The sequence below is a fragment of the Rhyacophila brunnea genome, unplaced genomic scaffold (assembly GCF_057557595.1).
Source record: "Rhyacophila brunnea isolate RB1 unplaced genomic scaffold, BYU_Rbru_1.0 scaffold_24, whole genome shotgun sequence".
Taxonomy (NCBI): domain Eukaryota; kingdom Metazoa; phylum Arthropoda; class Insecta; order Trichoptera; family Rhyacophilidae; genus Rhyacophila; species Rhyacophila brunnea.
The window spans coordinates 28,705,022-28,777,110 of record NW_028232904.1 but is presented as its reverse complement, the minus strand read 5'-3'; the positions used below and the strand labels follow the sequence as shown (position 1 = coordinate 28,777,110).

The 72,089-nt window shown below is 37.3% G+C and overlaps 3 protein-coding genes and 1 long non-coding RNA gene across 4 annotated transcripts; 3 read left to right on the top strand and 1 right to left on the bottom strand.

Moving 5' to 3' along the window:
* Positions 1-28,368: 28,368 nt before the first annotated feature.
* On the top strand, positions 28,369-35,478 carry LOC147069291 (uncharacterized). The gene is made up of 3 exons (XR_015071217.1): positions 28,369-29,559; positions 30,301-30,381; positions 35,358-35,478. It is a non-coding gene; the product is annotated as an uncharacterized LOC147069291 (long non-coding RNA).
* Positions 35,479-41,331: 5,853 nt separating this feature from the next.
* Positions 41,332-53,091, bottom strand: LOC147069289 (stromal cell-derived factor 2). The gene is made up of 4 exons (XM_085950920.1): positions 52,962-53,091; positions 44,596-44,791; positions 42,909-43,133; positions 41,332-41,596 (listed from the first exon to the last, which is right to left on the bottom strand). Exons 1-4 carry the CDS (start codon positions 53,047-53,049, stop codon positions 41,425-41,427), a joined length of 681 nt encoding a protein of 226 aa, XP_085807046.1. The 5' UTR covers positions 53,050-53,091; the 3' UTR covers positions 41,332-41,424.
* On the top strand, positions 45,536-50,402 carry LOC147069290 (uncharacterized). The gene is made up of 2 exons (XM_085950918.1): positions 45,536-47,886; positions 48,142-50,402. Exons 1-2 carry the CDS (start codon positions 47,845-47,847, stop codon positions 50,254-50,256), a joined length of 2,157 nt encoding a protein of 718 aa, XP_085807044.1. The 5' UTR covers positions 45,536-47,844; the 3' UTR covers positions 50,257-50,402.
* Positions 53,092-59,100: 6,009 nt separating the features above from the next.
* Positions 59,101-70,054, top strand: CSN6 (COP9 signalosome subunit 6). The gene is made up of 6 exons (XM_085950919.1): positions 59,101-59,523; positions 61,931-62,062; positions 63,578-63,729; positions 64,735-64,903; positions 66,374-66,567; positions 67,497-70,054. Exons 1-6 carry the CDS (start codon positions 59,295-59,297, stop codon positions 67,635-67,637), a joined length of 1,017 nt encoding a protein of 338 aa, XP_085807045.1. The 5' UTR covers positions 59,101-59,294; the 3' UTR covers positions 67,638-70,054.
* Positions 70,055-72,089: the final 2,035 nt, after the last annotated feature.

Below are 72,089 nucleotides of genomic sequence, written 5' to 3'. Positions count from 1 at the left end.
AATGGAATTGTATTAAATCAATATTTTTTTATGGTAGTTAGGTATAATATACTTCACTGGCGAAGGGTGGAGGGACGCAGTTAAGATCCGCCATAAATAGTGCACATTAAACTTTGTCAGTCATACGTATTTGTTTTCATTGAAATAAGACTACAACTTACAGATGGTGTTTGCTAGTTTTTAAAATTCAATTAAACCCTGCGGAAACCAAGCCATAATTAGATAATAGTAAAAAAATACTCATCTATTTATAAAATATCTAAAATGATGCAATTAAATCATATATAACTTTTGATATTTTATAGATAGAATAATATTTTATTATAGTTTGATTTAGGTAGGGCTTAATGAATTTAAAAAAATGAAGCGACAATAATATGTGTAATATGCATTCTTAATCCAATGAAAACAAATAAGTATGGATGAAAAAGTGTGTACAATTTTGTCGTATCGCCTAAAATATATCAAAACTATTGTGGTTTGGTTTAGGCAGGGTTTAATTGATTTTTAAAAACTAACCAGCACCATCTGTAAATTGTAGTCTTAGTTCAATAAAAACAAATACGTATGACTAACAAAGTTTAATGTGCACTATTTATGGCGTATATTAACAGCCTACCTCCACTCTTCGCCTCTGATATACTTACCTGATCAAAGTTAGATTGGAAAGCAGTGGCTGACTCGAAGATTTTAAAGATAGGGAGGCAGGTACCTAATTAATACAACTATGTGTGTCTTAAGTGTTATAAAGTAACGTACTACAACATAAGCATGAAGTTCGGTAGTGTTTACAGAAAATATGACGTAGTTAGAGCGACGCTGATCGAGAGAAATCTCTGCATGTAAGAGGAGTCGGAAATAATAATGGTAACAATAATTAGATTTACCCCATGTAATTCGTGCGCAGTAGAAGAAATCGCAATTTAAAGGTTAAGTAAAGTTGTTCCACCATTCATACTTAAGCATCTTTACAGACCTACAAACTTATCTGAAGAATGGGATGGGGGAGCCACTGTCGAAAACTACCCAATCAAGACTCGTAACTGGACAAAATCTGACATTTTCAAAATGGCGTCCTATGGTAGTTCGTATTTGCATATTTGGCCATAGGTTTGTAGGTCTGTATGTTCATTGCCTCGTAGGTAGGTACGTACCTACCTTTTCTTGAAGTGTGTGTGTATATATGATTGGAATTATTATGGAAAGGTTCTCCGGGTAAACACTATGTATTAACTATTTCTTTTATTCAACGAATAATTCACAAGATTGAAGAATGTACCATTCTAATTATTGAACATACATAATTTTGAAAAAAACTTCTGTGAAAATATATTATAACCAATAGAAAAAATCTTTTTGACACCCTGCAGGAATCGAACCTACATCTCTTGGGTTTACGCCCCGTGAGCATTGTCCACTATGCTACTAGGTGACATACTAATCACGACAAATTTTAACTGTCGGCCTTTATACCTGCTCATCACCGCTCTTCCAAATCATATCATATCAAATCAAAGATTCCTGCCAGGTGTCTTACTTTTTTCAAAAAGATTTTTTCTATTGGTTGTAATATATTTTCTCAGAAGTGTTTTTCAAAATTATATATGTACAATGTATTAACATGCAGCGTTCGAAGTGGAAAAGTTTTCTGAAGATATTTACATAGTTATAAAATTGTATGTGTATTTCATAAAAATACGTGTGCTAGATTTTCTATTACATGACACATCTAGCTCAGACGGTAAAATTATTTTTTCCACGGGACGGAGCGATAATTTTACCGATTTCACGAACAGGAACGGCGCTCCGGTCCATTTCGAGCCCTGTTAACATGGGACTTCGCCACTGCCAATCTCTCATATCTGAAAACATACTAACGCCATCAATTCAGTGGCGTCCCGTGAGGGTAGTCAGACCATGCATAGCTTAGGAGCGCAAAATTAAGGAATGAATACTTAGCTACTTCCTATCATTACAACTATTGAAAGCAGTGGTCTATTAAGCAGACGATGCGAACGCTTCTTTAGAAAAGTACTGACATCTTAGTTTAGGGTCTCCGAACTTGTCAGTGCCTCAGATCTTCACATACTTAAAACCATCGCTGTTTGAGAGTAGGTTTCTTATAAATGCTCCGATCGTCAGCAGATGATATGTAGAATGGTGTCAGATTCTTCTGGCAGTGTAGGCGACTCATTTAGGTGTTGGCACCGTTCCAAAGTGATCAAATAATAATCTGTCGTTCCTCTATCTTAGATTTTTGTGATAATTGCCAGCTCAAAACCTAATGCGGCGGAGAAATACAGGATGCAAACGATATCCTCTGGAAATTAAATGTCCTAAAATGTGAACGCATAGGGAAGAGCAGCTCAAGTCGGTTCAACTCAGCGTTAGGCCTCCCAAGCATTTTGAACATATTACATTGATTAAGACGAGATACACCTAGCTTGCAGGCAACACCGAGTTGAGTCCCGTTTAATTGAGGCTTTCCAGCGATTAGGAATGCAGAAATCATATAACTTTGTATTTATATAAATTATTAACCTGTTTTATTAAAAATCTATAACATAATTTCAATTATATTTTTCTTGAATGGTCATATCTAGTTATATTTATCGGTGTTCTGTTTTGTCACTGTTCTGTTTCTTCATGGAACCTTTTTGAAGATATACAAAACACCAGCGCTCGAAATGGAAAAGTTTACGAACCGGAGCGCTCGACAAATTTTTTGAAGATATTTACATAGTCATCAGATCGTATGTGTATTTTATAAAAATAAGTGTGTCAGATTTCATATTCTATGGCCTATCTAGCTCAGACGGTCAACATATTTTTTCCACGAGACGGAGTGATAATTTTACAAATTTCACTAACCGGAACGGCGCTCCGGTGCGTTCCGTTCCATTTCGAGCCCTGCAAAACACCATTTATGTTCTATCTATATAAAAATTAATAATTATAAACATTCATTCAACTGATCATTTCTTTTTGAATGAATTTATCATAGTCTTAAATATTATCAACCTATTAGGCCAATTAAGTCGTATTAACAAATCCAATACTATTAGGTATACTCATGTTAAAATATTCTTCTAATTAATTTAAACGCAAAGAAGAGCAACATTCATATTCAATTTTGAGTGTTGCAATAAACTATTGCCAAGTGAAAACTATTTATTTTCATGGTGATAATCTACCATTTGACAGTTAGTTGTCGATCATTAGTGAAAACCATCCATTTCCAATGTGAATTTCATCTTTTTGTGTGAATATTTATTATATTCCCTTAAAGCAATACTAGGTAACCTCTTAAGAAAGAAGAATAAAATAGAAGAATATAAACAATATCAATCATTAAAATAAAATTTCAAAAACAAAATACACACCACATCACTGAAAATATCCATTCTTTGGGGAACGCATTGATTAGTCTTGAACCTCTCGCTAATAGTACCTGATAAGCTTGATACTGTCGAGAAAACGGTTCTGACCCGGAATTAGTCATGGCTGTGACCACCTAAGTAATTGACAGGTGCATTAAAATTCTTTATCGTATACTCAGGGCCGGCTTCGTCTTCCAAAATCAAACAAATTTATTTGCTATTATGTAAATTGAGTCTAAAATGTCAAAGATAACAAATAATAATAAGTTTAAATTCTATCAATCTAAATTTTGTATCTAATTGAGTAATTTTTTGCGACCCGGGTCTCGTCATTTGGCATTTTCAGGCACTATGCGCCCTCATGAATAGTAAATGCACACTGTTCGAAATTCATCAAGTACCCTCGATCGATAATATTATTAATTTTCTGATAATAAGTTTGTTGAAATGTTATTTTCTGAACAGAAAACATTGACTTGAAAATACGTGTTAATTAGCTGTTTTTGGGACCCTAATACAAGCCCAGGGGCCTTAAGACTTTAATAATATGGTCCTGTTAAAAATGAATTTTTAGAAAGGGGTGCTAGGGTTGATGAAACACGGAGAAATTGTAGAGAATATTTATTTAATATAATATGATACTAATTAGTTTACTATTAAGTAAACATTACAGAAAGGTTTTCATTCTTTTCTTCCTTGTCCATGCACATCCGTCAGCCCTGCACTGCCGCTTCTCAGGAAATTATTGAATATCACCCGCCCATCATATAGGATTCCGATATGATACCATGTTTCAAGTCCATCACAAGTTTGGTCCAACACATACAACAAAATTACTAAGTCCTCAATCGATTCTTGAGCATTTCAATATTGACCCATCAATAATAGTATCTAAAGGCATTGTCGTGGAAGAAAGAGTATTCTTCATTAATCTTCGCTTTCTATGTGGAACATATTATGGATACCACACAAAGCCTTTACGGATCTCTGTCAGTATTTAATTATTTATAAAAAATCTGATTGTTCTTAAGGTATGCCAGGTCAGGTTTAGACTCTTTTGAGACACTTTGAACTAGTAGAAAGCTTTCGCCTTAGATGTGATTCACTATTCACCTCATCCTTCTGGTATCCACTGCAGGCATGCTCTTGACAGTATCTTGTATCTTGATTAGTTACCGTAAAGCAATACCTTCAGATTGAAAGCGTTGAATAGAAGGCCAGCCACAAGAAGTTGTCAGCCACAGTTGGTTGAAAGCTGATCCTGCTATTTACCACGCAGATAGCGAGATTCCGTTTACAGCATGCCTTCCTCCTTGCTATGTAATTGTTTCCTAAAGTATCTGAATATATTTCTAAAATTCTGTCCATTGTTGAAATTGACTTATGTTGTTGATATGTTTATTATCTTCGGCCATATCCGCTCCTTAGCTGGAGCATATGGTCACCACGCGGCGCCTCCAAATGTTTAATATTGCCGAATTTAACCGAATTAATTTTTAAATTATAATAATGGATTTATGTACTTATGAACTATAGGTAAATAATAGAAATATTAATTTTAAAATCAATTATTTTTTGCAAGTCTATGAGAAGCTACAGTTATGTTATTATATAATTTTAATTACCAATTTATACATTTATTTATTTACAAAAAAAAAACATTGTATACATAAGAAATTATTAATTCAAGACGTTCATAGCATGACATTTAGATGAAAAAGAACAGATAAATGAAGATATAATAAAAATGTAAAACAAAGAATAATCTTATAAAAGAAAAAATTGAAAAAATGAATACACGAGTCATCATTAAAAATGTCCATGTCTCTACGATGCGCATTGACTAGCCCTCGTATAAGTCTCATACGAGGTAACAGTTTTGATCCAGAATAGGTCATGTGATTAACCGGTTAATACAAATTTAGGATCGGAAACCATCCCACGCGAGAGTAAGGAGAGATACTTTAAGGGACGAAGTGACCCACGACATAGAGTGAAAGCGAGCATGCCTTAAAGAAAGACAGGCGGAAAATAAATTGACAATTTACAATGCAAAATTAATAAATATGTAACAAACCCAATGACATCAATATGTCATTAAGCAAACCGGTCTAGTACAATAGGCTCAAATTTCATTCGCATATTCTCAGGCCAACCGTCTATATATTATTATATTATCGCACGATCTTGTCGAATATTACCGAGAACGTACTAAAATATCCGAATAGACCTTAGCGATGGTGCCCACAGAACGCGTCAGGCGCCGCACTCGCGCAAAATTTCTACAAGTGGCGCATAAATCATTGAAAATACAACGTAATCAAATACGCCAGCGCCCACTGGATATGGCGACGCATTATACGCGCGCGCCGCATGAATCATCGTTTTTTCGCGAATCACCGCTTCTCGGCGATACGAATGAAAGAAAATACAATGAGTCCATTCATTGACCACAGCGAGCATAAACACGCTGCGCGAGGCATTGTCGATCGGCGGGCGGAAAGCAATTATTTAATTACAGAGAAGTCATTGTTTTATTTTATTGCGTGTTCAGTTTATCGCTGGTTGAAGAATGTCGTCGTAAATTTTAATTAAATAATATAATATTTTTATTGCTTTGTTATGAGAGGCGCTGTAATAATATTTATTTTGTGCCGCTTGGGCCGCTTATAACATAAGTGAAGGGTAATGCGCGGGAAGAGACGTGTGATTATGGTTATGAATAAACACTGCATTCGCCGACTTCGCGCGCTCGACGCGTCTGTGGGCATCATCGCTTAGTTTCCAAGAGTGACAGCGCAATCGTGTCCTATTTTGTATTTGACATAACAACAAAAATTAGACATTTACGTAATGAAAGCTGACTGACTGTATTCATTATTTTAACAGACAATAATAATTAATAATACTACAAAACAAAAATAATAGCTCAGGTTTTTGGATAAACATAATATTGTCAAAGCATAGTCTTTTGTTTGTAAATCTCCTTTAAACGATGATATCGATGGCCTAATGTTAACATCCAGTAAGTAACTTTTCACAAATTGTACAGGAAGCTAAAAACACTAAATATTTAATATCCCGTATCTGACTGTTAATAGTTTACACATGTTGTAACTACATAGCATGCCAATAACCCATAACGTAAAAAGTGGACAAGCAAAGCACATAACGCCTAATATAATGATAACATCCAATAAAATGTGACATATTATATAAAGATAAACATCCAAATTTGTTCTTTACTTACTGTTTTACCTTTTACATAATTCGAAAGTGACATTTTGAAGCTGAATTCAACACACGGCATGCAACACGCTTGACAGCTTAGAGGCAAGATACGGGCTATTACAGGTTTACTCCTGTTATTTTCAGATACGGGATATGGCTGTATCATTTTTGTTAAAATAACTACAGATATGGGAATTTCGCAGTCGATGGACAGTATTTTTGTTGTTTTAAGTACATCAAAAAGTAATTTTCGTCGTATAGGTCAGATACGGGGTATTAACATTAGACCATCATATCGATGTGAAATCAGTTTTAGCCTAATCAAGATTTGAAAATGAGAAAGTACCTATGTAAAATGTTTCTCGAAAGATCTAATTCTATACAGGATATTAGATAGACAAAGGCACCATCCTCAATATATCATATAACATGCTGTCCGAAGCATAGAGGTCTATTATAGATTCTAACAGATATATTTATTTTTATTTATTTTAAAAAGACACGTTGAGCACATAGCAAATTATTAATTCAAGACGTTCACAACATGACATTTAGAATAAAAAGTACAAGCAAATCAACTTTACTAGAGAAAACAAACAATTCAAAAAAATACAAATAAAACAATAAAATAGAATTTTAAAAACAGAATTCTTAATGCATAGCTAAAAATGTCTACATCAGTCTTTCTCAAAGTGGGCGATAACGCCCCTTTGTGGGCGCTGGAGGCTTTCAGGGGGGCAGTAGAAGGCTCAAAGAAAATTAGGGGGCATTAAGGAAATCTAGAGGGGCGGCGGCAGACTAATTCTATCTATAAAAATCCGACGGAATCTAGACACAACACTACTTGAGATGCGATTTACTACTCGAATGCTTGAAGTTCCGTATAGACGGTTAAATTAGAGTCGCTTACACATGTAATAATGTGGATGCAGCTTTATATTTCATGTACATAGTCCATGATTAAGCTAAATAAAATTGTCTGTGATTTCCGATATTTTTTTTTATACAAAAGTTTTCGGTCGATCGCGGCGATCCCATCCCTATCCGAAATTCTTGAGAAGCGATTTTAGGCTTGAATGCTTGGAGACCCGTAGAGACAAAAAAACTAGAGTCGCTTACTCTCGGTCTCGCTTCTTATTTCACGAATCTGCCATCTCCGGAAGTTGACCAAAATGGTGTTTTGATGATAGTTAAAGAATATGGGGGGCACTAGATTTTTTTTTAATCCCAAAGTGGGCGGTGGTCAAAATAAGTTTGAGAGCCTATGCTCTACATCTTTGGGCAAGGTTATCCACCCTGATTTTATTATACCCCTGCCGGATTGTAATCCTGCAAGCCACCTCTCTATTATACCTTACTCTATTGACAAAATCAATTACAGCGGCAACCGACATTGTTATGTAAAATAATATAATCATTGTGATAAGACATGTGTTAAAAATTGCATTTGCGCAGGACATAGTGATCATTTTTAAATAAGCTACTTAATAAACTACTGATGACGTATTTTAGAATGTAAACTTGATTCTTTTCTACTATTAACTGTACGGTAATTTTGGTTATAATATTATTTTACAACACATGTTTATAACAAAAAAGAAAACGAAACCACAATTTATGATAGCTCTCATTCACTGATAATACTTGTTATACACGCACTTTTTATAGCTATTTTGCAATTAAAACTATAAATTATTAATACTTTTATATCAACATTTAAAATTATGAAATATAATATTATTCCTTACATATTTTCTTTAATTAAAAAACGTTGTTCAAGAGTATGTCTTGCTCAGTATGGATGTAATATTCTAATGTTTAACTTTACTGTATTATTTTATCAGTTTTCTTATCACTACAGGAAATTTGATAAAAATACACTGATAACCAAAATATGACAAACCAGCCAGTACAGTATGGTTGAAATGAAAGTATACTATGAAAAAGATTAATATGTAAAATAGTTAAGCTCAAATTACATTGGGAATAGCTGGAGCAACTCAATGAAGAGTGTCACGATTGTACTCAGTCCAAACCAAATTACCACCTATTGGACGCTTACATTCTGATGGTGTTGCTTTACGGTAGCGAATCATGGACCTTACGAAGGCTCAGAGCAACCGTATACTGAGCTTCGAAAACAGATGTTTGCGACGGGAACTGGGTGTGCGGTGGATGACTTTAGGAGCAACGAGGAGATAAGAGAACGCACCAAACAGCCTCTCATCACGCTGAGCGTGAAGAGGCGACGTTTGACCTGGCTCGGCCACGTGCTGCAGGTGCCAGAAGAGAACCTCAACCTGACTTGCCTGTTCTTCAAGCCGACTGGATTCCGGCGTCTTGGAAGGCCGCTAAATACTACCTATAGAGTGTATACGGCGGAACTACGGAGCTATGGGATGCTGGTTTGACCTGGAATGAAGCAAGAAGACTGGCGAGTGACAGGGGTTCTTGAAGGCGCCACGTGGTCTCCATATGCTCCAACTTAGGGGCGGATATGGCCGAAGAAGAAGACATTGGCGGATTCTCAGGCCAACCGTCTGCCACGATCGCCCTCAATCATGAAAAGTCACTTTTGAGTCGTTCCCTGGAGTCGTGACCGAATTGGAACAATTCCTGCACGATTGTGTGAAAGATTACCGAGAATGTACGAAAATATCTGAATTAACCTCGAGCTTCCATGAGTGCATGTGAGTGAGTCTTGCATTTGACATAACACAAATTTGACATTTATTTAATGAACATTTATTCATTATGTCAACCAACGATAATAATAAATAATATATAATTAATTATTTCTTTTATTCAACGAATAATAACGAATAATTCACAAGATTTAAGAATGTACCATTCTGATTATTGAACATACATACTTTTGAAAAACACTTTCTGAGAAAATATATTATATATAACCAATAGAAAAAATCTTTTTGAAAAAAGTAAGCGACAGGGAATCGAACCCTGCATCTCCTGGGGTCCGTTGCATTTACCTCTATGCTACAATGTACTAATTAATAATACAATGTACTAATTGCGACAAATTTTAACTATTGGCCTTTTTAATAGTTATTCATCAGCGTTCGATTCCCTGTCGGGGTGGCTTACTTTTTTCAAAAAGATATTTTCTATTGGTTATAATATATTTTCTCAGAAAGTGTTTAATAAATAATAGCTTAGTTATACAATCAGCAACTCGTTGCTTGTCTAAATTTAATTTGTTGGTTTATTTATAATTGTTGATACTAGCAACTGAGCGTATATTATGAACCAATCAAATCAAGCGCCAAGTGTAATTGCTATTTAAAATCGACAGTTGCTCACGACTATCGTTGAATTTGACTGGGTCTGGAAGTCTGCTGGTGTAATAGACCTTTACGAATCATCAAAGAGTATTATAAATATTAGCTTATTAAAAGCATCAAAACTGTTTTGAGCTGCACCTTATACCTACTAACTTATGTCATTCATTGTGCTTCATGGTTTGTTGTAGGCTACAAAGAAAAAAAGAAAAGGTGATTTAGGTTCACAAAGAGACGTTTTACATGTCTGGGACATGTGTTCCGGATGCCGTCAGAGAATGCGACACTTTGCACCCTATGACACAGCCTCAAGGCTTCCGTTGTCGTGGCCGGCCCTCCCTCACCCTGCAGCGGTGTTACAAAAAAAAGTATCTGGAAATTTGTTTGTTTACAGTTCGCCGTATCACACTTCACCATGAAATGAGATAATGATATAAATGAGAACTTTGCCATTCTGGGCAGTGTTGACCTGTGTCCCTGATAACTATCTTAGAAATAGAGACCATCAGTTGTTTATTCTCCCAAGGTGCAGAACCAACCTGCCACTGGTAATGCCAATTGGGAGGGCGATAACTATGTTCAACGAAATTGCTTCGGGTGTTGATATATTCCACCTACGTGAGGATGAGTACAGGTGGACGTTGTTTTATAAATTCTTAAAATAGGGTCTGCTTAACTCATCCGGTGTACTTCCTTGTACCTATCTAATTTATATTTTATGTATTTACACATTTCTACTGTTTAATAACATACTATCTATCTCTTTTTTTATGTAATACTGTTTTATATTTCTTTGTTTCTAAATGTCATGTTGTGAACGTCTTAGCGATGGTGCCCACAGAACGCGTCGAGCGGGTGAAGTCCGCGTATGCAGTGTTTATTCATAACCATAATCACACGTCTCTCGCCGCGCATTACCCTTCACCTATGTATTAAGCGGTCCATGGAGCACAAAACAATTACTTTTACAGCGTCTCTCATAACAAAGCAATAAAAATATTATATTATTTCGGGGCTTGTAATAAATATTTACGACGACATTGTTCAACCAGCGAAATATAATGACACGGAATAAAATAAAACAATGACTTCTCTGTAATTAAATAATTGCTTTTCGCCCGTCGATCCATGACGCCTCGCGCCCGCCGCGCCTGTACGACAACGCTCACAACAGCCGAGTAAATTAGAGACCGTCGCGCCCCATTCGCTGGTCACATCCAATGTATTTTCATATTATTGTCGTGCTATGACGTCAAAAGACGCCGCACTGAACCCTGTGTGCGTTGAAGTATAAGGCGCGCGAGGCGTTATGTTCTTCATACGCTGTGTATGCTCTATTGTATTCCTTGGTGATTCATCGCCCAAACTGAAGAAATGCGCGAGCGCGTCGCGCGCCCGATTGTATATGCTCAGCGCCTTAAACTTAGATTTTTTGTAATGTCCACAATATGTTAAAAATAAATAAATTGAATTGAAAATTGAAATAAATTGAATTGAATGAAATGTTATATCAAGAATACATGGTTCATATATTAAAAACCGTCCAACTTCTTTGGGTCGTATAGTACTGAGATAAGATTTAAGTCGATTCTTGTTCGTAAGGTTCTTGTCGGTTTACAGGAAACCTTTTTTTCAATAAATGGATTTCACTTGGTCAACTTATCTAATCCACACTCTGACCTAGAGAATCCAATCCAGAGTCAAAATTTTGATCCTTGGATTTCAGGATTACAATTTGACGATTCCGGGATCGGCATATTTTTCAATAGTTAATATTAAGTTTTTATCTTCTTCGACCATGTCCGATCCTAATAGGATCATATGGGCCTCCACAGAGTGGAGGTTTGTATTAACAGATTTTTATTTTTACGAGAAATGGATGTCAGCCACTTGCTCAACCTATTAGGTCCATACCCTGACTCACACACAAATTGAAAAACAATATATTGTGTAGTTGTCAGACCCAGGATTCGAACCTGGGACCCTCGACTCAATAGGTCGGCATTTAAGCCACGCGGCCATCGTGGGTGTACGTGGTTTATATTATATCTTGTCAGACTTCTGACTCAAATTACTAGCCACTGTTGATTGATTTACATAATCTAAAAAAATAAACAAACAGTGACATCTGTTTACAGCGATTTTAGTTAAGCTTCCCTTTACATTCAATGTGTGTCGTTAATCATCTGCGGCCTGTCAGATACTGCCATTGTTAATATATATTGTGTTCCTTCAATCTTGATAATGCACAGGTTTAATTAATGGAGAAAATAATATTGTAATATAAATAAGAATGTGAAAGTAAAATATTTATTTATTTAAGAAAGGATAACAAATACAAGTTGAACTAAAATATAAAATAACATTGTGTTGAAATTAAATACAATAAGTACACAAGTAAAATACTGCTATATGATGATTCTTTCATAATAGAATATCATACTAATAAAAATAATAAAGCCGCGTTGACAAGATCCGAGTACACTCGAACAGAGAGCACTCGGATAGCTACTCGTATTGTGGCAACTGGTAATCCAAGCGCACACGGACGAAGGCGTCCGATCTTAGTGAACTCGGACCGCGTTCTACTCTTTCGAGCTAACTCGTATAGGAGTAGTTTGTATGAAGCTGTCTCGTACGAGTGTACTCGGATCGTGTCAACGCAGTTTCTTATAAAGTTCATCTTACGTAACTTGGGGTGTTACTGTATAGGCAAATTTCAAGAGGACCATTTGACCATCATGTTAAGACTAAACCTGTAGACCATTTACACCAAAGAGATTTGTTATGTACATACTCAAATCTTTAAATATTTTTTTTTCAACACATCTATGTTTTGTGATTAATAGTTTTATATAAACAATAATATGTACTTAATGTTATACAGGAACAAAATATTAAATATAAAAATAAAATCCTATCATTTGCATTATTTTTTCGTACCCTCAATCCTAATAAAGTTTTTGCTGCGAAAACTTTTCATAATGAATTTTCATCATAAATTGGTTGCAAGCTAAGTATTGATGAAAAAAATATAAATAAAAGTATGGCCCATTTGTGGCAAAGTGTACCTTGTTTGTGATTGATAAAAAAAAAATCCTGAAAGTTTCGGGATTATGTTTACTAATTAATCCCAGGATTCATAAGTAGATTGGATTCTCTACTCTGACCCCGAACACAAATTGAAAAACGTCAAACTTAACTTACAAATGCCAAACTTAGGATTCAAACCTGGTACCCGCGACATTATAATCCGACAGGTAAACCCAACTCTTATATTTTATTAAAACAAAAATGTAAAGTTTCCACTACTTATACATATTTTAGTTTTCAATACCAATTAATATCAATTTCATTACCATACCACATTTGCTCCAAGAAAGACTTCAGGCAGCCAGTGGTTGTATTAAATTCAACAAAGTAGTTAGTCGATAGCTATTTCGTCTGCGTTTGGTAAAACTGTTAAATAATAACATTACCATTGTCGGACGCATATGAGGTTAGAGCAAACGCAACCAAACAAAAATGTATGTTGTGATCCCTAAATATGAGGACAAACCTTCAGAGATCACATAAAAGTTAACACACTATGAGCGGGAAGGGTATTTCTACCCGCGCGCCCTACTGGTGCATATCGGCGGGATGGGTAGAAATACCTTTTACCCCGTCTCCACTTTAAAACGGGAAACATATTTCTACTTGATTATTTCATATGGGTATTTTATGTCAACGGCTTGAAAACATTTCAAACTAACTACACACACATCTACAAAAAAAAATAAGTAGCTGCCGTTTCATTTACTTATACACATACTCCTGCGCAGTCCATATGAGAGCTCGTACGTTTAGAGTCAATGAATCGGCGAACTATATTACTGTAGACGAAAGAATGCTAAAATTATATCCGTCTTCTTTTCACACTTGATTATTCTTTGATGGGTGAGCAGGACGACATTTTGTGAAAATCGGTATGTATTCTTAAAACATGGTTTATTCGTCGCACTGCGGAATGCGAGTATATTTCTTTTTTATGATGCGTGATAAATACATAATATTATGTATGCCTGCTTCTTGTACTATAAATATCCTTGAGGAGTGAATTACAAGAGTGGAACCTGATATTAATTAGATGTCTGTAATCTACTACGATCTATATTGAATATCAGTATTGAAATACAGAGTTATAGAACGGGTGTGTTTTTACCAGTGAAATATGTTTAATTGATATTTTATTTAATCTTTCAAAAATGGCTTCAGACAATTATGAGAGTGATAAAATTTTCGCCGATAATTTGTCTGCTTATTATTCTGGTGAAGATTTACCTGAATTAGACAGTGATAGTGAAGAGTTCCCTCGCAGGAGAAGGGTACCAGTGATACCGTTACAAATCAGTGATCCTGAAGACAGTGAAGTGGCGGAAGAAGAAGTTATTGAATTGTCTGAAATAGACAACCCACCGCATATTGAAACATTTTTAAGGCAAGCGTAGCACCAAATAATTCCGAAAATATTATGGGCATAGTTTATTAATTGGAGATGATTTACTTAGCACAATGGTAGAAGAAAGTAATCGATACCGCACACAAAATGAATCCCGAATCAATCTGTAAATCTTGGAGATGAAAAAATTCCTCGGATTAATTTTGCTTATGGTTCGAAAAGACACGAGACGATTATTGGTCTACAGATCCGTGTATAGAAACACCAATATATTCTAAAATAATGAGTCGAGATCGTTTTATACAAATTTGGCAATTGTGGCACTTTTCAAATGACATCACGGATACCAGTGATCGCCTCGAAAAAATTAGGCCAATTGTGACATACCTAATACCAAAGTTTTCTTCTGTTTATAAGCCTCAAAGAGAACTTTGGTTAGATAAAGGCATTATACCGTGGCGGGGAAGACTTGTATTTAAAGTCTATAATGCATCTATAATAATAAAATACGGTATCCTAGTGCGCATGGTTAGTGAAGCCACTACGGGATACATCTGTAATCTGATCATTTACAGTGGGCAAGGAAGACCACTATTAGACACCATCCAATTGCTTCTAGGTCCATATTTAATTTTGTGGCATCACGTCTACATGGACAATTACCATAATAGTGTAAAAACCAGTGAAGCACTTTTAGAAAATAAAATTAGGACGTGTGGAACAATGAGAATAAGCCGAGGTTTCCCAGAATGTTTCAAAAGCGTAAATCTTAGTGCAGGACAAACTTTTTTCTGTCGGCAAAACGATGTATTGTTACAACTCTGGAAATCAAAGCGAGATGTTCGAATGATTTCAACCATACATCCATCTACCATTTTAGAGAGTCACAACAATGATTGGAATACGAGACTACATATTTGGAAACCGTTGTGTGCTATAGAATATAATAAATATATGAAAGGGAGTTGTACTGTTGTAGTCGCACGGTTGCACTGACGCATACACACACAATCAGTGAAACAGTCTGTGTTCAATTCGTAGGCGAAGTAGCGTGAAACATTAAAAATGGATTTGGTTAATGAATGCGAGCACCATCAAAGAATTAATGTAAATGGCAAAAACGAACCCGAAACATCCCATCAAAAAGTTAAATGGATAATTATTATTATAGCAATAATACTGACTATAATTATCCTCGCATGTACGGGATACGATATGATCCAGAAAAAATATAATCCGATGCTGAACTCTACAAAGCATAGCCCCCACCCGTGCCGTGCTCCAGTAACGTCCTCAAACTACGAACCAAACAGGCATGCAGGGAATGGAAAACCCGGACCGCCGCACCATTCGAAAAAACCGTCGAAAATACCCATGCGTACAGAGGGGTATCATTTGTATAAAAATAACTTGTAATAATTGTACGAAAATAACATTCTACGAAATTATGAGAGCGCAAAGCAGCCCGCTTTGGCCACTGTCACCCGCCAGGTGGTGCAGGCAGATGATGTATTAACTCTGCTCAGGCAAGCTCAAGGTTTCCCTACACACATACACATTAACGTAGTTTCAAACCCACGAAATTAGCATCCCTAGTTACATTTAGAAACCGCAACCCTCGACTTTCATCCCTAAGGCAATTTTACTCGAAGAACCTATTCTAAAAAAAATAGATAGTTTTCTGACCATGAGTAACTGTCTTAGGCGACTTTTGATATTCCAACTCTAGACTTCTCAAAACTCAACCAACCATTTTTCAACCCTTTACGTAGTTTCAATAACTGACAGAGAAGGGTGAAAGGCGAATCTCTGGCGCCTAAAAACGAGAGACCTTTGGCTATGGGATGGAAACCCAGACAGAAAACCGCACACCAACCCGTCTGGGCAGCGTGGTGTGCTATGTCTGAAAACCCCTCGATGAAAACCAACAACAATAAATCTCGGCCCTTATTCTCCGGAGGCCAACCTGACACTGATCACGGCAGCAATCAGCAAAGGAAGGCAGAGGGTGCTAACAATCCCCGGAGCAACGGTAACGGCTGCCTACCGATGACCATAGCCACCTATAATGCCAGAACACTATCCAGCAACGCTAAACTTTAGGAACTTCAACAAGAACTCAGCGGAATCCACTGGGACGTCGTCGGCCTCAGCGAAGTCCGACGTAAAGATGAAGCTATCATCAACTTACACAGCGGACATGTACTCTGCTATAAAGGAACTACAAGCAGACGCACTAGCGGTGTCGGATTTATTATTCATAAAGCATGGAAAGACCGCATAGTGGAATTCGACTGTTTATCTGATAGGGTGGCAAGTCTGATCATCCAAATCAATAGCAGATACCAACTTCGTCTAATACAAGTGTATGCTCCTACACAAGGCTACCCCGATGAAGATGTGGAGGACCTTTACGAAAACATAGATGAATTAAAATATAAGCGTAATTGCCACACTGTGGATGGGCCGCCTACCAAACACCATGCAGGTGGTCCTGGCAACACAGAAGGACGCCGACTTAAACAAAGTCGCAGACCTCGCAGACGCCATGGCCGATTCATCGTCAAAAGCCACCACCGCGGAAATCACAAACGGAGAATATGTTCGACAGCCGGATAAAGCAGCTGGTTGTCACCTTACGCCAGGAGATCTCAGCACTCCGCGAAGAACTCCCCAAGGACTTTACCCTGGATTCCCGCCCAGCAAGCAGGCAGTCGCGTCAATCCAGCCGAAATCAAAGCTCATCCATACCCTGAGAACGAAGCCAATCACGTCACGACATGTGTTGGTATCATCACAAATTCGGTCAGCGGGCGAAGAAGTGCGTAACACCGTGCACTTTCGCCGAGGGAAACGCTCAGGGCATTCGTTAAACGCGGCAAGCGATTTCAGCCCTACTTCAAGCCGTCTCTTTGTTACCGACCTCGCTACGCAAACTCAATTCCTAATCGACACCAGCGCAGATCTTTGTGTTTTCCCACGCACGAAAGTGCAGGGGCGCCGAACAAAAGCACAATACGAACTTTCGGCTGCAAATGGATCTATGATAGCAACTTATGGCAGCATTATGATGACCCTGAACTTAGGACTACGGCGAGATTTCACATGGAATTTCGTCGTTGCGGATGTCAAGAAGCCCATCATTGGCGTTGATTTTTTAATCCATTTTGGATTACTCGTCGACGTCAAAAATAACAAGCTATTGGACCAAACGACTCATCTTACAACTTCTGGACGTTACATCACATCGATCAAGACTGTCGCAGGCAAATCCCCGTTTCATGGATTACTGCAGCAGTTCCCCGACCTTACTCGTCCGGATGGAACAGGAAGAGAAGTCATCCACAATACTCGACATCACATCCATACCACTGCAGGACCATCAGTTGCCCTACGCCCCAGACGCCTAGCCCCTTGACAAGCTGCGCATAGCAAAGAAGGAATTTGACACCATGACCAGACTCGGAATAACACGTCCATCCGAAAGCTCTTGGGCCTCACCGCTTCCCAAGAACGAAGATCAATGGAGACCATGCGGAGATTATCGCGGATTAAACGCACGAACCATACCAGACAGGTATCCCGTGCGGCACATCCAGGACTTAGCGCAAACACTGCGCGACAGGAAGATCTTCTCCACAATTGATCTGGTGAGGGCCTATAACCAGTTCCCTGTTGCCAAAGACGACATCCCAACCTGGTCTTCATCAAGAGCCGGCGATTTCAACCAGATGATGCTTACCAGGATGGAACGACTGGTCACCGGACTGCGACGTGTGGCTGCACAGGACGGAACACAGCAAGCCACCGAGGACTCACCCAGCACCCGTCAGCCACACCAGTCCAGCCGCCAACGCAGCCGAATCACCGGAGCCCTGTGGACTCCGCAACAAACCAGGAGGAGACAGTTCCGGTGCAGCCAGCAGCTGGACAGAACATCACCAGCGTCACGACGGAGAACGCAAAGCAGCCCGCTTTGGCCACTGTCACCCGCCAGGTGGTGCAGGCAGATGACGTATTAACTCCGCTCAGGCAAGCTCAAGGTTTCCCTACACACATACACATTAACGTAGTTTCAAACCCACGAAATTAGCATCCCTAGTTACATTTAGAAGCAGCAACCCTCGACTTTCATCCCTAAAACAATTTTACTCCCATCAAAAAGTTAAATGGATAATTATTATTATAGCAATAATACTGACTATAATTATAATAACATGTACGTGATACGATATGATCCAGAAAGAATATAATCCGATGCTGAACTCTACAAGCATAGCCCCCACCCGCGCCGTGCTCCAGTAACGTCCTCAAACTACGAACCAAACAGGCATGCAGGGAATGGAAAACGTGGACCGCCGCACCATTCGAAAAAACCCTTAAAAAAAATACCCATGCGTACAAGGCGTCATTTGTATAAAAATAACTTGTAATAATTGTACTAAAATAACATTCTACGAAATTATGAGAGCGCAAAGCAGCCCGATTTGGCCACTGTCACCCGCCAGGTGGTGCAGGCAGATGACGTAGTAACTCCGCTCAGGCAAGCTCAAGGTTTCCCTACACACATACACATTAACGTAGTTTCAAACCCACGAAATTAGCATCCCTAGTTACATTTAGAAGCAGCAACCCTCGACTTTCATCCCTAAGACAATTTTACTCCCATCAAAAAGTTAAATGGATAATTATTATTATAGCAATAATACTGACTATAATTATAATAACATGTACGGGATACGATATGATCCAGAAAGAATATAATCCGATGCTGAACTCTACAAACATAGCCCCCACCCGCGCCGTGCTCCAGTAACGTCCTCAAACTACGAACCAAACAGGCATGCAGGGAATGGAAAACGTGGACCGCCGCACCATTCGAAAAAACCCTTAAAAAAAATACCCATGCGTACAAGGCGTCATTTGTATAAAAATAACTTGTAATAATTGTACGAAAATAACATTCTACGAAATTATGAGAGCGCAAAGCAGCCCGCTTTGGCCACTGTCACCCGCCAGGTAGTGCAGGCAGATGACGTAGTAACTCCGCTCAGGCAAGCTCAAGGTTTCCCTACACATATACACATTAACGTAGTTTCAAACCCACGAAATTAGCATCCCTAGTTACATTTAGAAGCAGCAACCCTCGACTTTCATCCCTAAGACAATTTTACTCCCATCAAAAAGTTAAATGGATAATTATTATTATAGCAATAATACTGACTATAATTATAATAACATGTACGGGATACGATATGATCCAGAAAGAATATAAACCGATGCTGAACTCTACAAGCATAGCCCCCACCCGCGCCGTGCTCCAGTAACGTCCTCAAACTACGAACCAAACAGGCATGCAGGGAATGGAAAACGTGGACCGCCGCACCATTCGAAAAAACCCTTTAAAAAAATACCCATGCGTACAAGGCGTCATTTGTATAAAAATAACTTGTAATAATTGTACGAAAATAACATTCTACGAAATTATGAGAGCGCAAAGCAGCCCGCTTTGGCCACTGTCACCCGCCAGGTGGTGCAGGCAGATGACGTAGTAACTCCACTCAGGCAAGCTCAAGGTTTCCCTACACACATACACATTAACGTAGTTTCAAACCCATGAAATTAGCATCCCTAGTTACATTTAGAAGCAGCAACCCTCGACTTTCATCCCTAAGGCAATTTTAATCGAAGGACCTATTCTAAAAAAAATAGATAGTTTTCTGACCATGAGTAAAACTGTCTTAGGCGACTTTTGATATTCCAACTCTAGACTTGTAGTGACTAGCATGGAACCTCATCATTACATATAAATTATCATAATATATTTAAGTATCTAATAATATTTGTTACTATGTAAACTAGTTGATAAGAAAGGCGTATTGCATGATTCACAATCTGACTGACGGCACACGACGTCAGGTCAGTCAACTTTCTTAGCAATTTGCAAGACATCAAATTTCATCATAAACACATTTGCTTTCTTGATAAAATATAATTATTCATAAGAATTATTTAGCAACTTTGTAACGAAGAATGCGCTATCAAGCATTACATTGCCATATAAAGGAATCCGGAAATGTGCCAACTTATCAGATTTGCTTGTACTTAGTAAACTCACAGTAAACAAGTGACATGTGGTCACAGGGCAACGTCCTGACCTCAGATAACCTTTCTTTGTTATAATTTCTATAAAAGCTCAAAGCGGGGCGAATCTGATAACACACGTCGTCAAATCCTTGTAACCTATAGTCGAATCTCTGCTCGTCGCATTCGGTTCAACTTTTCTCATAGCAACACGCCATTATAATTTAACTTTATCAATTTAATCTTAATTCTAAATATATTGTCTGTAAGAATTGTTTCAAGTATTGTTGAGGAGAATAAACTGATATTTACTCAAACACGCATCTACCTTCGATCCATTGAAGTCCATCTACCTACCTCATCATCCTCATACCTCCTCGCAATAGACTTCTCAAAACTCAACCAACCACTTTTCAACCCTTTTCGTAGTTTCAATAACGCACTTTTGAACTACTCCACTGCATCCTGTTAAGCTAATCCGAGCATGCGCGAACGCTCTCGACAGCTTATATCTCTCTCAGCCCTGTGGATCCACTCATAAGCTAAGTTACCCTTTCCACACTTCTGCGAACACCGCAAGTAGGAAACGCCAGAAGAATTCATCTTACGAGCAGCTGAATGACATATTCCCTCCTACTCAATGTTTTCAGATGGCCGGCAAATAAAAATACCTTGGTTGAACTCGCAAGCCTAACTAAATTGGACACACTATCAAATAATTCAAGTCGCAACCCCAGCTTCTGCATAACTTAATGCTATGATTCACACTACCTATGTTATGCCAATCACTTTTACAACTTTAAATAAAAATAGATACATCACACATTTAACAAGGAAAATCTAAGTGAGCCAGACGAGTTACGATGTCGCAACAAGAAAACCAAGCAATTCGACATCTTCAAAGACCTCAGCAAATCAACACATGTTTTCTTACGTGATGACACCGTCAAAAGTCCGCTGCAATCTCCATTTACCGGACCATATGAAGTCATAATACGTAACACATGAACATATGTTATTTGCAAGCAAGGAAAAAATATTACCGTATCCATCGATCGTTTAAAACCAGCATATTTATTCAATGAAAATACAATGGATAAACAAATAATGCCAGCGAAGTTGACTGATCCCGTGAGAACAACATTTGTAACTCGAGCAGGCAGAAGTGTGCGCTTCCCAGACCAATTAGGTCAGCAAAATTCCAAAGAACAATGAAAAATATCACTCACAACATGAGCGAGAAGTTTCAAGTATCAAGTTGCAAAACAACGACACGCGTCGCATATTTTATTACAAAACAAAAGCGCAGCAAAACGAAACATATGAGCGACCGGAATATAGGTCAGTGTGTTTTCGCAACAAGGCGCTCGGCAAACAAAAAAATAATAAATAAATATCGGACGCCAAAGCCTAACCATGCAGTACGAAACAAGAGCGCGTTTCCGAGCTAAGTTACCAGCATTCAAAATTCAACAAAATGGGTTCACAACAGACCAAAGAAAAGATCGTAGTTTCACAAGCCGTGTCAGGTGGCGCGATTGTGACACACGTCGTAAATTCGAATCTCTGATCGCCGAATCAGTAACTTTTCTCATACAACGCTGTCGTAATTTAAATTGTCAAATTAATATTCAACTATAAATAAACTGTCTAATATTTTGTATCAAATATTGTTGAGGGAAATAAATTGGGTATTTACTTAATCACGCATCCACCTTCGATTCATTGAAGTAAACCTACCTACCACATCCATCAACCTCCTCTTCCCCTCACAATACATGAACACGACGTACACAACATGTCCGGGTTTACTGACGACCACGAACGCATCTGCGGTTCGCAAACTGTACACTAGGAGCACAGGAACGTGTCCACTAAGGACGATCGCGGAGCGTAACTGGCTCACGAACATAGTGAATACGCGGCTTTACACACTGTCCTCTAACTAGATTTACCATTGGACGTTAAACACAGTGTTATCAATTAGTAATCTATTTAAAAATTATAACAATGTTCCGCGCAAGTACACTTTTTAACGCGATTCTTATCAACACAGTGATTCTTTGTTACATAACGATGTCAGTTGCCGCTGGAATTAATTGTATGAATAGAGTAAGCTACATAATAGAGAGGTAGCGTGGACGATTACAATCCCACAGGGGTATAATAAGTTCCGAGCGGATAACCTTAAATATATCTCGAATCGATGCCTCGGACTGCATGATGTACGATATTGAGGATGGTGCCTTTGTATCCTTAACTTTCCTTGAAATATTAGATCTTTCAAGAAACTTTTTACATACTTTCTCATTTTCAAATCTTTCCGCAACGATCATTCCGCTGATACTGTACTCAAATTATCATCGTTTAAAGGAGATTTACAAACAAAAGACTGTACTTTGACAATATATTTATCCAAAAACTTTTTTGAATATGATGACAACTCTGAAATATTTCAAACAACATTTCAATTTTCATAGTCGTACTTTATACGCTATCCTAATGAATTTGTTTCCATATTCGCTATAATAATGTTCTCTTAATCCATTTCTATGGCATGTAGATAGTGATACCACGTAAACTATCACCCCTACCAAATACCTACATTTTATGAGCCTAGATGCGACCCAACCATCAAACTCGGGCAAATACATCATTTGGTTACGGATGCGGAAAACCTGGCATGCTAAACACGCACTAAAAAGCAACTACCCACAGTGCCAAGAAAATCAGTTTCAGTGCAGTCAATACACAGGGACCGTGTGAGACGGAGGCCCACTATCGACCAATCATTATAATTTCAATCGGGACTGAAACCAGTACAGTTTTATAGACACAAGAGCCAGGATAAGCGTCGCATCAGATTCACTGTACAAGCAGGGCCATATATTCTATGAGAAACATGTTAATGTAGTACTCGTGGTGGAATAAAAAATCCACAACCAATCAAGACAAATACCATGATCAAACTTCGAGGACGAACAATACCCACGACATTCATAATATTGTTAAATTGTAAAGACAACAGAACTTTACTAGGTGTTGATTTTATAGAAAACGCTGCAATGGTGCTTATTCTACTATATGACCTGGAAAATGAAAAAAAATATATACGAGTGGGAAACGAACACAGATACTCAGATGGGAATGTCAGGTCTCTCAACAGAGAAATCCACACTGTCTGAAGAGTTTTGAGTATACGGACCGGATATTCTTCTAAGCCCGATACCCGGTACTCCGCAACAGGTGACATCGGAATAGCTGCCGCCAATGCTTTAGAAGAAGCATTAAACACTCAATGGGAAAAGCTGAGCCCAATACCCGGCACACCTCAACAGGCGACAGGTAACATCAAAATAACTGCTACCAATATACTAGAGCAGGCTCAGAGGAGAAAGTTAAGCCCCTCACCACATCATCACCAAAGCAGAATGGCTTGACCGGTTATTCACCTCGTCTAATCGACCGGATGATGAGAGACGCTCAAGTAAACATTCATCGGGGACTAGACGATGAAACAACCAAACACTTTTTGCCAAGTCACCTAAAAGAAGGAGAATCTTAAGCATAGACCTGGCGCTGGTTTCCATAGACGACCTGTCAAACGACCAGAAGAAAGTCTGGAAAAACTCTTAGAACACCATAGGTTGGTATTTGAGGTCAGTGGAACACTGCCTCAACAACACCACCAAACTAGCTATATCAAAGCACACCATGACATTTTTGCAGACGTGCCAAGAAGAATACACTATGGAAATGGGATAACGAACAGCAATCTGCCTGCGACAAATTAAACGAATTACTCACGAACGCACCAATCTTGCGCCAGGCAGATGAAACAATCCCATATCTGCTCAAAACTGATGCAAGCAGTTATGCATAAGGGGCTGTATTACTCCAGGGGGAGGGGGAAGAAGAGTGACCATTAGAATATGCCAGTCGTCTTCTCACTCCAGCAACTATTGTTAATAGCCACTATATTTATCATTCATCTGATACAGCTGCTCTTCTCCTGTGAGAGTAATATTTAATGTTTGTTTTTTGCACAGAGGTGAAGGTGCCCCAGAACTTGATGTATCTCAAGAATCCATCAAAAAATTTAAATTTGACATAACACAAACACCTAATGGCATAAAATGTCCGTTACATGTTGCGAAAATCCTTGAAAATAATTACCGCATGGAAAACGCTTAGAGAGTATATGAAGTACTTTGGGAATTAACGAAGTTATTTAAAAAAAATATGGTAAATGGATTCCCAGCTCGCTGGGAGGGGAGTGTGTGGGTACTTCACGGATCTTCAAGCAGAGCGCATATTTAACTTCATAGTTTGTTTAAGTACCTTAGAACCGATGTTACTTTGTAAGAAAGCTAGTTATTAAGTATGTCTTTTAATATCAGTTACAAATCATTTGTCAACGGCACGCTCTGCGGTCAGCGAACTCGGATGAGCAAACTGCCTCGACAGTGATTTCACAATAACATATATTTTTCTTGCTAAATTCACTGTTTATAATAACTCAGAAATGCGAACACAAGTAATCAAGTCATTCTAACATTCAGTCGAGTCCACGATCTAACGATTGATAATTTTCTCACAACGCATCTCCGTAATTATTATCTGTAAAAATCACTTAAATATCGTAGTACGTCTGTTTTAAAATTGTATCATTTATGGTAAAGGAAAATAAATTGGGTCTTACTTTATCACGCACAATCCTTGTATTCATTGGAATCAACCTACCCCATCATTCATCCCTTACCATAGTGGTGACCCCGACGTGATAAACGTGAGAAACGGGGCAAACATGGTCAGCATAATAATTGATAATGAAATATTACATCCAAGAACTTGATGTGTCTCAAGAATGAGACGAAAAAAGAAGTGCATGAATTCGGTGTAAACACGTACAGACATTTTAAACAATTAGCAAAAAAAAAAAAATTGTTCTTCATCAGACCGCAGAGTACCGGAAAAACCAAGATTATGGAATCGATACTACAGTGCCATTTCAATTACAGCAGGAATTACATTAACAGGATTAATTTCAACATTTAACTTTGGAAGCGTAATGTATACCAACGCTTGCTTCATGGACGAATGTAAAATGACTGATAATCAATTCGAACATTGGAAACTGTTGCCGTCAGGATCTCCCATGTCGACTGACGTAAACTATAAAGAAAAACACGACGTGCAAAATTGCGTGTTATACACTTGCGCAAACTTTCCTATCGAGCTATATGTAAACGTACCGGAGGCGAAAAGAGCAATTTCGTCGAGAACTTTCGAATATAGATTTAATAATGAGCTCAAACAAAAATTTGACATATCAGTGCACGCATGGGAGAAATCTTGGAAGTCGTTTGAATATTTTTTTTTACTTTAATTACAGATGGATCACTATCACTATGCTTATTACTGCAACGAGGAGGAAGAAAAAGGATGCATGTTGCACAAAAAAAATACAGATTATCTTTGTGAAATGCATTGTAATAACTTATATAATTGGATATGTTACATTTGCAAGCGGCCTTTATATGTATTTTATAAAAGCCAATTGGAATGTCCGTGGGACAATAAAGAGTTGGGTGATATTTGGAATGGCAATATGTAATTTTTTATAGCGCTATTATGTTATTGATATATTTTGATAATTATAAAATTATTATTAGCGATTATTTTGTTTAATAAAAATAAATACTGGAATGGCTCTACAATACAATCGAGTATTTCTGTATGGAGCCTCGATTCATTACTTTCTGTGAAATCAACGGGCGAGATTGGACAATGGGTCATAAAACTGGAGGTGTATCCATTCAAAGAGGTTTGCACACTAAAAGGATGACTTTTCTAACTGCATCGAATATGGATCCTCTGATTATGCAAGTGGACAAAGTAGTTTACATGGCAACAACTCAAATCAGCAAACTTCCCAATCTAGAGAAGCTATTATTATTATATTAAAGCCCACCTGGAAGAACACTCGCCGCTTTCTGATAAGCAATTTGGGTTCAGACAAGGCCAATCAACAGAAGACGCCATAAGGAACGTTATTGCGATTGCTGAAAATTCCTGCCGTAATTACGTCCTAGGAGTTTCCTGGACATTGCGGTTGCGTTTGATAGTGCGTCCTGGCCTCTTATGCTTCAAAAGCTCCGGCTGAAGCGAATACCAGGAAATTTGTTCGCGTCAATTCAAAGCTATTTCACAAATAGACCATCTCACCGAAGTAAAGAGGTTAATTATAGTTTCATAAAATATACATCTCCAAATAAAATCCCAGTACGGGAATTAAAGCAACCAACATATCGATATATTAAACCAGTTGAGGAGGTTCTAGAGGCCATTCAAAGATTCAACCGGTGCTCTGCATCAAGAAAAACAGATGTTACAGTACAGAGCACGTGTTTGATATTTCCAATAACGATGTTGTGTCCCTTAGCATGTCTGAACTGCAACAAATATATGAAAACATTCAGTACCATACTTGCAAGGTGATAGCGTCGTCAGATAATTAAACATCTCTCTCAACACGAATATAAATCTAAAACTGGATAATCTTAACGATCTCACAATCAAATAGAATCATTACCACATACATTGGTTCAAAAAAACAAAGTATTACTACATAACGTTGTCAAATTAGACACGTCACGTAACTTTCATTCTTTGCGCTATCATAACCCATCTATCGAGAAACATCATATCGCATTTATTCAACACTACTGGATAATTTTAAAGCATCCACGTCAGAATCACATAATATAATCATTATCCCATAACATTGATTCAATAAAATGTTCTTCACACTTGCCAATAACATTGTTATATTATAGAACATATTATGGAATTGAATTTTTACTTTTTGCAGATGATTTAAAACTATGTGCGCCAATTCGCAATGAACTGGATTGAACATTGAACACGTGGAACGAAATTTCTAATAATAAATAAAAAATCTGATATGTTTCTTAATGCGGAGCACATTTTTGATATTTTCAATAACGGTGCCGATCCCTTTGCAATCTAACTGCATCAAATATATGAAAGCCTTCCAGTACCATACTTGCAGGCTGATAGCTTTGTGTAACTGTATTTCATTTATTCTGCTATTAGACTTTGGAAAATCCATTTATCGAGAAATATCACACTTCATCAACACGACTATGAATATAAAACTGGATGATCTTTTACGCATCTTACAACAGAATTGAATCGTTACCACATAATATTTGTTCAAAAAACAAAGAATTATGACATATTCTCTGAAAATCAATAAAGAATAAACTAATATAGTAAATAGAATGTACTACTGACAAGTGTTTCTGTATTACTTTTTCTAGGTCAAGACCCTGATTTAATATAATTATATGATGTCAAAAAGTTCATTAAAACGTCAACCTGAAACGAAAGATCTTGGCATAATTTTTGCCTATTCATAATTTTTTCACTCACATATAACTTCTACAGCTCCACACGTGAGAAACTTTTAGGATTCATCGTGCAACAAACCAAACCATTCAAGAATCCAGTGTGTAGTATTCTTGAATGTGGGTCAATTATCTGGAGTTCTTAAGTTTCCTATATAAGCTTATTTTAAAGTGCGTCCAAAAGAAATTTCTTCGATGCTATTATGTCGAAGACGAATAACTATATCGATAATTCGTCAAAACGATTATTTTCTGACTGCCTTTATATACAAGGCATGCTCGCTTATCATTCTATCGAATCTCATAAGTAACTTATGCCCATGAGACAATTTTGACTGCTCTCACAAGGAATGGCATCCAATCCTAGCTTCCTAAAGAATCTGAATTTATATGCACCTACCAATTATCTACCTGGTCGCAGCCATGACCAATTCTGGATCAGAACCATTTCCTTGTGTCAAGCTTATCAGGCACCATTAGCAAGGGGTGCGAGACTAGTCAATGCGCTCTCCAAAGACATTTTCAGTAATGGGGTGTGTATTTTATTTTATTGTATACCATTGTAGTTTTTTGCTATATATTAAACAAGTCTTAGTATGTATTTCTATTAAACTTGTTTGATTAGGACCACCTGTTTCAATTTAAACCGACAACGTTTTTTTTAAATAAAAAAATATATGTATAGTATATTGGGATCACATTACCTGACACAATATACCTTGAACTGAAGAGATTGTAAGAAATAAATCTTTCAAGAAAATCATTATGTAGTATTTGAACCTCAATATTCGAAGAGATTAGCAAAGTGACTTTGAATCACAATTAATTGATCCACATATATATTTTCACTCTCCATTCGTTGCTGTTTAATAAAACACTCAATCTGTCCTTCAACAACAATGAGATTTACCGGTATCTTTCCTTGAGATGTAATTTAATAAGTCGGTTGCCACCGTGACGTGACACCTTCGTAGTAGATCTTCCAAATCTCAGTGTAGACATCAGGAGAAATCTACAGAAGTTTAGGTGCCTTCAAGAGATATTTATCAACTTGGCATGTTTCTCGTAAGATCCAGCATTTCCAATATCCGGTTTCTTTCCTTGAGATGTAATTTAATAAGTCGGTTGCCGTCCTGACACCTTCGGCAGTAGATCTTCCCAGTCTCAGTATAGACCTCAGGGGAAATCCATGGAAGTTTAGGTGCTTTTAACTTATATTTATCAACTTGGCATTTTTCTCACAAGATCCAGCATTTCCAATATCGGTATCTTTCATTGAGATGCAATTTACTAAGTCGGTTGCCGTCCTGATACCTTTGCAGTAGATCTTCCCAGTCTCAGTGTAGACCTCAGGAGAAATCTACAGAAGTTTAGGTGCCTTCAAGAGATATTTATCAACTTGGCATGTTTCTCGCAAGACCCAGCATTTCTTATTGGAAATATAAACATATTTCTGGTATCTTTCCTTGAGATGTAATATAATAAGTCGGTTGCCGTCCTGACACCTTCACAGTAGATCTTCCCAGTCTCAGTATTATATAGACCTCAGGGGAAATCCACGGAAGTTTAGGTGCTTTTAACTTATATTTATCAACTTGGCATTTTTCTCACAAGATCCAGCATTTCCAATATCTGGTATCTTTCATTGAGATGCAATTTACTAAGTCGGTTGCCGTCCTGATACCTTTGCAGTAGATCTTCCCAGTCTCAGTGTAGACCTCAGGAGAAATCTACAGAAGTTTAGGTGCCTTCAAGAGATATTTACCAACTTGGCATGTTTCTCGCAAGACCCAGCATTTCTTATTGGAAATATAAACATATTTCTGGCATCTTTCCTTGAGATGTAATATAATAAGTCGGTTGCCGTCCTGACACCTTCACAGTAGATCTTCCCAGTCTCAGTATTATATAGACCTCAGGGGAAATCCACGGAAGTTTAGGTGCTTTTAACTTATATTTATCAACTTGGCATTTTTCTCACAAGATCCAGCATTTCCAATATCTGGTATCTTTCATTGAGATGCAATTTACTAAGTCGGTTGCCGTCCTGATACCTTTGCAGTAGATCTTCCCAGTCTCAGTGTAGACCTCAGGAGAAATCTACAGAAGTTTAGGTGCCTTCAAGAGATATTTATCAACTTGGCATGTTTCTCGCAAGACCCAGCATTTCTTATTGGAAATATAAACATATTTCTGGCATCTTTCCTTGAGATGTAATATAATAAGTCGGTTGCCGTCCTGACACCTTCACAGTAGATCTTCCCAGTCTCAGTATTATATAGACCTCAGGGGAAATCCACGGAAGTTTAGGTGCTTTTAACTTATATTTATCAACTTGGCATTTTTCTCACAAGATCCAGCATTTCCAATATCTGGTATCTTTCATTGAGATGCAATTTACTAAGTCGGTTGCCGTCCTGACACCTTTGCAGTAGCCAGTCTCAGTGTGGACCTAAGGGGAATTATTCCCGTAATTATATTATATGAACTGTCAAAATCACTTAAATATCATAGTACGTGTCTGTATTAAAATTGTATAAAAACACCACGAAATTAGCTTATCTAGTTACACTTAGAAGCAACAACCCTTCTGACCCTAAGACATTCTTACTCGAAGGATCTATTCTGAACACTAGATAGATTCCTGACTATGTGTAATTGTCTTAGGTGACCTTTGATACTCCAACTCTAGAGTTCTCAAAACTCAACCAACCATTTTTCACATCCCTTCGTAGTTTCAATAACGCACATTTAAACTACTCCACTGCATCCTGTTACGCACATACAGACTATATGTACTAACAGAGCAGCCTTTTAGCTAATCCGAAGCATGCGCAAACGCTCTCGGTAGCTTATATCTCTCTTAGCCCTGTGGATCCACTCACAAGCTGTTACCCTTTCCACACTTGCGAACACCGCAAGTAGGAAACGCCAGAAGAATTCATCTTACGAGCAGCTGAATGACATATTCCCTCGTACTCAATGTTTTCAGATGGGCAGCAAATAAAAATACCTTGGTTGAACTCACAAGCCTAACTAAATTGGTCACACTATCAAATAATACAAGTCGCAACCCCAGCTTCTGCATAATAACTTAATGCTATTATACACACTACCTATATGCCAACCACTTTTACAACTCTAAATAAAAGTACATAGATCACACATAACAAGGAAAATCTAAGGGAACCGAGGCAAGTTTACGTCTCAATGAAATAAATAGACGCCGCAGCCAAACCATTCAGTTTAGTGCGACACACGAAACACGAGCGAGTTTCCGAGCTAAGTTTACCAGCATTCAAGAAAACAAGATGGGCTCACAACAGACCAAAGAAGAGATCGTGGTTTCACAAGCCGCGTCATGTGGCGCGATTGTGAACGACACGTCAGTCGGCCAGCTATCATGGGCAACCTTAGCCTTAGTCATCATCATCATCACAGCAGCAAGCAGCTATCTTTTGTGGACACTATGCAAAAAGCATATCACGAAGAGGATTCTCAAAGGCATCAAGACAGATGTCCCGGGATTCCGAGCACCGCAACATCCACCAAGACAACTGTAACGCAGCGAGATCATCATGTGACACCACCTCCATCTACCTGCATCACGACCTGCCTACAGCAGCTCGCTAGGGGAGGGTCTGTGGGTGGTATCATGGATCTCCCATCATAGAATATATATGTTATGATAGGTTGTTTAAGTACCTAATAACCATGCTACTTTGTAAGATAGTCAATAAGAAAGGCTTGTAATATCAGTTACGAAATCTTGTTAACGGCACGTACTGAGGGCAATCAACGCGCCTGAGTTATTTGCCCGGTGACAATTTCATAACACATAATATTTTCTTGATAAGACGCCTCCGGCAAAGAAGACGAAGATAATTTGGAATGCGAGCAGAATAATACAAATCATTATTATCGCAAGTAGAAATGCAGTCATAGCAACTTGTATTAGGAAATGTATTGTTAATTATTTTATAATGTAACGAGGAAATGCTGGATTCCGAGCACCGCAACATCCACCAAGACAACTGTAACGCAGCGAGATCATCATGTGACACCACCTCCATCTACCTGCATCACGACCTGCCTACAGCAGCTCGCTAGGGGGAGGGTCTGTGGGTCGTATCATGGATCTCCCATCATAGCATATATAAGTTATGATAGGTTGTTTAAGTACCTAATAACCATGCTACTTTGTAAGATAGTCAATAAGAAAGGCTTGTAATATCAGTTACAAAATCTTGTTAACGGCACGTACTGAGGGCAATCAACGCGCCTGAGTTATTTGCCCGGTGACAATTTCATAATAACACATAATATTTTCTTGATAAGAAACCTCCGGCGAAGAAGAAGAAGATAATTTGGAATGCGAGCAGAATAATACAAATCATTATTATGGCAAGTAGAAATGCAATCATAGCAACTTGTATTAGGAAATGTATTGTTAATTATTTTATAATGCAACGAGGAAATGCTGAAAGTGTCATATTTGCGTGAACCCTACTTAGGTCATGCAATAAACAATGACATGCCTCTTCAGGTCGTGTACCCCAAGCCATCGATGGGTTTCCTTTGTTTGAAATTGGTATAAAAGTTTGGGGCACGAGAGATCTGATAACACTCGTCATCATAAAATCATTCTAACATCAGTCGAACCTCTGATCAACGAATAGTAATTTTTCTCATAACGCATCTTCGTAATCTAAATTGTCAAACTCATTTTTAAATCAATTTACTGTCTGTAATTTTTGTATCATTTATTGTTGAGGGAAATAAATCAGGTATTTACTTAATCACGCATCCACCTTCTATTCATTGAAGTCAACCTACCTACCACATCCATCACCCTCCTCTACCCCTCACAATAAGGCTTTCGAGGAATGCAAGAAGAGTTTAGTGGAAGCAACGTTATTAAGACATCCAAAAAGTGAGGGGACTCACTTGGCAATAATCAATGACGCATCTGATACTTCTGTCGGCGCAGCACTTCAACGAGTTGACGATCAATGGGAACCGCTGGCATTCTTTTCAAAGAAACTAAGTCCAGCAGAGAAAAAATATGGTGCTTTCGACCATGAGCTATAAGCTATCTATTTAGCCGTGAAACATTTCCAACACATGATAGAAGCTCACACGTTCACATTTACCGATCACAAGCCCATCCAGTTCGCATTCCAACAAAAATCCGACAAGTGCTCGCCAAGACAATTCAGACACATCGATTTTATAGGACAATTCACGACTGTCATACGCCACGTCGCTGAAAAAGACAACATCGTCGCTGATGCCTTGTCTAGGATATCGTTGAAAACACACTGAATTATGCCAAGCTCGCAGCCGGCCAGGAAATTGACAAGGAGCTGAGTACATTTTTACGTGACGGGTCGGTACTTCAGTCAAAACAAGTACTTATTCCCGATACGGACATAAAGGTATTCTGTGACTTGTCAACACCTATCGCAAGACCTTTCATCACCAACCGCACCGACAAGCAGCTTTTAATCACATCCACAGACTTTCACATCGAGGAATTAATGCGTCTGTCAAACTTGTTACACAACGATATGTTTGGCCATCGATTAACACGGATTGTCGAAATTGGGGCCGCAACTGTCTTCAATACCAAAATTTACAGTCAATTCAATCATTTTCATTTTACAGACTTGGTTTCATTTTTATTAGTAACCATTTTACTGTGTTTGTGAGGGAATTACTTTTCGTTGGAGCTCGTTTTTCCCGCGCAGTTTTTCAACATCCGTTTTCCCGCGTTAATTTTTTTTAAATTCACTTGCCTTGTCAAAATGCCCACCGGACAGTACTCCGCTGGGTATGGCAGCAATGCCGGAGGAGAAACCACAGCACCAGCACCAGCCCCGCAGACCACACCACAGATCAACCAAGTGGCAGTGAGGATTCCACCATTCTGCCCAGAAGATCCTGAAATGTGGTTCTGCATGGTGGAGTGAAGCTTCGAAGCAGCTGGCATCACGACTGACACGACCAAATTCGGATACATCCTGGGAGCCTTGGAATCTCGTTACGCTTCGGAGGTTCGAGACATCACTCAAGGAGACACCAGCATATAAAAATGGGTGCACAACAGACGAAGGAAGAAATCATTGTCGCACAAACGTCAGGGGGTGCGATTGCCAACAACACGTCGACAGGCCAACTGTCGTGGGCAACGCTTGCCTTGGTAATCATCATCATTGCCGCAGTTACCAGCTACTTGCTATGGACAATGTGCAAAAAGCACATCACCAAGAGGATCATCAAAGACATGAGAGCAGACGTCCCGGGATGCAGACCACCGCATCATCCACTGAGACAGATGTAATAGGACCTTCAAGCGACCACCTCTACCTACTTTCATCGCGATCTGCGTGCCGCATATCGCTGGAAGGGGGGTACTGAGGGTGGAAGAAGATTCCGCAGACAACGTGCAACGTGTCAATAGCATTTAAGTCATAGTTTAAAAAACCTAGAAATATGTACATCATATAACTAATCTTAAAGTGTATTTCAAACCAAAATTTACAGCAATATAATTTTTACGATCAGTAAACTCGACTGTGCGAACCAACGCATTTACATTTCCCGCAGTCCGAAGGAATATTTACGTGTCAAATTTCATCTGTTGTATTACAAGAATTAACAAGTAAATGATGCATTTCTGCTACATTGTAGTGAGAAATCCATTATTTAATTGATAACATTTGTGTCATAGTCAAATTTCGCAGAATAATTTCTAAGAAATAATCCAGTGTGGGAACTTACAGCGGTCAGTCAACCACGCCGTTTCTGATATTCCTTTGTCTACTTTTGCTATAAGAACAAATGTCGCAATACAACAGTAAGTAGTACCTTCAAATCATTCAAACTAACTACACGCTTCTCGCTTCGACGTTAAATAATTTTCATTGCAAACACAATCTTCGTAAATATTATTTGTAAACTTCTCGTTGTACGAACTGTAATTGAACTTGTATTTTTGTTTGTTAAGGGATAATAAATTTGGGCTACTTTATCATGCAATAAATCCTTCTGTTCATTCGTAACCTACCCCATCATCACACTCCCTTACCTACAATAATATCGAATCATTGTTATTGCAAGAAAATTACTTGTCCGATCGTGGAAGAATGCACTTCTTGCAACTTTGTATAATAAAATGTATTATTAATTATTTTATAACGCGATTTCGTAATGCAAAGAGTCGTTTTCCATGAATTGTTTACCAGAGCATGAACCCTGCATCGGTCATGCAGTAAACAATGACATGCATCTTCAGGTAGTTCGCCTCAAGCTAACATAGCATTTCCTTTGTCTAAAATCAGTATAAAAACCCAGGAAACGAGAGACCTAATAACACATGTCGTCAAATCATTCTAACATCCAGTTGAATCTACGATCTACCGATTAGTAATTTTCTCACGACGCATCTCCGTAACTATTAACTGTCAAAATCACTTAAATATCATAGTACGTGTCTGTATTAAAATTGTATCCTTTATTGTTAAGGGATATACATTGGGTCTGACTTTAATCACGCAGAATCCTTCTATTCATTGGAATCAACCTACCCTCATCCATCCCTTACGATAGATATATAATATATATAAACATAGTGTTTTAAAAAAAGATGTCTTCTTATCAAGCAGAAGATCATTTAAAATATTATTATGGACCAATAATAAAACACGATCGAAAATCAGACCACCGATACAATTGCATGATGCAAAAGAGCGCAGTTGATAAACGTAATTATTGCCCGAAAATAACAATACAGGAGATCGCAGTCCCAAGACATCATATAGAAACCGAAAATAGTGAGCCATCGGTGTCGAAGTTACGTATGTGGAGTAAACATAAAATAAAAATCAATGAAGTAGAAAATATGCCACAATTCATTTTCCTGCATCCCTGAAAAAAAATGATGCACGCAAATGGTTTTTCTCATGTTTCGTTTTATGAACTTTAATATAATGTTGTGCCGAGGCTCCGTATAGGTAGTCAATTTATTTAAAAGGTTATTCACCATTAAGTATCTTTACATGTGTTTGAAGATTACACCGTCGCGAGCATCCAAATGAACATACATTGCATTTATAAGATTTTTCACGAGTATGTTCTATATATGTATATATTCATTTCATGTGTTTTAAGACAACTAAGTCGCACGGATTTATATGAATATACATCGCATTTTAAAGGTTTTTCACCAGAATTGGTCATTTTTGGAGGCAAGTTTACGTCTCAATGAAATAAATAGACGCCGCAGCCAAACCATTCAGTTTAGTGCGACACACGAAACACGAGCGAGTTTCCGAGCTAAGTTTACCAGCATTCAAGAAAACAAGATGGGCTCACAACAGACCAAAGAGATCGTGGTTTCACAAGCCGCGTCATGTGGCGCGATTGTGAACGACACGTCAGTCGGCCAGCTATCATGGGCAACCTTAGCCTTAGTCATCATCATCATCACAGCAGCAAGCAGCTATCTTTTGTGGACACTATGCAAAAAGCATATCACGAAGAGGATTCTCAAAGGCATCAAGACAGATGTCCCGGGATTCCGAGCACCGCAACATCCACCAAGACAACTGTAACGCAGCGAGATCATCATGTGACACCACCTCCATCTACCTGCATCACGACCTGCCTACAGCAGCTCGCTAGGGGAGGGTCTGTGGGTGGTATCATGGATCTCCCATCATAGAATATATATGTTATGATAGGTTGTTTAAGTACCTAATAACCATGCTACTTTGTAAGATAGTCAATAAGAAAGGCTTGTAATATCAGTTACGAAATCTTGTTAACGGCACGTACTGAGGGCAATCAACGCGCCTGAGTTATTTGCCCGGTGACAATTTCATAACACATAATATTTTCTTGATAAGACGCCTCCGGCAAAGAAGACGAAGATAATTTGGAATGCGAGCAGAATAATACAAATCATTATTATCGCAAGTAGAAATGCAGTCATAGCAACTTGTATTAGGAAATGTATTGTTAATTATTTTATAATGTAACGAGGAAATGCTGGATTCCGAGCACCGCAACATCCACCAAGACAACTGTAACGCAGCGAGATCATCATGTGACACCACCTCCATCTACCTGCATCACGACCTGCCTACAGCAGCTCGCTAGGGGGAGGGTCTGTGGGTCGTATCATGGATCTCCCATCATAGCATATATAAGTTATGATAGGTTGTTTAAGTACCTAATAACCATGCTACTTTGTAAGATAGTCAATAAGAAAGGCTTGTAATATCAGTTACAAAATCTTGTTAACGGCACGTACTGAGGGCAATCAACGCGCCTGAGTTATTTGCCCGGTGACAATTTCATAATAACACATAATATTTTCTTGATAAGAAACCTCCGGCGAAGAAGAAGAAGATAATTTGGAATGCGAGCAGAATAATACAAATCATTATTATGGCAAGTAGAAATGCAATCATAGCAACTTGTATTAGGAAATGTATTGTTAATTATTTTATAATGCAACGGTCTGGCAAGTACGCATATTATCGAAAAAAGATGGCGATTCAGGTGACGATTCTGATTTTTTCTAGATGAGACAGGCGTTACAACCGTGCAAAAACTAGGCATCGAAGGTGCACGGCAAGTAGGAGCAATAACGTCTGGAGAACGATGAACTCCCGACACAGTTTTGGTAAGAGTTAGTGCCAGTGGGAATTACGTTCCGCCACTTTTTGTATTTCTCCGAAAATATATCAACCAACATTTTGTAACTGGCGGGCCTCCTGGATGCATAGGAACAGCAGACCCGGGTCGGATAACTGCCGAACGTTTCTTGTTATTTATGAATCACTTTGTGAAACACGCAAGGCGTTCAAAGGCAAACCCTGTTTTACTCTGCCTTGAAAACCATTCATCCCATTTAACAATTATTGATGTGCTTAATTTAAAGACAATGGAATTACTCTGTTATCGTTTCCACCGCACACATCATATAAGCTATAAGCTATATAGAAGAACGCAATAATGAACCTGTTCTGACATTCACAGTAGAGTTATTGGCCTTCGAAAAAATAAAATCATTTTTCTATTCCAAAGATCCGACTTTGAGGGGCCTTTATTAAAAGTGAAGTGCCAAACTGCAAAGAACCAACTTGGTATTAAGGACTTTTTAAAAAAATGAATGTGTAATGTATGCAATACATAATGTAATAATGTACACACATATTATATTATATGTAATAAAAAAGGTCTAATAAATAAATATGCAACTTTTTTTTATATATCCCGCATATATCGTTTTTTGTAGGCTCCCTTGAAAACCGTAGAATCTGGGTTTCACTGTAAATCATCTAACATCTACTACATTTACCACCCTCTGGGGTTAGACGGAAAGCAGTTAAACGATAACCCTTTGAATGCTAAACGATGAAATTTCGTCGTTCATAATAGCAGCCAGAAATGCTAACATCACAATGTTTAGATAGTATTGAAAATTCTAGTTAGGTACCTACTTATAAGAGAAGAAATCCACGTATGCACCCTATCTTGTTAAAACTTCAAATTGACATTAAAATGATACAATTAATTAGTGCACTATAAGTGTTATCACTTTTAAGAGATACATATTATTAAAAACATAAAAAAATAAATAATGAAGTGTAAACGAGGTCATTGGCAATAATCTAATCAATGTAAAGGTTATTCAGTTGTCGGAATTATAAATTTATTTTCGACTTTATTTGGTTTCGCTGACAAAACTATTATAATAACCTTTGAAGACACTTATAACCCTCAACCAGGCTGGAGGTTATATACTTCCCAAGCGACTTTTGTTTGATTTCTACCAGGCCATGGGGTTTTAAAATCCCGCTTATTGTCATTTTGATACAATGATATATTTCTATTGTTTGGGCACACAGATGTCGCCACTTAACAAAAAGTTTTTATTTAACACACGTCAGAAGTATGTGAGTGTTTAGGCCAACGGTTTTTCCATATCAGCTGCATAAAACTGCTAATAATGTCTTCAAAAAATCCGTTAAGTGGAATGTTTTGCATTATATGTGTAGATTTTGAGTTTGTCTTTTATGATTATCATTAAATGGAAACATATGTGTGCTAGTTTGGCAAAATATTATCCGAAATATGTGGGAAATATATAACCCCCTGCCCGACAAGAACATTGTGTTATTGAACTGCGGGATATTATATTCCCTATGCCTGTTGACGTATTTTGTAAGATTTGCAACGTTTAGGCTCCGTCCAGCGTAGGCGCGTTCGGCGGACCATTGAGCGGAGCGCGCAACTCAAACGTATAACCAAAAAAAAACATTGTCTACCAACATTTTCACACACGGTTATACGTTTTAGTTGCACGCGTCGCTCAACACTCCGCCGAACGCGACTACGTTGGACGAGCGCTTATATACATATGTAATGGGAAAATTTTCACAAACCACAACCATTTGACCATTTTTAAGTTTATTTGTTTTTGTTAATGCCGTATTTTTGTTCTAAAAAGGCATAGGGATTGTTACCTCCTACATGAATATGTACCTATGTGGGCATAGGGACATATGTTTCCCACATTTTTTACAGTAAAAATGATAAATTTTTTGAAAAACTTGTTCTATGTTTTATTTCAAAGCCTTTCATAAGTACAAATCACTATTTGGAATAATTTAACTATTTCCATTTTAACGCGGCCTGGCTAAGGGTTAAAGTCAAAGAAAGAAAAAAAAATCATGTGTAACAAAATTATAAAAACATATTATATTTGAACAGTGAATGTAGATTCATCTACCCTGAATTGGCAAGTTTTCAGGCAATCAGGCAATCCTCTATTTGATTCAATTGCCACGAGTTGTTGTTATTAGTCTCCCGCACGCTTGGTGTAAATAATCCAGTGCCACAAAATCAATAAGGCAGGGTTTTTAAAAATAATATCATATCAATAATAATTATAAATTGTAGCACATCTCAGTGGAATTTTGAAATAAATAAAAGGGTTAATTTGTAATATTAATAATATAATATTAATGCCAATAGATAAACATCTATAAAATATTGAGATGCCTCACTCTAGTCTTAGGATAATGTAGCCCACCTGTAGCTAATAGAGAATGAGAGCCGAAATTCCAGCGCCACAAAATGAAAGACATTTGTCTACGGGAAACAAAACGTGCTACGTCCAACGAAAAAGATGAAGAAAACATTTCAGCCTTCGTTCTTTTGGAAGCCAACACGATACTGATTACAGCAGCAGTCAGTGAGGGAAGTCAGAGGGTGCTAAAAAATACCTGGAGGAACGGTAACTGTTGCCTATCAGTGAAAATTGCCACGTACAATGCCAGATCATTGTCGTCCAGCAAAGCTGAACTCGAACTTCAGGAAGAAATCGATAAAACTCACCCGGATATCATCGACCTCGGCGAAGTGCGGCGCAAGGATAAAGCCATTGTCAATTTACATAACAGACACGTATTACACTACAAAGGAACTGCAAGCAGACAGATCAGCAGTGTCGGGCTTAATATCCGTAAAGCATGGAAAGACCATATAGTTGAATTCCACTACTCCTCTGATAGGATAGCAAGTTTGATCTTTCGAATCAACAGCAGATACCAGTTTCAGCTTTTGCAGGTGTATACATTCCCACACAGGGCAATCCCAATGAATAAGTGGAAGATCTTTACGAGGAAACTAAATTGCTTAAAAACAAACGTAAATGTCACTACAATGTCATAATGGGAGACTTCGTGTAGGTTGCATCTTATCACCGAGACGATGTAGCGGTCGGACACTTTCGTCACAGTTAAAGGGGATATACTGTGGAATTTGCCAAAGGTGGCAACTCCCAAATCATAAACTCATTTGTCAAGAAGAAGTCATCCCGCAAATGGATGTCGAGAAACCCAGCGGAAAAGACAAGTGACGTCGACTACTCTCTTCAGACAGAAAGGTAATTTTTATAGAATGTACGGTAAGTAAATTAAATATAAATGTCTCCAAGACAAAAAAAAACTATCTCGGTAACAAATGTCAATTGACGAAGGCAAGTATGACGAGACTGTTTTCAAAACTCAACTGGGATGGATCGCATTTGGATGCCTGAATAGTCAAAAATGAACTCTCATTGTGTCTAACGCGTAAAATGTTCATCCAATGTCTGCTACCAATGCTCGTGAAACATGGACCCTTAATGTAAGAGAAAACCAAAAATTCCGCGTAGTGCAACATGGCATGGAAAAGTGCATATTGGGGATAACGCGGAAAGACCACAAATGAAACCAAAGGATAAGGAAGCAGACAAGAGTACTACTAGAAATAAATAGAGAATAGAAATGTTCGCAAACAATTTTGATACAACTTCAAACAGTTTGTATTCAATATCTATTTATTTGCGAACAAATGTATCCTGGTCTCGACTAGGCAAAATACACACTGAAAATGAAAACACTCTATGGTTCACATCTTAATTATAATTAACACAGCTCTTTATAAACTTAAATATAATTATAGGATAATGTTTGATTGACACTAAAATTTACTACTTTTTATAATTCCGTGTGATAAGCGGCACGGTTGGCTCCCAAGTCGCTCGGGTGGATGAACAATCCCTCTTTGGCCTGCCATTCTGTGTACGAACTGTAGCTCGAGGAAACGCCGATGATTTCACCCTGCCCGTTGATTGGCCGACCGAACGTTCTCCCGGAGCCAGCCAAATACCTGAAAAAGAAGACATTCCGAGAGTGAGACAAGTTACACTGTTATATTACACAATACATATAACCCTCTCCTCAGTTAGAGTATAATATAGACACAATACAGTCTCTCCAAGAATCCCGGTTGCTCGCAAGTCTACTCGCATCTTCCCGAGCCATGCCTGCATCCCGTGGTTACATGTAAATTGTACGTATAACATTTCACCGTAGCACAGTACACCGTGAGCTTTCTTATCGGAAAGAGATGACCGTATACTACATGGTCATTCTAATTTAATTACATACCTATTTTCTACTGTCTTTCCCTTGTATTTCGGTAGTTTCTATTACGTATTTTGAAAGTGTTTTAGGTACAAGTCGCTTTACAGGAAGGTAAGAGGGAACCGCACCAATTTTGGCAAAATTCATGAATTCAAGAATGAAAACCTAACCTAACCTAACCCAACAAATAATCCAGTATATCGGCCATTTTCAAAATTTGTTTGCCGCTGGCTTCCTGTAAACCAACAAGAACCGTGTTTTATTTAGACATGAATTTTATCTCAGTACTATACAACCCAATGAGGTTGGACCATTGATATACTACTGGATGAATCATATGCTTCTTAAAATGACGCCCGATTTTCAGCGACTCGGCCTTTGTTAAAACTTACTGAGTAAGCCCAATCTAGCTTGCATCTTACTCTAACTAATAGTCAGCGCATGACGACTTGCTCTGTCTGCTTTGCGTTGCAGCCACCCTTAGGTTCACTATTCCAAGAACGCAAATTTAGTTTTACAGCCAGGGCAATACGGTTGAAATTCGGGAATCCATGTTATCGGTCTTAACGCATTATACCTATAAGGAAATATTATAAGACGATATTCGTAATATCTTTTGTGGTACATTTTTAAAATGAGACTTGTATGGGAACTGCTCATCTAGTAGTATATCAATGGGTTGGACGGTACAACATTTAACGGTGAAGTGTGACACGGCGAACTGCGTATGCACAAATTTCCAGACAGCATCCTGTACCTTCACCGTTATACAGTATAGTCTGCCTTCTAATCTCCTAGTAACTTTTAAAGTCACATTTAGCATCCGCCGTAACCATCTGTTCTCAAAGCTCAATATACGATAATTATGAGCATTAGCAAGGTACGATAATTCACTACTGTAAATCAGCACCGTAATAGTGTCAAACAGGCGGCATTTAATTTTCACTGAGTCTGAACCAATTACGTAAAGTCGAGGATACACAGAATTCAAACAAATAAAATATTGAACTATGCGTAAAGATCAATTTGTGGTGAAATAATACAAAAATACTTACGCATCGGTATCGACATGTTTAAGCTTGACGGAGCTGTCCCGTCTCCAGTAGTCATTATTGCACACGACCACCCAGTGGTCTCCCGTGTCACCGAGGCCTCTCTCGTCTCCGTAGCAGGAGATCTCCTGGTTGCCTGACAGCGGCGAAGAGAAATGATGCGAATGAAGGTTTTTGTGCGTGGTTGTGTGCTGTAGTCTGATAACCATTCCACACTTGATAGGATCTCTGCAATGAGAACATTCTTGATATTCAATTCTGATTTTTGAAACGTAATATGAAATTTGTTCACCCCACTACTGAGTGCAATGGAAATTTGACTTCTCCACCATAAGAACCAGTTCGGGTTAACTACATTTTTCTTCGAATACTTAAAATATTCAATGACAGTACCTATGCAAAAATTTCCAGACGAGTGATAATTTGTTCAGCTGTATTTCGAGTGGTTAAAGTCAAACAACGTTATCTACAAAAAAGTGTTTTTTTTTAGATAACATTATTTTACATTCTCGGCTACATGATAGTCAAACAAATTTATGTCAATCCTTTCTAGTTTCTTCTTGAATTGTCAGTATAGTTCAACGTTAACTACATAAAGTTACCCTTGTTTTCATATTTTTTTTAAACCATACCTATAACTTTTAACATCGCCATAAGCAAGATAAATGTACAATACACAAGAAAATGAAAATATGAACATTGGTTTTAAATAAACATCTCCTTTGTTGAGTAAAAAAAAAAAACGTTTTTTAGCTCTCCCGTAAAGTTGCACTTTTGTAGATAGTGTTGTTTAACATTAAGCTCTCAATTTGTGGTAATTATCTAGGAAAATAAATGGGCATATATATTTTTCTACATTTGTATTTGGAAACCGACCATTAAGATAGATTGCTAATGTTAGTTTTCCATTTGAAACTGAGAGATTTGGTTTGCAATTTTATTAGCGCACATCTCTTCTTGGTCATTCCGCCATCTTCTGAGCGACCGCGACTTTCCACCCTTCTCAGTCCTCTGCTTCTCTCGTAGCAGAGTGAAGGCTGCCCCGTCAGCTGCCCAAAACCACCAGTCTATTCGGTCCGCGCTGAACAGTATTTCCAAAAAACTGCAGAATGTGTCTCAAACATATTATCGAAGAGTAGTGTCCCACAAATCAGCATGCATTAAAATATGTCAATAAATGTCTTGACGCAAAATAAAAATAAACTACTTCCAATAATAAAAATCGCTGAAGGCAATATCAGTTAGATGTAAATATCTTTTCTGTATTTAAAAAAAACATACAAACTCTGAAGGGTGAACAGAGGTCATTTCAGAGTTTGTAATAAAATTAGTGGTCATGTTTTTGCCTCATTTTCATATTATATTTAGGGTCTGTCTTTGTGTCAACCGCAAATCATTGGAGAAATGTCAGATAGAGCACACTGGTGACCGAATTCTCATAAATAAGATATTGCAGAGGATTCCCATGACTCCTTTGTACATTGTTTTGATTTATTTATGAGCAGGGTTAAACTTCACAACTCAGTGGCAGCTGAGAAGGGTCCTAAGGAAAATAGCGTGGGCTTGTGCTTGCACTGAAGCATACTGAACCACTGAGTAAAATAAGTACCTAAGTAGTAGATTGTACTTGATTTTGCTTGGAATACGAGGGTCAGCGCTGTTTTAGCCATTCTTTTCTTTAAGAACTTACCCTCGTTTACAGTATTTCCCTGTTTCGGCCATAACCTGCCAATGGCTGTTGACGTCTTCCTGAGCGTCGGTGCCCGTCACAGACTGCTGGCCGGATCCCGTGCCGTACTTCACATCGTGGGAGTGCAACCGCAGCCGAAGATCGCTGTTCATCAGTTTCAAAATGGAGCCACAGGTTACAAACTCAGTCTTGTATGCTGGAAATCAAAAAGAATGCATAAAAGTTTTTGTCACAATATTCACGTTGGCGAACAAATACTACTTGCAAGACATTTTAAGTCCCACCTACCAGAAGGGCAATTTATGAACGAAGCAGTATCGAGTCATTGTTTGAGAAAGTGATTAGAATGTATGAGAAATTTTATTTCTAATTAGATTTTGACAACCGCGTTCAAGCCGGCTCGCATATCAGAACTCGTCTTGCCTAAAAACGTGTCGAATACGTCATCGTTATTTGACGAAACAACAAATCACATGTTGCCAAATGGAGCTTCGCATATTGATCAAATGCAACTGTTTCGTCTGAAAAAAACATCTGGCTGTTGCAATCGACATGTTGCATCCTTCTCGGTCTCCGAGTTGGAGGGTCAAAGTCACAAAGAAACACCTACGAATTGGTCATTCCTATACCGGCTCGCCGATCACCGCATAAAATATCAATACGTTTCGAAGGCTACGCGCGACTGTCGCTAGACAGATGTGCGAGGTTGTGTCATGCAACACTGGCCACCCGTTCTCGGGAGTTTTGATTTATGGCAGTCAGGCACACGAGGCGTGTTGTGATGTGCGAGTCGGCTAAAAGTGGCAAAGATTTTTGAGCTTCATATGCTTCGACGCTAGAGGCGCTGTTGTCGGTTTTAATTTTGACAGATGGTACTTAAATAGATTAAATGTCGGAACTTAACGTTGAAAGGCTTTTTATTTATTGTTTTTTGTCTTTTACATATTACCGTTTGAAGTGTTATTTTGTGTTTAATATTAGGTTTGTAAAATGCATCAGAAGTTCCGTTCACATCCTCGTATTGAATATTGTAATATCACTATTATGTGGTAAATATGTGATTGTAAAAAAGTGATTCACGCTGAAATTTTGTTTCAAGATTTGGTAACATGTCATTCAAAATGACAGACGAGGCTTTTGTGAAACGATTCCGGGTATCGAAACCATTGGCAGATATTAATATTAATCGGAGTAATGCTTATAACGAACAAATTCAGTCGGTACCATCTTCCTCGTAATAACCAAGTTCGACTGATATGATACTTATTTTGCCTGCGGCGCTGCCAAAATGTTATTACAAGCCCTTCAATGCATGCATTTGTCAGATGTTTTAGCGCATTTGTCCGTTTAAAGTTAACAAAAATAAATTATAACATATAGCTGATGAATGTACATATAATTTGCATGTGATCGCCGCATATGCAACGAATCGTGTGACGTTGAGTAGTCGCTTGAATCTTATCCGAATCTCACATACAAAACCGTCACGTACGCGCACACAAGCTCCACTCTATGCCAGTTAGTGACGACCATTTCAACTACACACAAGCGACTCACGTTTTGTACTTCGAAATATTATGTTACATCAGGGGTGTTTTACAACCAAAAGTGTTGCGATCACACGGTGTGCGGTGATACATTTATACCCTGTTGACACGTGCATGGGTTTACCGCTAAATAAAAATAAAGTTAAATAAAATGTATAGCTGATTTTCTGTCGTTTTGATTTGCTTCAACTCTTAAGCCATTGTTTTTTGTTTGAGTTTTTCATGTAGAATTTAGTGCACTCTTTTGTTTATTATAATATTTCAAATATTTTTATGTTTTTAGTCAAACAGGTAAAAGTTTATAAATATGAGAATGGTTATATTAGAAAATGTTATCTATTGGTAAAATGATATGAATAATAATTATTATGAAACTTGAATTTAACAATGATTTAAAAAAATATTTTGTTTGAAGTCTAACTTTTAATAATAAATATACAATGGAACATGGCGTCATAATAATAGACCCCGTTTACATGTGCATGGATTTACTGCTGAGAGTACGCATTATCGCGGCCATATCAAAAAAAAATGCACGTGCAAACACGTATTATTGTGCAAAAAGCTTCTGACTTTTCACATGACAATTGGACTCTGCAATATCTGCGCCTGCGCATTAGAACGATAGTGAAAAAATGAACTTCATCGCGCAGACTCGTTTTGAGGTTAACTGATTTTCACGACCTGTCAAATAGTACCATAAAATGATAACATCGCGCCACGCTAACTCTTGTAGAATGATACCCCGTTTACACGTGCATGGATTTACTGTGCACAGTAAGAAAATGTATGGGGAAACATGTATTATCCTGCAGTTGGCAAAATTGCATGCATAAACAAATTTGGAAGCTTCTGAATTGTTCTGATTTTTATGCACAAAGAAGATCTGTGCCTGCGCAGTAGAACGATAGTGGCGAACCTGCTGGTAAAAAAACGAACTACTCATTTTGAGGTTAATCGATTTTCAATACGTCCTGCCAAAATAGTAATATAAAATGACAACATCGCATCTACGTCTACGGCATTGCAGTAGACGTGCGTCGACGCAGGTCTTATTTGATTCCAATTGCATCCAATTAGAATTACCGGTTAGATTTGTTTTATCTAGGGTGGCTTTGCCAGTATTCCGGCCACTGTCAGAAGTCGGCCACTAACTACGTAAACTTGAATAAACTTTGCATTCACAATATAATTCAATACTATTTTCGAACTGCTAGAAGTCGGCCACTATTCCGCGAAAGCAATACAAAACTGTGCCATCGTGCGTTTATTTTAGGTACCTTTTCAGTGGACATGAAATATTCGATAGTGGCGGTCGCAATAATTTTTCATCCCGGTTTTTCGATAACATCGTTAAGAAAATTTTCGAATGGTAAGTAAAAGTTGAAATATTATTTTTGTACTACCCAAGTAGCATTTACCGGCAAGAACATTAACTAAATTAACGATTTAGAATGATAAAACAGACATTTTCAATAGTTTAAGGTTAAAACACGTGTGGCCAGCTACTGGAACAATTTTTTTTACAAAACCCAGTGGTCGGCCGAGGCGGCCGACTATTGGTGGCATATATTGCTTTATATTTTTGTCCCTCTCGCTCTTAATAATGCTAAATTTACTTAGATTTTATTTGTTATGTTGTTGAACATGTCACCACTGTCTACGAGTCAGTGGTCGGCCGCCGGTTACCCATACCAATAATATGTTTTTTAACCAACAAGTGTGGGGCCGACAACTGATTGACGTGTTAAAGTTACTGTACCATTGGTCGGCCACGCAGATTTTTAGGACGTTTCCGGTAGATGAATTTTACTTTTGACCATCTTAATGTCAACTATATATATAAATTATTTATTTTTTAGCAATGGCGTCTAAACCTAAGAGAATTTTTCATAAATATACGGAAGATAGCCTCCAAAAAGCCCTTCAAGCAGTAAGAGAAGGGAAAAAAATACGCGCAGCTTGCCGGGATTTTGGTGTGCCTAGGGCGACACTGCAGGACCGCATCAAGGGAAGGGTTTTGGAAAAACCACGTCAAATGGGACCAGATCCCTACATATTGTTATCTGACGAAAAAAAAATTGTGGAATGGGTAATACAAATTGCAAAATGTGGTTTCCCCCTAAAAAAACAAAAACTTTTGACGACTGTGCAGCAAATAGTGAAGGCAGAAAAAATGAAAACACCTTTCAAAGATGGAAAGCCGGGAGAGAGGTGGTATTCCTTATTCTTACGCCGACATCCTGAGATATCGTCAAGAGCTGCGGAAAGCATCGATTTAGCGCGTGCTAAGATTACGCAAGAATATATTAGAAGTTGGTTTAAAGACTTGAAAACCCATCTCATAGAAAATAATGCTGAAGATATATTAGAGGACCCCAGTCGGATTATTAATGGAGATGAAAGCGGCTTTAACTTATGCCCGAAATCGGGGAAAGTGTTGGGCCCCAAAGGTTGGCGAAACTTATATGAGGTAAAACGTGGCAAAGAAAAGGACAGTCTTACAGTTTTATTAACATTCACGGCAGATGGGAGAATTTGTCCTCCAGTGATTGTTTTTCCATATGTAAAACCGCCACGGGCTATTGTGGAGAGCATGCCGGATTCTTGGATTCTTGGCAAATCGGATTCTGGATGGATGCGATGTGACGTTTTTTACGAGTATGTAGCGAATGGCTTTAATAATTGGCTAACTGAACAAAAAATTAAAAAACCTGTCCTCTTTTTGGTAGATGGACATCGCTCTCACATGTCGTTGGAGTTGAGTCAATTTTGTGACGATAATGGAATTATTCTTTACGCATTGCCCCCAAACACAACCCACATCATGCAACCTGCAGATGTCGCCGTATTCAAGCCACTGAAGGAATATTGGAAACAGGCAGTTCGTCAGTGGCAAAATCAACCAAACAATATAAATTGTGTTGTAACAAAAACAAACTTTTGCACAATATTTGCTGATGTGTTGAATAAACCCAAATTACCAGAATACATAAAAAATGGATTTCGGAAGTGCGGGCTATTTCCGTTTAATCCAGATGCCGTCGATTATACAAAATGCGTTCAAAATAATCTGGAAGCGTTAACTCGAAGTCATGAGAACCGTACGTTAAAATTGACCACGAATGATTTTGAAAGTACTGAGAGAGTATTACGGGCAATGCAAGGAATGTTAGAACGTAGGGGCGTAAATATCCAAGAAATTTTGGATGAAATGAAAATTTTTGAAGAAAATGTCAATATGATAACAACCATCGAAAATATAAACATGCAGGAGCAGCAGCAGCGACAGCAACTAATGGATACTACCAATATTACAGGCACATATAATGTATCCGAGAGTGGAATGCTGTTTCCAGAGCCCCAGCCTTCTGCATCTACATTGCTGTATCCAGAACCTCAGCCTTTTATATCTACATTGCTGTATCCAGAGCCCCAGCCTTCTGCATCTACATTGCTGTGTTCAGAACCCCAGCCTTCTACATCTACATTGCTGTATCCAGAGCCCCAGCCTTCTGCATCTACATTGCTGTGTTCAGAACCCCAGCCTTCTGCATCTACATTGCTGTATCCAGAGCCCCAGCCTTCTACATCTACGTTGCTGTATCAAGAGCCACAGCCTTCTACATCTATATTGCTGTATCCAGAACCCCAGCCTTCTACATCTACCATACCATATCAGCCTAATATAATATACAAATGCTCAAAAACACAATCTGCTGCAACTTCAATTATCACGATACTGGATGATATAACTATTAGACCTGCAGATGAAATAGTTCCAGAACCATCGACTTCATTTTCAGACGTTGTTGTTTCTCCTGTTCATGAAAACAAACCTACACAAGGATTTGAACGTCACTTGAAATACCGCTCGCCACTGGAAAAAACCATTAAATTACATAGAGAAAAGCTCCCAAGCGCCATTTCTTCTAAACATTGGAGAACACACTATGACAAAAAGAGAGAGGAAAAAGAAAATGTTGAACTCTTGAAGAAAGCAAAACGAGAAGAAAATCTTCGAAAAAAACAGGAGAGATTGAAAGTTAATGAAACAAAAAAACGTAAAAAGTTAATTAAGAAACAAGGCACACAAATCAAAAAAGTGACATAAATGAACATGTGATAGAAGACGTGGTGATGGTGGATATGGAGAAGCAAAAATGTGCCATATGTGTCATTGACTTAGACAGTGATGCAGAGGACGATGGAGATAAAAACGTGGGCTGCGATATTTGTCCCAAATGGTTCCACCTCAAATGCACGCAATTTGTTGGACAAAGTTACAATGATGTAGCATGTAAAAATTTTACATGTGAATTTTGTGGAGGAGACTAATATTTTAATTTTGAATTATCTTTAACTTTCCGGATAATATACTAGTATTATAAAATAACTTCTACAAATATTTTTTTAAAACGGGTTACTGATATTTTCCGCTAATCGGTTTTTATTTTGCATCATAATTTGATTTTTATAGACATTTTTCGGTACTTGTGTTTTACAAGGTCCTACCTACCTACCACTTTATCTGACATGACATTATTATCATTTATCAGTATCACTTATCACATGTTCAGCAGTGGCAGCATTAAGTTATTTAGAATATTGTTCAGTATGATTTTATAAAGATAAAAAGTTATTTTAGGCAAGCCACTGTTCAACAAAATATTAATTGGTTTGATATTCGTGTTCCTCAAATGGATTGCTTTGAAATTTGATAGTTTTCATAACATGGTGAGCACCAAATCCCATAAAATGCAATTAGGGAACCAATAAATTTCGTTTAATCTGTCAGACTGTAAAAAACCATAAAACAATACTGTGTAACATAATATTTTTGAGCATTTTACAAGGGCTACATTCACAAAACCCACTTGAATGTTTTCAATGTGTAGGTACTGTGAAAAAATTATAATTTACGACTTGTTATAACAAAACTTATTTATAAATAACAAATACAGTTCAAGTTCAAGTGGCGCCCTGCTCAAGTGACATTATATTTTACTGACGTATTTACATGTTATACACCAATAAAACATATTATGATCATTAGTCATCATTAGTTTCATCTATCTTGAGCTAATTTTTACGTTTTCGTGAATTGGCACATGGGGTCAATTCTATATTATATAGGGCGGCAGTTAACCTGTAAACAACATTGTCTATAGTTTGTATCTATCATAATTATTCACTGTCCATAACCTTAATACTTTGGACGCGGAAGACGCACACGGTGCGTAATGACCAGGCGGCCAATCGATGTAATTAACGTGCATTTTAAAGGGGGCAATTAAAATCTCATTATCTATTCAGCAGCGAAAGCGTTAACTATATTTTGTTTTTGTTTTGCCCTATTTTTTCACATCAGTGTTTTTTTCTGAAAAAAATCAAAACAAATTGCCTGAATTCAAAGAATTCAAATGGGCGAAAAAAAATATGATGTCAGGCGGCCCTGTACTAAAATCTGATGGCCGAGTAATGGCGTATAGGTGGCTGACTACTGGTGTATAGGTGGCCGACCTTTGGCAAACATGGTCATTTTTTATAAAAATATTATTTTAATTATTGTGTTTAACTTATTCTGAAAAAGCTAAAAACTTAATAAAAATAAATTCACTGCTCTTTAACAGATATGTGTTTTTCTAAGCTACCTTTCAGATATTAACTCACAATGAGTTGCCAAACCTGACTTTGTAGTAAAACGGCCGACTACTAACACAATCACCCTAATTGGTGATTCTAATCGGATGTAATTGGAATCACATAAGACCTGCGTCGACGCACGTCAACTGCAATGCCGTGTGTCTCTGCAGCCTTACACGTGCATGGATGTACTGTGCAGAGTATGACAATGCCTCCGAATTGTGATGATTTATTACGCGCAAGTATGATTATTTTTGATCTGCGCCTGCGCAGTAGAGCGATAAGGGCGAACATGCCGGTAAAAAAACGAACTACTCATTTTGAGCTTAACCGATTTTCAATACGACCTGTCAGATAGTAGTATAACATGACAACCTTGCGTCTCTCTTACTCTTGAAGAATGAGATTGGAGAGACAGTTAGCACTTTTACGTGTAAATAGTTATAGTCATGATTATTTAAAATAAGCACGATTGCCGACAGTAAATCAATGCACATGTACAGGCGCACTATGAGATTGGAGAGACAGTCAGCTCTTTTACGTGTAGACAGTTATTATCGCGATAGTTTAAAATACATGCACTATTAGTTACATGTCTTTTGTGAATGCCAACAAAATCACACTGACAAATTTTACGTACCTACTACAGTTGAGACGAGTTTGTATGTGAGACCGGCCAAGCAACAATTTTGTGGAACACCGGTTTGGAAACTCTGCTCTAAAGTATCTCCAAAAACAATACTGCGTTCGTAGGACTACACATCACTTATTAGTTTATTATAAAAATTAAACTGACTTAATTCCAAGGCGTCTATTATCATCAATCAAACGTCGATATTTTTTTTAGAAAACACAAAATAACATAAGATCAATAATATTATTTTAATTAGATACATACTTCTCTACAATTATTAACGTTTGAATTGCCAATTTTTCATAGTTATTTCGAGTAGGTATTAATTATAATTTTTGTATTCTAATATTAAAATTATTTTCGATAAGATTTTATCAATCCTGCAAAGCCACGTCATGTATGACAGCCAATAGAAACACACCACGTAAACCAAGGGAAGATAAGAAAAATTTATGTTTGAAAATCGTAATAACTCCTATAACTAGGTATCTTTGAAAAATATGTGAAATAATTAGACAATACATTTAAATATGACTTACCATTTGTGAAGTGAATATTAAGGGTCGCTAATATTGAAAATAATAACCAAAAATTAGCCATGGTAGACGCCAAGCCCCTAGCATCCATGTCCAAGTCGTCCGCCGCTCGCCAACGGCCAAAATCAAAATGGAGGAATAAAATAACGTCTGACTACACTAGGCAGTGTTGCCAAGTCAAAATTTTTATTTTCAGTAGAATGTGTAAAAAAAATTCAGTAGATTTGACAAAATATCAGTAGATTTCTGTTTTAGGAAAAAAAATTCGCCGCGGGCCGCAGGTTCCCAATTTTTCATAGTCGGCTTGTTTTTTTTAGGAAAAATATTTCGCCGCGGGCCGTTTGCTTGTTGGAGTTGGCTCGTTTTTTTCCCGGCTGGTGGGAATTTTGTGAAATGAAGAAATATCAGTAGATTTCAGAAAATATCAGTAGATTCAATATATTGCCAAAAATATCAGTAGACATGGCAACGCTGGCACTAGGGTCGTCAAAAAGTATCGATCAATACTTTTTGGCCGATACTTCGATACCAATATTTTACGTTTTTTTGGGAAATAGTCCCTCGCAAGTCGCAATTCGCAATCATACTTTTTATAATAATATTAATAAAATACTTTTGAAGTTATACCCACTTCTTTTGGCGCGTTTGGGAAAACAGATCATTCTGTATTTTTAGCGTGTGACGAAGTTGCGCGCGCCGATGCACCACATTATTTTATTATGATTAAATTCATTTCGGTCTCAGGGGTACATGCGCATGCGCATAGTGTCATTTAGTTAAACGTTCAATACAACCAAGTCAACAGCATGTGTTGTAAACATAACCAATATTGTGTCATAATAAATATAAATGTTTATAAACAAATTTCTGAAGACTTACATTCTACAGTGCTACACTGTTAATTTATATTCATCATACAACTTTATTTATATTGGAGTGAATATTTATTTTTCATTGTAAAGATTGTGCATCAAGATTTGAGTTTATATTTATGTAAGTATTATTTATGAGTAAAATTAAATATCAATAAATAAATAAATTTTGTGAATGTTGAGTTGGTAAATAATCCAAAAAATTATTAAAATTTGATTTTTTATTAATTCATCATAGGCACTTCTGGAATCGATTATAACTGCTGTATGGCAAAGATGAGTTTTGGTCCAACACAATAATTTAATTACAATAATATGAGACACAGATGAATTGCGTACGTTTTCATCAACCTAATCCACTGTAATATTAATAGACTCAGGTAACGGCTTATTTTGTTTTGTTACGCCAAAGAAGTATAACTTCTAACGCGCGTACATACGTATTAATGATACTTCCAGTGCCAGTATTGGCAAATGCGAGACCCGATTGAAGCATGTGTGCGAGGCTCTGTACCCATACTAATTAATTATTCTTCTTCTTTCTTTTGATCATGTCCGATCCGAATACGAATGTGCCTCCACAGAGTGAAGATTTGTATAAACAGATTTTTGTTATTTACGAGAAATGTGTAGGTACCTATTAGCTACTTGCACAACCTATTAGGTCCATATACTGACACTAAACACAAATTGAAAAACAATATATTATTGTGTATTTTCCAGACCCACATTTCAAACCTAGGACCCAAGACATCATAAGCCGACGCTGAAGCCGCTCGGCCATTGTGAGCGTACGGGCACTAATATTATACTATTATCCTAAAAATTTTCGTCATTAAATCTGTCAGCAGTTTACTTGAAGCACTATTTTTTAATTATATCTGTTTTGCCTATATTGGAAAAATCATTCATGTACATACCTAGGTTAAATCAAAATTTAAATAATCTATTCTTATCTTATTAATAATAACAGATAAAATTTCAAGGCAGCAAAGTATTTGACTAATTTTATCAAAATATTTTCCTTGATGAACCTTATTTGGAATGTGTCTTTCTGAATATATTTATGGAAACACGAATAGTTGAATTTTCCAAGAATTACATGATTCTATAACTTATCAAATATTTTACAATTAAATTATTGTTTAATATCAAAATTTTATTCTTGCTGCTTATTTTTGTTACCCGCAATGCAAGAGCGTGACGCTCGCTTCACATTAATACGGTTTTGACCAGGGAACTCAGAAATAATGGGAACTGAAATACCCAACTGGTAAGGCTAAAGGGTAAAGATACAGGCAACCGATCTCGAGTAAGGTAAACTTAAACGCGTGTTAATAAAACGTTATTCTAAACTTGTGCGTCGCCCTGACAACTGCTTTCGGTTTTATGTTCAGTAAAAATTGAAAATAGCAATCCTTTTGTCCAATTGACGTAATCCAATTGTGTTAATGATACAAACATGAAAAATAAAACAAATAGTGCAACTACATTTCACAAGTAAGCATATTTTTATTGTTATTTTGAATATTTATGTCAATATCGTAACATGCACTAAAATTTATTTTCTGCGTGGCATTTGACGTTTACGCACGAATAATATTATATGTTTATGGCGAGTGCGACGCACACCATTGTATGCATATAATGCGTGTATTTTGTTTGAATAACAGGGCGGCATTTCAGACAGGAAATATTAGACAATATTTATAATAATCAATTATAACTGTTTTCGTTTATCATAATGATTTATTGTTGCATATGCAATATGCATAGGTAAATGTGTATTTTTAAACTGTCAATATTCACTTTAATTATAAAATAATCAAATAAAATTTAAAAATTTAATCACATTTTGAAGTCATTAAATGTTCAGTTATTAATTATTGCTCACCGTTAATATAGTGTATTTAGATACCGTTTTGTCATCAAGTAAGCAATTATTTAAAATTTCTTTTTGTACCCTCCCATATTTAGTCGGAAGGGAAGTGATGATGCCATGTTTAGAGAGATCTTCCATTTTACATATTGCGACAGAATAGTCAAAAAACTTGATTTTTTCTCCTTGTCTCGATTGAATAAATCTTGTACTTGTAATATTTTCTTATTTATGTCCGTACCGTCGTTTTTCATATTTTTATTCGAAAAATTAATAACGTGTAAATGCATGGTTCTAGCAGTGTCTGCCAAACTTTTTTACTTCACGGCACACTGGTGAATGGGATTTGTTCCGCGGCACACCAAATAAAAATGCATTAAAAAGGAAATGTACCTTAATAATATAATACCTTAATAATAAAAATTTGATGGATAACAGTAAGTTAGATATAAGACGAAAATGTATAATTCCTGTAATTACCTTTGTATGTAAATATTGCTGTACTTATCTTGTTATTACTCAATCTTATATATCGTCGCTATAGGATTTGTTTCCCGAATAGACCAAATGTCGATTTTACAGGAGACCAAAAACAAATTTCATTGTTGTATATTTAAATATCAGTAGATGTATTAATCATTCTTTCTACACTGTATGATTGCAACATTATCTAAGAATGGATTCCAAAAATAATATACTGGTATAAATCATTAAATGCATAGAAAATACGTTTTATTTACAAGTATTCACTGTGGATATTCGGGAAATTTTTAGCGCTCTTCAGAAAAATGGATATTCTGGACAAAACAAGGACGTTCGGGATTTAAGACCGTAGCGTATTGCTGCACGGCCCACGGATTATTAAGTGGTCAAAAAGTACGCGCCTCAAATGTTATATTTATTTACACGATAATTGTTAATAATTACTTCTACTATTTAAATACTTAATGATCGTAATCACCGAAGTTCGTATGTAATAATAACATGCGGCAATCGCTTTTTCGGTTTTTTCGGATAAAGTACCTAATAAAATGGTTTTTAAGTAATTATCTATTTTTTTATTGAACGAATAATTCACAAGATTTAAGAATGTACCATTCTAATAATTGAACATACATGATTTTTAAAATCACTTCTGAGAAAATATATTATAACCAATAGAAAAAATCTTTTTGAAAAAGGTAAGACACCCGTCAGGAAACGTCCCTGCATCTCCTGGGTTTACGACCCAGTCCACGAATTATCTACTATGCTACGAGGTGACATACTTATGACGACAAACTTTAACTATTGGCCTTTTAATACCTGTTCATCAGTATTCTTCAAAATCAAGCGACTATCGGCGATCGGTTTCTGTTTATTAAATAGAAGTAGGTATCTACTACTTCAATTACTAACCGACGTCACGGATTTCTCCAATATTTTATGATGGTACTTACTTGTACTTGCTAACAATTTTATATTAATACTTTTTCAAAAAAAAAAAAAAAAATCTATGTATATATATCTGTATATTATTATATCTATATATTTCTATAATTAACAATTAAACTTATTACAAACCACCGAATAAATATTATATATTTACTATTGGAATGACAACACAAAATAATAGCATCTATAAATTAATTACAATTGGCTGCTAATATTAGGTAGGTACCAATGTCCTGAGTATATAATATTCACCAATAGTTACTAACATACATATTAAATTAAATTAACTATCAGCGCATTCAAAAATAAATAATAGCATCGCCTTTAAGAAATACCTAGATTAAAAGTAAAATAAAGACAAACAATGTTTGGTTAATAATAATTTGAAATAATAATTATTTTTTACGTTATGGTAGTTGCCGGGTCATACTGTAGAATTCATATAACCGTTGGGATTTTGTGTCATTTATCAAAACAAAATGCAGTTATTTAGGTTAAAATACTCACTTCCATAACTTTACTATAAGTTCAGGGTGAACTGGTGATGTATCAGCTATAAATGATCTCTTCAAATTTGATGAATTCACTATTAAAACAATAGTAACTTTAAAAACAATATCAATAAGACGAAAGATGAAAGAGGACTCCGGACGGCCGAAAAATATGAAAGTGGGCGTGATTAATTTAGAGCTAGACAGCGTGCATGTGGGAGCGAGTTGCACGGCGTCAGCGCGGTTTGACTGGTTAAAAGTCATATTCGGGAAATAAAAACAGCCAGAGATTTATTTCGACCGAAATTAACTTGGATATTCAGGTACGAATAGTTGGACTTTCGGGAGTACACCACGGAGTAATTGTAACTTAACATGGTGTATTCGGTTTTTTAAAAAAATATCTCTGTTCCTAGATAAAAAATATATTGTTTTTATAAATGATTTCGGTAGAGTTCGATAAAAGAAATTGAACTGCATTAAAATGTCGATTTCGACAAAAATGGATATTCGGGAAACAAATCCTATGTCGACAATATCATGTCACGTATAAGTTTGATGACGTTTTTATAATTATATTTAATACTTTTCATAATTATTCTGTACAATGTGTTATTTATATTCATTCATTTCATAGAAATATACTTAAGGACTTACTACAAAATCCAATTAATATCCTTTTTTCAATTTCTATAAAGTATATTTCTAACTGTGTGTGAAAGTGTAAGTAAATAAGTATGTTAATTTAAAAAAACGCGCTAAAACACCAATATTAGTAATATGTATTTATAATTATATTATTAATATTATAATATTGTATTGTTTCGTATGAAATATTTCTAATGAAAAGTAGACTTCAATAATGCGGCTCTGTGTGTGCTGCGAAGGTCATTTTTTGTCCGCCCACCCTATTTACCCACACTTCTAAAATCCTGCTTCACTTTGCAACGTTTGCAGGACCGAGGATCAGAGTTCTATTTATTTTTCTTTTCAGTGGTTTTGACCATCCATCCAACATCCGAATCGGCAACAAATTTTTCACGCCACTAAAAGAATGTCTCCTTTCGGTTTGTTGCCGTATGGTCAAAACCGTATGTCAAAGGAGCCTGAGGATCAATTTTATTGAGTCCAATCGGTTCAATCGTCCTAAGCCTAGATATTTTTCTTTCAATACGATACCGATACTAGGTATCGACACTTTTTATTTCGGTATACCTCCCTATGCATCACTCGTTTCAGAGTTGCAAGTACGGTAAAAATAATAATTGATATAACCATAAATATTATTTAACCGATTTACCTTTCTACTATGCAAAAAAAATATTTCAAATCACAAATCTTAACAATATAATTAACATGAAAATATTATAAATACTGCCATGGTAGGCTATTTTTAATTAAGAAATCCTAAATAATATCGAGTGTTATTGACTTTGTAAATAGACAATAATTAATTATTTGGTAACATTTATGAAGGATGGAGCATAAACAAAACACACAATAAATAAATTGAAGTTTCTGTTTTTGTGACATTGTGACAAAATAGCGAATTATAATTAAATAGAAACGCAGTTCTTTTAATATTAATAATTTGAGGTGCGGGATTCAGATCTGAATTGTAGTTTTAGTATTGCATTCGCGATACCGGTATACTTTTAGAATGGCAGATGCCCAAATCGAGATGGAAGTCGAGGTGGAGAGCGCGTCTTCTGGACCGGTCTTGGAACCTCCGGCGTCTCCGGGCACCAGCACATCTGGCGCCAACAAAACTGTGATAGTCACCACGGGAACTTCAGGATCGGTCTCCGTGTCCTTACATCCCTTAGTCATCATGAATGTGTCGGAGCACTGGACAAGGCTAAGGGCTCAGGAGGGTTCACCTCAGAAAGGTAGGGAATAATGAATATCGCACACGTTTTCTGCTCACAAAGTTGCTCATCCATTCACGGTATTTTTGACGTCCATGTGAAGATACAATAGGTACTTCATATGAAAAAAACAGCCTGTAATTCAAATTTTGAAATGTAGAAATCTCAATACATATTATGCCATACTACTTTATCCAATACTAAACTTCAGCATATGGCCTCTACATCCTGAAGCGGGCCCCCAGGCCAGGGTCTTTGGCGGGCCCCTCTACCTATTGCTAGGATGGGTCTTTTTACTGGTTCTCTGCCGTCGCTCGCTGCCATCTGTCAGTGAGCGCAGTGTTGCCAACCGAACTATAATTACAGTACATTTTGGTCCGCGTACTATTAAAAGTATAGTAGGTACGTCAAAAATACCACAATTTTGAAAAATGGAATTAATTGAATTGGCCGATTAGCATTTTTCGGTCGTAAGAGGTGTTTAAATGAAGCAGAGGGCATCGGAATTTCTCGAATTCTCCGTTATGTTTATGTGACAAACAAAGAACTTACATTTTCAACACGTCCTATAATTTTTGCTGAAATACTATCATTTCTTGGACCGCGTACTATGATTCGATGACGAAAAGATAGCTGAATTCCAAAATGACAACTGACAGCAAAAGACGGCGGAGGACCAGTCACAACCACCGCTAGGATTAAAGATAGTGTAACGGTTTACAGTAGCGTTTTCCGAATGTATTTTTAACGATTTTTAGTAATTCTGTTGTAACTAGTTGTCGAGTATCGATATACATTAATCAAAAATTGCATTGCAAAACCACGTGTTTTAAAATGTTAAAACTCTCAAGTGAAATGGCGTCACAGGCGACTTTTTGTTATTAGGTATTAGAGCAAATTTGTGAAGTGTGTTTATCTCACTTATCTCGTTGATCCAGCAATGTCAGCCCCCCCCCCCCCCTGTGCGGGCCATGCTTCGGCATTATCATTTAATTGAAAAATTCCTTAAAATTTGTGTAAAACCATTTATGCAGTTGAGTAAGTAATCACAATGAATATAAAAAATGGCAGCCATTGTGAGTAAGAAAATCAGAATGGCAAATGAGCTATGTTTATCGTGCTTCACGCGTTTGCTAAATAATTTCAAATGATGTCAGAACAGAAATAACGCATGTGGCTTCTATTTATAGTCAAATTTCTTTGCGGTCGCCAGTTTTAATCCATTGTCATATTCTAATTGAGTTTTAAAATATAACACAATCTACCTACTGTACTCCAGAAACCAATGAAAACCTATAAAATGACAGGAATGACACAAATTCTGGTGCTTGCAGTGGGTTGTGTTAGGATACTGGATCAAGATTGTTTAAGCCGCGTTGACACGGTCCAAGTACGATCCAAGTACACTTTGACCGAGCGCCATCCAAGCGCACTCGTACGGGACATCTTCATACAAATTACTCCTATCCAAGCTACTTGGACTGCGTCCTACTCATCCAAGCTAGCTTGGATAGGAATAATTAGTATGAAGTTGTCTCATACATATGACCGTGTCAATGCGGCTTTATGGAAAAATTCCCCCAAACACCGGCCATTGTTGCACTTGCTTCTGTCATTGTGTTTAGTGATAATGAAAATAATAAAATTGTGTGATAATAGTAAAGAAACACAAGAATAATGGGAAGTGGATTGCATTCTGGGCGAAGCCGTAACAAGGTTTAAATCTCGAGTGTGGAGAAATATGAGATAAATTAATGTTTTAAAGAATGTTATTGTCAATAGTTATGCCTACATAATAATATGCATAAGCCAGATTGCACATCTAAAATCGTCTCCTCTGCAACATGTCGATTTGACGTCATCGTTATTCACAGTTGCCAAATGGAGCTCCGCACATTGATGGAATGCCTCATTTTAGTTTGCAAAAGGAGTCACTTCCAACTATTTTCACCCGACATAATCCTGAAATGTCGCACTTTGTCATTCATTTTGGCTTGCCGTGTGACGTCACTGTTCTCGCACGGCCTTGCCTATACACACATTAAAAAGTTGCATGTTGCGCTCAGCTTTGATTTATGACTATTATTCCAGTCAAGACGATTTTCAATGTGTGACTGGGCTTAAAGTTTGACACGTAAACGAAATGTGCATTCAATAATGGTGATATTTGATGTCACTCGGTGTGTTTTGTGACCATCATAAAATAATAAACTGACTTCAAAGCTTTGGTCCGTGGTGATTGGCTTTCACATTTCTATCAAAAAATAATTATTTTTTAAATCAACTTCATCGAAGCAAAGCCCTCATCTATGACGATGACCTATTGAGGATGAGTTTGAATATAAAATGTAGCCTGACAAATAGATGCCTAAAGTGGTCCAGTTGTACTTGTACAAAATCATTGTTTGCTGTTTTATTTTATTTTCAGTTATCGGGGCGCTTATCGGTAAACAGAAAGGCAGAAATATAGAGGTTATGAATTCATTTGAGTTGCTATTTTCCATAATCGCTGGCGACACCGTCATAGATAGGGACTACTACAATATGAAGGAGGATCAATGTAAGTATGAACTATGACGTTATGGTTATGTATTCGACGCATTGAATATTCTTTTAATAGGGAAGAATTTTTTTATAATATATTCACATAAGAGCTTGCAATCCTGGGATTGAGAATCATGGAATCTCGGGATTTTAACAAATGGTTGTAGGCAAGTGGTGCTGGTAGCAGACTTTCATTCTCGTGGACTGCCAAATGACCGAATGAATCCACCGTTAACGAGTTTGACATTCAAGTCAGACTCCAGTTTTTTGTCTACATAGTCCGCAGGGAGAATGACTAGAAATAAATCGGTGTGTGTACTCATGTACGCGCGTTAGAAGTTATACTTCTTTGGCGTCACAAAATAAAAACAAAACTTGTGATAAACTAGATTCTTTGACTAGCTCTTAATTATCTTGTTAAATTACACACTCAAGTAAAAGGACCGCTTATTGGAACGCCGTTGGTTTATTTCTGTACACTTTAACTAATATTACTAAATTATATAATGGTTTCTCGTTGTTTTTATTTTTAAAGTACCAATTGCCACTCTGACGATTAATATTTTGTTTACGTAAGGAATTGCAAATGGCCGACAATAATTTCGCTGCCTAGGCAACGTAAGAATTCTAAACTATAATATTATACTGTATAATCGTCACGATTGCAGTATCATACTGTGGCGTAAAGGTAGTGCGTTCGGCTGATAACCGAACAATCGGTGGTTCGAATCCAATCGAGTGCGTTTTTTTTCGTGTGAAAAAATAAATTATGTGTTACATGTCACACGCCAAAAATACACTCTGATCTGATTTCCCAAACGCGCCAAAAGAAGTATAACTTCAAAAAGCTTGTGGTATTTGGTCAGATCGAAGGTCGGCGAAGATCCGCATCTAGATGGATGAAACAAGTTTAGAGTGACATGAGCCGATAATTATTTTATACAATTAAATAAGGCCCACGATGGCTGAGCACTTATACTGTAGATCCACCAGGATAAGTTATCCGCTGAGTGAGGGCGGCACATGGCAACATTTGACATATCATTCAATATCTTTTATACTGTGATGAGCTTAGTTCTAAATTTGAACACCGGATGGTTTATGATGGTATACCTATAGTGGCTAATACAACCTCCACTCTGTGGAGGCCCATTTGATATTGCGATCAAACATCGTAAAAAAATATATATTTTACAAAACCTTGTATAAACAATATGTAATTTACTATTTTCATTCCGAACCATCTTCTGTACTACTCGATGGTGCCTAAACATGATAATTAAGCAAAGAAACGAACCCTGGTTTACTAATATTCATACAAATCGTACAGGGATAAAGGATCAGTTTGTTAAGTTTCCATAGAAAATTTTCATCTACGACAAACTAGAATTTGCTTCAGCGAGTTTAATAAGGTAAGCAAAGATGGGTTTCTTCAACATCTTACAGCCATCAGTCCTCGGGTTATGTATTGTCGAGTTTACCGTTACTGTTGTTATGATTTTAATAGCGTTCCTATTTTTCTAATTTTCAGTTAAACTAGTATTCTCAGATATGGACTTCCTGGGTTGGTACACGACAGGCGAGACGCCGACGGAAAAAGATATCGCAATCCATAGACAAATATGTGAAATTAACGAATCGCCCATTTTACTACAGCTCAATCCAAATGATAGAAATGCAGATGTAAGTATTTTAGGTCTATGATGTGTGTGTTTATCTCACTTATTTGGTCGACCCACCATGCCGGATCCCCCATGAGCTCGGGCCCTCAGGGTAGAGTCCTGTCAGCCCCTCCCTTGTGAGAGGGGCTGACAGGCTGACCTCCCAAAAAGTGATAAATGTGAACACGTCAATTTCATATTAAGTCTTTCGACGGTAAAGACGCGCTAGGCGCGTAACCATTAGGTGGCCATTAGATACTAATAGCATGATAATTAAATGTGGTAATTAATTAGTAATTATCTGGTCAGCAGTAAATGTGTTAAGAATTGAGATGTAACTATTTTGAAAATTAATACTACCTGCATCGCGACCGGCGCCGGCTCCTCACCCGTGTACAAGTCGAGAAAATGATAAGGCAGCTAAATAGTAAAACAGTTAGCCGGCTCTCACATCAAAACTCGTCTCGCCTACAACGTGTCGAATAACATCATCCTTATTCACAAAACACACGTTGCCAAATGGAGCTATGCAGATTGGTCGAATGCGACTGTTTCGTTTGAAAAAAACATCTGTTGCAATCGACAAGTTGTATGCTTCTCGGACTCCGAGTCGAAGAGTCGAAGTCACATACAAACATCTACGAATTGGTCATTCCTATACCGGATCGCCGCATTCAAATATCTATACGTTTCGAAGGCTACGCGCGACTGTCGCCAGGTAGATGTACACGGTCTTCACAAGCAACACTGGATCACCGTTCTCGGAAAGAGGCGAGAAGACGAGGCGAGTTTAGATGTGAGAGCCGACTTCAGCTTACCAAAAATGTAATATGACCCTCCCGCGTAAGCCGTTTCCATAGTTTTGTTTCTTAGAAACTCAAGACGTTGTCAATGCAGTAAACAAGCAGTAGATTTTTTTCCACATTTAAAATGTTACAGAAATGCCATTTCATGTTAAAATGTCATAGGGATAATGATGTGTAATCTTGTTATTGTCAGGTAATAATGCATTGTTTTATTGTTTCAGCAACTTCCCGTTTGCATTTACGAGTCTCTCGTTGAGCTGGTCGGCGGGCAAGGCACCGCTTTACTCTTAGCCCCCCTGAAATATACCCTGGCTGCAGAGGAGGCGGAGAGAGTGGGGGTAGACCACGTGGCCCGCGTTTCTTCCAGCGACGCGGGAGGGTGCAGTCTCGGTATGTTGCATGAAAAGGTCGTCTTCCTCTTTTGCCATCTACTATCGATATTAGCTTTACCAACTGCTGCCCAAAACGGTTCAGTGCATTTCTATTAATCACGGAGATTCTTTACCTTCAAATTGCTGGACTATTATCTTAATTTTAATCAGTGCTTTTCGAATATTCATTTTACGGCGCCTTTCTACATTTTTTCTAATCACCTGAGCTACTAATAGATTTTTTTTAGCTTTACTGAAAGGCATCAAGGAAGCGAAGACATCGGATTTCGTAATGTTTGCGACAAGGGAGGAGTAGCTTATATTTGGTCACCTGAAAAAACCAGCCACCGTACCACAAAGAATTAGCATTGTATTCATGTAATTAACGTATCATTTATATCTGTTATTATTAATGATGAGGATATTACCGCCGTGGTCATGACATCTGTTGTTTTGGAAAAAAACATATATTGGGCGGATATTGTTGATTGCAAAAATTGAAATGTCGGTAAACTAGGAAACACTTTGTGCACAGTATCTATTGATTTTTGTATTATAAAATGCTCTGATTCGTGTTCTTACCGCCATCTCGATACGTTTGTCAAAAAGAATTTGTCAAAAGTTCAAAAACATCATTTCTCCGAAGTGCTCTATTTTGTCGGATCACTCAAAGCATACCAAAATGATTATGGTTTGGTTTGACAGAGCTTAATTGATTATTAAAGACAAACCAATACAGTAAAACTTCGTTAATACGAATTCCATGGGACCGAAAATCGAAAAAAAATTCAAATTACGAAATGTATGGGGGAAAAATATTAAAATTTTGAAATTTTTTGTTTTTTTGATTTTCATTAATTTCGTTTCCGATCATAGATGTGCTGCCTACCGAAATGGGTCATAAAATGTCAGGATTATTTTTATTAACTTCATAAAATAAGTAATTTTTGATGTTTTAAGAAAAGTCTGTCACAATTTTCAATGATTGGCTCATGAAATAATGTACTTTATTACGATTTATTAAATATTTTTATATGCCAGGACTCTGAAATCATTTCTAATTACGAAATTTGAATTAAAGGTATGGTTTTATATGAAAATAATGTTCAAGGGACTTTTTTTTCTGGAAAATTTCGAATTATCAGTGTTCTTACTAACGAGGTTTCACTGTACTATCTGCACTTTGTATTCTTGAAATGAAAACAAATAAGTATGACTGACAGAGTTTAGTATGCACTATGTATGTTGAATCTTAACAGCCTACCTCCACCCCTCACCACTGATTAAAGCAATAGGTTTTATTCATCATCAATTTGAAGAAACTGCCTGAACTGAAAAAAATTGTAAATGAATGTTTATCACATAAAAAAAGTATTGACTATGGCTCTCGAAAAAAATCTAAATCGCTGTGCTAATTATATCTGGCTCTTCTGTGTGAATAGTAATTCCTTGTAATTTAAACACGTCATGTTATCATTGTTATTTCCAGTGGCTGAGCACCTCACAGCCCAGCGTTCGGCGATACGAATGGTGGCTGGCCGCGTGCGTCTGGTAGCGCGCGCCGTGGCCGCATTGCGTAGTGGCGAGCTCACCCCCAGCGCAGCCTTGCTCCGAGATGCCAGGGCCCTCGCGCATAGACTTCCACTCGTTGACAATCCTACCTTCACACACCATTTCTATAATGTAAGTATCATGGATTCCCACACATATCAACAGCAAAATACATGCCCGTCTTTATTTATCCCACTACGAGAAATTACACCTTAAATGGATCTCATCGTCTACAGTTTATGTTTGATGTAGTCAACGGTATCAGCTAATTCGGTTGTCTTGTGAACCAATATAATTATATCACTGAAGAAATTACAGCAGAATCACATCAGCCAATCTTTACTTACAAAAATGTTTAGGTATAGTGTGGGAGAAGGTGGTGAGTGTAGATAAAGGCAACGGTAGTGTAGATGGATATAGATGTTTATTTACAATGGTCGGCGTAAAGATTAACAGTGTAGAGTGATCGCGGTGAGCTCTCGTGCGCAGACCGAGCCGCGATCTGGTAGCGACGACTACCGATCTCCTATAAAGCAGGTGACTGTGTCGAGTGATTGGCTCGAGATGAGTGGTGACTAGTTATGGATCGTCCTTGCTATTTATACAAATGAAATCAATACATTACAAGAGTCATTGTCGCAATTAAATAAATCATAACAGACACTGTTGATTTAGGTTATGATTGAGGAAATGCTGACAATCGCTTCCGCTGCTCTGATTTGTTTTGACAACAAAATATTGAAATGTGTCAGCCTTGTAATGCTGAGTGGTTTAAGATAACCATCTCTACTTGAAGGTCTAAATATACGAAAGTGAATCTGAGAATAAAGGATTTACGGTCTAAACTCTAATGTTTAAATTAGCATTTTGGTTTTATTTGTATCATACTTCTCTATTTTACCATGTTTTTATTAGCTCGTATTCTTGTTTGTCCCATACAGATTTTTACCTTACTTTTGGCCATCTTTAAGCAGAATTGAACTCATTTTCAGTTAATTCTGTTTTGTATGTTTCGGAAAAAATTCGAATAAAATATATATTAAAATATTTTTTTCTTTCAGCAATGTAATGACGTTGGTCTGATGACATATCTTGGAAGCATCACAAAGGGCTGCAACGACGTCAATCAGTTTGTCAACAAATTCAACGTGCTGTACGATCGTCAGGCGATGGGACGAAGAATGAGAGGCCTCTTCTTTTAATATACAGCCGACGTCATTAATAATAATTAAAACACGTTGCTACGACAATGTTATAAAGACATTTTTTGTTTTTTTTATCCATAATTTTTAAAATTTTTTATGTAATACCTTTGTTGAAAACGTACAGAAGTATGTTTTGAATACACAAAGTCATCGGTTCCCAACCATTTTCGAGTTGTGACCCCGATACCCAAGTAATTTGCGACTGCCACATTTGCATAAAAAGGTATTTTTGGAATTGAAAAAATCGGAAATACGTGAATTCGAAATCACTTTGAAATCACATTAACTGTCAATTCTTGGTGGAAAGACATTTATTCATCATCATCAGCTGGGGTCGATCCATTGCTGGATGACAGCCTCCCTTAACTCATTCCCCTCTATTGATCCTTAGGTCTTCACTGCCACGTACATCTGCCAAACTTAGTGGATTTGTCGTGTGGTTGTCAAATGCCCCACATGAACTGCATTTGTCCGGTGCCGAGTGTTTTTTTACGTCGCTAATCTCTGTTTTCTGCCAAACATTACACTTTTTCTGGTCTCCTGAAGACTTATTATTATCTTTTCCACTGATAACCAACTGTTTTTGTTTATGGATATATTGTTAGTCATAACGGCTAGGTGTTATCAGAAATAGCCGAAAGTCACACGTTTTATGTTCTATGCAGGGATGGTTTGGCCATGACGATATCAGGTGAGATAATACACGAGTATCACACATCCATAAGTCCGAGGGTTGAGGGACGCATGGAGTATTAGGGGTATAGCTGACTATCTGTTGTGATGCTTGTCCCTGATGGCCCTCGTAGTCCAGTGTGTGAGGCGCTGGCCTTTCATCCGGGGAGGTCATAATATACAGTCGAACTTGGTTATTACGATCACGGATGTAGCGAGATCTCGGGTGTAATGAGGAAACATTCGTTGACATTTTAGTATATGATTTTCTCCATACATTTATTCACTGTTATAACGAGCAACTTATCGGATATACCGAGCGAAAATATGGTAAAATTTTTTTTTAAAACTGTTAATGTGTCAATCGTTTAAAAACATTTCGACCCTAAGCAATAAAATCCGACCGGACATGATACCGCCGGGATCGCATTACGTTTATGACACCAGTTAAGTGTCTAAGTACCTACCTAATTGGTGTTTTCGCCGACAAAATTGTTGAAATAAATAAAAAATCCTAGTTTTGTGAAGTCAGTAGGTACAATAAACAACTTCTTTTGTAGTTTATGAATGCCATGCTTGTTTCGGGGATTTTTACAATGGTTTTCAGATTTTTTTGTTTTCGACTTTTTGTGATATGTGACTGCTCATTTAAAAATACCTATTCTCTGATATAACGAGTAACTCTTGTACCGAGCATATTCAGTCGGTCCCATCTTCCTCGTAATAACCGAGTTCGACTGTAATGTTTCATTTCTATTACTAAATATGTACACTACTCTCATTGGGTATCACGTTCTGTTGTACATAGTATTAAAAACGATATATATTTATTATACTGTTTGATTATATCCATGTTCAAACTGTTTTTTCATTGAACATGAATCCTGCAACTCTTTTCTATTTGTGGTAAATGTCTAACCGTTGTATTGTGTGGAGAGCCTTATTGAAATAGTCCGTTTCCACTTTCCGTCGGATTCTCTGATTTTCGGTCAACGACGTTAATCGATAAACACTATATTTAAAATTCCATCTGAAGATCGAAATTCGTCAGTCTGCTCTTCAAACATCAAGACACCTTGCAATAAGCCAAATCTTGACTGCAGACGTCTTCGCAGTGATCGGCAGAACGAATAAATCTATGGCCCCGATCCCTGGTGTCATTCATTATATTATATAGAGCACTATAAAATCGAACCAAATGATATAAAACAATAACGAATATTGCTTCATTGTGTATATATTTTCCAGTGTACTATTTAATCGGTGCATCTGGGGTGTCACAATCAATAGGTTAGGAACCGATGCACTAAAGAAACTTTTCTAATTTAAAACTAATGAAAAAAATCTACGTATTTTGTTTGAGCAACGTTTTTAATTATTACAAAGTTCCTCAACAATAAAAGAATTATAATTTATTAAGAACTGATTTATTATTATTTTAATAAACTTAAGGGATGCTAAGGGCAACTGCGACGGTTCGTGTACAGAAAGGGCACATCCAGTGTTAGTTAGCATATATGTTTAAAACAACTGCACCGCGGAGAGACTCATTTTGAGGTTAACCGATTTTTACAACCTGTCAAATTGCTGCCAGTAAATCCATGCACATGTACAGGCGCTATAAATTAAACTAATGATTTATTATTGAAAAACAAAACACAACATGTTTATAATTTTTTACATTACAGGAGATAATTTTTTGTCAATACAAACAATGATATTAAAGTTTATTAAAAACATTGAATTGTTTGTTTTAATTTATTATTGTGTCCAAAACATTATTATGTACAAAATTCAATCTCTGAATCCCCCCGCTTAGAAACAAACACACAGCCGACCCTCTGAATTTAATTCTGCTGCCAGAATAGCGATTCATACCCACTGTCCAGCCAGCCTTACTGAAGATTACCTGTGACGTAGAGCCGAATAAGTCAATTCTTCTTCTTTGGCCATATCTGCCCCTTAACTGGAGCATGCGGCGCCTCCAAGAATTCCTGTCGCTCGCCAGTCTTCTTGCTTCGTTCCAGGTCAAACCAGCATCCCGTAGCTCCGCCGTATACACTCTGTAGATTGTATTTAGTGGCCTTCCAGGACGCCGGAATCCGGTCGGCTTGAAGAACAGGCAAGCCAGGTTGAAGTTCTCTTCTGGTATCCGCAGCACGTGGCCGAGCCAGGTCCAACGTCGCCTCTTCACTTTCAGCGTAATGAGAGGCTGCTTGGTGTGTTCTCTTATCTCCTCGTTGCTCCTAAAGTCGTACCACCGCACATCCAGTATTCGTCGCAAACATCTGTTTTTGAAGCTCAGTATACGGTTGCTCTGAGCCTTCGTAAGGTGCCATGATTTGCTACCGTAAAGCAGCACCGTCAGAATGCAAGCGTCGAATAGGCGGCATTTGGTTTTGACTGAGTACAATCGTGAGTCCCAGACATTCCGCTTCGAGTTGAATGTTGCTCCAGCCATTCCCATTCGGATAGCGAGCTCTTTCTGCAAAATGCCATCTCCCGTGATGTGTACCCCCAGGTCGTCAGAAGCTGTCGACGCTCTCGATCATGTTGTCTTAATCTTGAATTACCTGACTGTTATTACGACATCGAACAATAAATACCATTGTGCAACCACCTACTTGTATTTCTGTTACCACCGTTCACTTCTTGGCTCTTGTCAATGGCACGGCCCGCATAATTCGCTTTCACAGCGAAAGACCGGTGACAACGTGTACAGGCGCTAGTATGGTTAGTTTTTGTTCAGGTCTTGGTTGCTATGTAATTCCTCAGGACTTAACTCTTTCATCGATATAGCGGCTATAAACATAAAGTCAGTGGTAAATATTTTTAGTTAATCAAGTAGAAAAGATGGTTCTGTGTGTTGTGTTAAAATGTGGTAGCCGTACTGATAAGTAAGAAGATGGTTTTACGTTTCATACGTAAGTTGATACATGTTCGTGATAATTTATTTGTAAATTATTATATATTTTAATATCAAGTGACCTAGTGTTTCTTTAAAATAACTTAAATTATGGATATTTTTACCTAATGGTTGCATTTTGACCGTTTAAAAATACTATATAACTTAAAAAAATAGAAAATTATAAGGTGAGTTAGGGTAAGTGCGGCATAGAAATCGATTAGATGAACTTTAAGTGGATGGTGATTCTTAACGGATTGTAATATCTCTTTGAAATTTTTGTTGACTTCTAAACAATTTATCCCTTTTTCAATCACTGTAATACTTACATTAAAATATTTAATGGTTAATCATAATTCAAACGTTTTAATGTAACAAGGCGAATAGACGCTCTTACCCCCCCAGTTGGGGTAAGAGCGTCTAGTTGCATTATCTCTCAAAATATTGTCAATAAACGAAATATGACAACATAAGTATTATCGAATGTTTGAAGTACAATATTTTGATAGTTCATGCATGTAAATTTCATTAAGAAATAGAATATATTTAATGAAATCAAAAAAGTTGGGTAAGTGCGGCATACTTAGTACTAGGGATGTGACTGTGGTAAAATAAAAAGAACAAATATTTTTTTTGATATTTTATTTGCCGGAAAGTTTTATGTGTAGGTACAACATAAAATCCTTATAAGTTGATTATTCTTTAATTGTAATACGAAAACATTTCGTATAAAATTTACCAAAATCGATAAAAATAGTTTTGAAAAATCACATGTCAAAGATTTGAATACGTTACATACAACGTAAAATCGTTAACAGTTACATATTCATTAATTGTAATTGGAACACATAAAATTTACCATAATCGATAAA

Bases quoted from the DNA above. Each gene is read 5' to 3' on its own strand.
- LOC147069290 (XM_085950918.1), top strand. From the start codon at position 47,845: ATGTTTTTTAACCAACAAGTGTGGGGCCGACAACTGATTGAC. The intron at 47,887-48,141 runs GTGTTAAAGTTA...GCGACACTGCAG, and splicing joins GGGGCCGACAACTGATTGAC to GACCGCATCAAGGGAAGGGT.
- LOC147069289 (XM_085950920.1), bottom strand. From the start codon at position 53,049: ATGGATGCTAGGGGCTTGGCGTCTACCATGGCTAATTTTTGGTTATTA. The intron at 44,792-52,961 runs GTAAGTCATATT...TTTGATTTCCAG, and splicing joins TAATATTCACTTCACAAATG to CATACAAGACTGAGTTTGTA. The intron at 43,134-44,595 runs GTAAGTTCTTAA...TTCTCATTGCAG, and splicing joins GGGAAATACTGTAAACGAGG to AGATCCTATCAAGTGTGGAA.
- CSN6 (XM_085950919.1), top strand. From the start codon at position 59,295: ATGGCAGATGCCCAAATCGAGATGGAAGTCGAGGTGGAGAGCGCGTCT. The intron at 62,063-63,577 runs GTAAGTATGAAC...TCTAATTTTCAG, and splicing joins CAATATGAAGGAGGATCAAT to TTAAACTAGTATTCTCAGAT. The intron at 63,730-64,734 runs GTAAGTATTTTA...TTATTGTTTCAG, and splicing joins CAAATGATAGAAATGCAGAT to CAACTTCCCGTTTGCATTTA.